General features: G+C 49.9%; 1 protein-coding gene across 1 annotated transcript; it reads left to right on the top strand.

Annotated features, from left to right (window-relative positions):
- Positions 1 to 20773: 20773 nt before the first annotated feature.
- LOC136369339 (heparan sulfate glucosamine 3-O-sulfotransferase 3A1-like) lies at positions 20774 to 53272 on the top strand. Its single transcript, XM_066332123.1, has 2 exons — positions 20774 to 21491; positions 52351 to 53272. The coding sequence occupies exons 1-2, from the start codon at positions 20923 to 20925 to the stop codon at positions 52967 to 52969; spliced, it is 1188 nt and encodes a 395-aa protein (XP_066188220.1). The 5' UTR covers positions 20774 to 20922; the 3' UTR covers positions 52970 to 53272.
- Positions 53273 to 70661: the final 17389 nt, after the last annotated feature.

The following is a 70661-nucleotide window of genomic DNA, read 5'->3' as shown; positions in this document are numbered from 1 at the left end:
AAAACACCTGCAGTGGCACTGCCGGAAAGGCTTTACTCCTTGTTCTTTTTGTCTCTCTATTCCTGACTTTCGGAGTTTTCCTTTTTCACTCCAAGAGCTTGCAGTGGTGGGTGCTCAAAGCACAAAGCCTCCAGAAGCATTGCCAAAAACTTTCCAGGTGAAGCTCCCAAACACAGAGAGGTGGGACCTACACAAGTTTCTGAGCCCCTCAAATTCTAAAGCTCATGAGAAGTTTAGGTTAGACACCAGGCAAAAAATCTTCACTGAAAGAGCAGTTGGGACTGGAACTGTCTTCCCAGGGAGGTGCTGGAGTCACTGTCCCTGGACATGTTAAAAAAAGCCTGGGTGTGGCACCCAGTGCCATGGTTTAGCTGATGAGGAGGTGTTGGGTCATAGGTTGGACTTGATGATCTCAAAGGTCTCTTCCAGCCTGGTTAATTCTGTGATTCTGTGACAGTCCTGGGTAGAAAAAGGAGAGATTCTTCAGGGAGGTTTTTAACCAAGAGATTTTCTGGCTCCAAGAGGAGATTCAGTCCTAGGAACAGCCAGATGGGGACCTCTCCAGAGGTCATTTCACTTGATCCTAGTTCTGCCACTGCCCATTACCTCCTACCCCTGAGATGCAAATGATGGTTGAGATAAACAGAAAGAAGATCCTGGGCTTTATATTGCCAGAGGAGGTTGGCATGGGTGGTCTGTGTGCCCTGGGTGTGCAGGACTGCCCTCACTGAAGGTCTCCAGGGCTGTTCTCAGTCCTGCCTCTGGCACCAACTCACTTGGTGGCCCTTGGCATGTCCCTGCAGTGCCACTGACAGCCCAGCTCCACCTCTCCTTCAGCCACCTCCATTGTGCAGGGACCTGCAGGAGAACATCTCCCCAAGGTGTGGTGGTGACAGGGTTAACTGAGGACAAACCAACACCTCCCTCAGAGCCCCACCATCACACCACCTCTGTCATTAATTCTCCTGCCAACGAGTATTGCTGCTGGCAGCTCCAGCATCACCTCAGGGGAGGTTTGAGGGTGGGCTGGAGGCTCCAGGGGTGTGGATGGGGTGTCAGGAGAAAGTGCTCTGGGGAATGGGCTGCACTCAGACGCATGATATTACAGAAATGTAATGACTCTGCTATTCCTGTGCCAATTCCAGCTTCAGCCCAGCCTCTGTTTCCTCCTCCCAGTGGAAAGGGTGGAATTTGCCAGGCTTTTACCCATCTGTGTGCCCAGCCATCCTCCCTGCTGGGCAGCCCCTTAGCTCTGTGAGCTCTTGGAGCACTGACCCTGCCCCTCCAGCCTCCCCCACCGCCTTCTTTCCCTCCTTGAAACACAGCTGAGGGTCAGGGCAGGTCCACTGCTCTGGCCCAAACTGGGCAGCAGCCACACATCTCCTGCTGGACAGGCCACCAAAGCCTGGGGGAAGCCTCTGAACAGACATCAGGTCTCTAACATCAACAGATTATTTGGTTCCTGTTACAGTTTTGGTTTCTTTTTGTCTGCCGAGGTCAGGATTAAAACATGGGAAATGTAGATGTTCAATTGGAACTTGGATGTTTATTGTATCTTATCTATTTACAGACTCACAGGCTGTGAGCTCGAACTAGAGCTACAGAAATGAGGTAAAATGGAGCACCTCTAACTCTTTCCAAGGTTATTTAAGTGATAATTACCCAATAATGAGGTGCCACCTGTATTATTTATATTTCTGACCCAATAATGACCACCTGCAATGCAGACCTTTTTCACCCAATTACAGAAAACCACCTAAACCTACAAAGAAGAAGGAACAAGAAGGACTCAGACAATGCCCAAAGCTGTCTATCTTGATTGACCCATATTACTATATACTAAACCCCCAAAATCTAAGTTTCCAGAATTCCAACAGGATCCTGCCCGGCAGTGCTGGGGTTTGTGGTAGCCTGGGGAAGCTTTGGGAAGCACATCTCCCCACAGAGGAACAGGCATTTCTAAAATGCACACCCTGTCTGGGGCACACTGTTAGCAGATGGGCAAATTGCAAATTGCTCAGTGCAGGCAGCAGAGGAAGGCCAGGACAGTGAATGTCTATTTAGGGACCTCAGTTAAGTGCTTAAAACAAGGTGAGCTCAATCCTCTCTGAGTGACAGTTCTCAGACCACCATGATGACATTTTTGGGGACAATGGATGATCCCAGGGCATTTTGTGATTTACTGTGGAGGCTTTCACCCCATGGCCAGTACATTGATGTGGCAGAGCTCAGCAGAGGGGTCCTGTCCTCCCCACAGCCCTCTTTGCTCAGCTCTGCTGTTCCAGACCCACCAATGGGTCCAGTTCCTACAGCCCCAGGGTCCCCCCACCCCCTGCCCTTTCCCAGGCCACCATCCATGGCAGCATGGGGCACATATTTGTGTCAGCACCATAACTCTCTCCTGGCACAAAAACCTTTAGTTCTTGGCCATAACATCTCACTGTTTTTCCCAAGCCACAAATAGCTCATCCTCCCAATATTTGCCTCTTGGGTAAGGACCGCCTTGCCCAGCTCTTCTCCTGGGACAGTCTGATGGAGAGAGCCAGTACAAAGCAGGTTTTTGTGAAAAAAATACAGCCTCAGGTTCAGCTGAAACCTTGGCAAACCCAGTGCTGCCTGCTTAGCCTCAGACTCCTCATCCTGGGTGATGCTTCTCACGTGTCTGGACCAGCCCAGGGCCACGCTGCCAGGCAGCAGCTGGGACCTGCTCGAGGATGGAGCAGCTGAGAGCCCTGGTTTGTTTTATTTTCCTGCTGACCCACCCAGTGAGTGCTTCTCTGATGCTGCCACAACCAGCATGTGCTCCCCAGGTCAGCCACTCACCGGGAACATCACCAGCAAAATAGCAAACAGATGTCATCCAAGATCATTCATAAATATTTTATAGCAGCCTGTGAGCCCTTTGGTGAAAGACAGAGACCTCAGCCCTGCTCCAAGCTAATTACTGAATGCCGACAAATGCTTCTAATTGGGTCGGTGGCAGCGACATTGTTATTGACAGCAGCAGAGAGAACAGCCTGCTGGTGTTTATTTGCTTTGCTGTGGATACCCGTGGTAATAAAATGTAAATTGAGGGTGATGCATAAGTGACTTGGTGGAGAGCTTCTGCTCTGTCTTATTGAATTAACACAGGAACCTGAGGGAAGAGGGAAGAGGTGAGGGGATGTGGGGAAGCTGCTGAGAGGACACAGGCAGGAGTCACTTTGCAGTCGGTGTTTTCAGCCAGCTGAACCCAAGCAGGAGCCATGGGGTGAGGAAAGGGATCTTTTCCAGGAATCTGACTCATTTGCTGTCAGACTGAACATCCTGAAACCACCATGCTGCACGTGGATGCTGCAAACAGGGCATTTTCAAAAAAAAAAAAAAAAAAAAAAAAAAAAATCCTGCTGCAATCAGAGCAAAAATCCCCTTTTCTCAACTCTTTCCCAGTGACAGAGATATGGAATGAAGGGGGAGAAGGTGCAGGATTCAAAGAGGCTCCTGTTACTGGGCTGCCATGTATTTGCCACACACCACTCGTTTCTCAGAGGCTGCAGCGCTGTCCCCATGTCACCAGGGATGATGTGACACTTGATTTGTTGCTGTTTCCAGAGCATTTTGAGGCCTTTGTTTGAAAGGAGACTTTATTAAACTTCCTGCGTGCTAAGAACTGCCTGGAACTAATAAACAGGGTTGAAGGAAAGTGATTTGGGGACATGACAGGAGCTTGGTCCTGTGTGCTCTTGGGTGCATAATCGTGTGTGTGTGTGTACAAGTGCCTGCAGCTCACAGATTCTCTTGAGAACCCTCCTCCTTTCGGGAGCAAAAGACTCCCACACGAACATAAGACTTGAAATGGCAATATTTGATATGCAAGCATTAATCCCCTCTTCCAGCAGCCCGTTTATTAAAGCTCGGCAAGTTTCGTTTTTGAAGCCGGTTTCTCAAGATGTCATTATCCTCCTGCTGCAGCAGATTAGCGGATTGCTAGGAGGGTGCAATTTGAGCTCAATTAAATCTGCTTCAAGTCCCAATTCAGTGTTGCTAAATAGCTCTCAAACCCTCTCATCAGGCTCTCCAGCACTCCACTGCCTCAGGAATGCTGCCTTGGGACTGGGTTTCTACCCCGTGCCAGGGCACTGCTCCTGTTTGCACCATCACTCCCTCTTTTCTAGAGGACTTCTGCAGGATTTTTTTGCTTAGTTTCTCAACCTTGCATCCAGGGAGCAAACACTGAGCTGGTCTTGCAAAATACCAGCCTCAGCATTCAGTTTTTCTATTTTTTTTTTCTGTTTAACTTCCCTTAAGTCAGTTTAACTGTTGGCTCAGTCATTTCCATGTCTGCTCGGATACAGCAGTGAGAGGGAATGGAAGAGCTAAGCAGATAAACTATAAAGCAGTGAAATAAAAATAAAACTAGTCACTTCACAAGCAGGGTTTGGTTTGGTTTTCATTCCTTGGGTAAGGCTTTTCTTGACTGACATAAGGAGGATTAAACCACAGCGTTGATTTAACCTGCCATGCCCAGAGCCTGTGAATCCTGTTGGGTTTGTGTGAGGAGAAATTGGGGTAAATCACAGCTCATTCTTCCAGGCAGGAATTGTCATTTCTTCTTTGCAAAACCTGTAAAACTGGGCCTGGGGCCAAGACTACCCAGATCACTATTAATCTTGACCTAATTTACAAACAGGTATCAAGTCCATTTCCTTTGCTCCTGTCCTTCCTCTCTCCTCCTTCCTTGCTCTCCCTCTTGTGCTCACAAATACATACTGCACATCCTCTCTCCTGCTTCCAGCCAGCAGCTCTCACAGTGAGCCCACCTTATTTAATTGTTTAATATGAATTCAGACCTTACCAGGGTATCCAGCAGCCTCCCAGTCTGACCTATCTATTTTCACTGGATACTCAAGAGAGGAGACTTTGGGCACCAGAAGGCCACGTAAAGCATCACCATCAGCATGGATATGGAGTAGGTGACTCTTGTGGCTGCTTTATTTTTGAACAGGGGGGTTCTGAAATGCAGGCCATCCAAAGGGGAAAGAGCTGGGGTGCCCAGGGTGTTCCCAGCAGTTGTACAGAGAGAGGTAAGGACCCTCTTACAGGGGCAGCTGCAGACTCACCACCCTCAGCCTCCTCTCTCCACATGCCCAAAGTGCATCGTGACAAACCCAGAGGGGTAAAACACTGCACTGGTTGCCTGGAGAAGCTGCCCCATTGCTGGAAGTGTCCAAGGCCAGGTTGGGCTTGGAGCAATGTGGTCTAAAGGGAGGTGTCCCTGCCCATGGCAGGGGGTGGCACTGGATGAGCTTTAAAAATTCTCTTTCAACTCAAACTATTCTGTGACTGGATAAACTCTGAATTGTCAGGTGGGACCACACAGCCCAAACAACAAAAGCACTTGCCCTGAGCTCAAAGGCACCGGTTGAAATGCTTGTGTTGCTCTCTTTTTCCTTGCAGTCTTCTGGAGATCTCAGGGCTTTGCTTCTCTGCTGCCACACACCTGCCCATGTCCTGTGGCAACACAAAATCCTGTGGCAGGCACAAAGATGCAGAGGCTGACACTTCCATGCCCTGAGCATGACGCTGTCATTGAGGACTGTGCCCACAAACCTTGGAGCTGATAATGTTTTGCACATGAGCCAAGGATTGTTACTAACAAGATTAGATATCAAAATTTTTCACGCAGAGAGTGGTCAGGCACTGGAACAGGCTCCTCAGGGCAGTAGTCACAACAGCATGCCTGACAGAGTTCAGAAGCATTTGGACAACAATCTCAGGCACATGGTGTTCCCTGCATAGGGCCAGGAGTTGGATTTGATGGTCCCTCCCAACTCAGCATTTTGTGATTCTGTGGCTGTTCAAAGCACTAGTGTTGTACATGAGCCTTTCTCAACACATCTCTCCAGTGAAAGGCAGAAAATGCAGCTCAGTGAGAAAGTCAGCTTCAAAGGGATTCCCTTGGCACATTCCAGACTTTTAGCCCATCAGACAGCAGCCTGAAAAAATACTTGGTCCCTAAAGGTCAGCACATGTCACAGCAGTGGCCCAGCTGGGGAGTGAAGGGCACAGCTGAGGGATGTGGCAGCAGCCACAGGTGCCACAAAGCAGCTGTGTCCCAAAACACCTCTGCTGCCCCAGTGTCCTCTGTTTTCACTCCCCTTTCACAGAATTCACAGAATTCACAGAATCATCAGGTTGGAAGAGACCTCCAAGGTCATCGAGTCCAACCCAGCCCTGACACCTCGATTAAACCATGGCACATCCAGTCTGCTTTAAACACACCCAGGGATGGTGACTCCACCACATCCCTGGGCAGAACATTTTAGCACTTTATTACCCTTTCTGTGAAAAAACTTTTCCCTAATATCCAGCCTGTATTTCCCTTGGTGCAGCTTGAGGCTATGTCCTCTCCTTCTGTCAGTGCTGCCTGGAGAAAGAGCCCAACCCCAGCTGAGCACAGCCACCTTTCAGGGAGTTGTAGAGAGTGACAAGGTCACCCCTGAGGTGTGACCCTGAGGTTGTGCTTGAGCTGGGACAGGAAGCCTTGTCCTTGTCCCTGCTGCACACCCACTCCTGCCAGTGAGACCCAGGCTGTGGAGCAGAGTGGAGGAGTGCTGGTGGCAGTGAGACCCTGATCCCTGTGAGGCACAGGGTGACCCTGGGGGAGATGCCACTGCCTTTGTGGTGGGGTGTGTGGATGCCATGGACCTGCTGTCCTGGGCCTTAGGGACCACAGCCAAGCACTGTCTGCACTCAGTGAGCCCTGGCTGTGACAGGGAGGTGACCCATGTGCTGTCCCCTCTCACTTGCACAGCAGCACATCCTCTCTCCTGGAATTTTCTCGTTCCCTGCACCAAACCTTGTGCACTCAGTGCCAGTTGTCAGGTGCCTGTCCTACATCCTGCAGCTGAGCACACGTGAGGATTGTTGGCTTTCCCCATGCTGTCCTTCAGACATGGGCTGTTAAAGTGTGGGAGAGCTCACAGGGATGTGCTCTCGCTCCCCAGGGATTTGCTCTGACCCACTTTTTTGCACTGTGCCCTATGCAGGTGATATCCAAGCAGGAAATCTGCACCACCCGAGTCCTGCAGCACATCCTTGGTGTGTTCTGTGCTGGGCTGGGCTGGGCAGCTCTGCCTGATGGCAGGAAAGCTGAGCCTGTGCTCCATCTCCTCTGCCCAGCCCCGGCTCTGCTGGTGGAGACTCTTCAGGGGTGCTGAGGGCTCCCCTCTCTGCTGCCAGCAGCCCTGAACTGGCAGGGACTGGGGCTGGCTGTGCTCTGGTCACTGCCTCGCCCCAGGGCATCACCCAGGGCTGCTGGGGCTTGGCTGCAGGCAAGGGCAGAGCTGGGGGAGCAGCACAGGGCCACTCTCCAGCTGCTGTTTGCTCTGTCCCTGGTGTGCAGAGGGGACCAACAAGGCTGAGGTTGGCACAGGGTGGGCTCAGTCAGGCCAGCTGTGCCCAGCCCACCCTGGTGGGGTGAGGTACCACACAGCTCGTGGCACACGGTGTCTCCTGGGGTTTTGCTGCCCCTCTAAAGCAGCTGCAGCCCAACCCAGCCCCTCTCCATGCCACTGATCAGCCCCTCTGCTTGCAAGGCTCTCGCCGTGGCTGGGCTGGTTTGTGGCCATCGACTGAAGGGGCTGGATCAATACACAATCTGTCTCGCTTTTGTGGCTGGGAATCCTTCAAAAAATCAGTTAAATGCTTGGACAGGCCCAAAGGAGGATGTTGCAGCTGGGGTTCATGACCCTGGCAGATGCCTGCTCCTGAGAGCTCCTGCCTTTCCCAAACAACCCCACGGGGTGATTCCCAGCTCATGGGAAGGATTGAAGGGCACAGGAGGGGCTAGGATGCCAGCACAGGGATATCAGCTTTCCATCCTGAGGCAAGAGAGCCCTGTGTACAGAGCCAGCAGCTACCACCTGGAATAACCTTCATTCTGCAGTGTAATCCCAACCTCAGGCCTTGCAGATGCACCCAGGAGAGATGAAAGAACCAAGGCATCCAACATCCTCCATGCCAGGGCTGCTTGGAGGTCAGAACCAGAGCCTCTAATCCAAGAATCTCTGTGCTCCATGATGCTTTTAAAATATTTCTTTACAGGGTAATTTTCCTAGGAGAAACCCTGTGGTCTGGAAAGTTCATAAGAGCATCCACTAAATGGCACAGATGGGTGTCAGTGCTTCCTGCTGGAATTTCCAAGGCGTTTTGGTCAGCTCATGTTGACAGCTTAAGTCTTTCAGCCATTCCTGTGTCAGTCAACCTGCAGCTCATAATGCCCAGTGGAAAGAGAAGAAGAAACTTCCAAAAATTGCAGCTCTGAGTCTTGCTGCCAGCTCAAGGCAAGGGCAGGAGCTGAAGAGACTCAAGAGAAAGGGCAGGGTGTAGGATACAGAGGAAGAGCAGGTGGGGTGGAAGATGCTTTTGGCAAGGGGCGAAAGAGCAGAATAATGGAATTTTTTCTGTAGTTATTTGGGTTTGGTTTTTTGGTTGGTTGTTTTTGGTTTTGTTTTTGTTTTTTCAAATGGAAACTCCCTGTGAAACCTGGACATACTCCTCAAGGATCTTTGCCAGTGGTGCCAATATCACCATTGAAATGGCCCATTATTGATCTGCTAAACAAGGCACAGCTTTGTCCCAAGCCTGGCTGGTACACCAACCTCCCCTTCATGATGCTGATGCTGGAAAAGCAGAACACCACCAAACCCCTCACATGCGAGACTCCAAAGGCTTGACCCCAGAGTGAGGATCAGCTGCACAACACCATCCAGAAAGAAAAATTACCTCTAGAGTGATTAGATCCCAAAAAGAAGGTGATTTCCTGATGCTGTGGGCCTGTCTGTTCTGTGCAGAGCTCAGACATCTGGCAGAAGGCTGAGGGGCCAGTGGTGGCCAGCTCTGTCCCCATTGCTGGCCAGCGAGCTGTGCTCATTGAAACACTGGCCATGATTCTCATGCAAATGGCTGGGCTGGGAGAACAGATGTGAAACGTTTGCTTCTGTTCTTGCTGGCTTGTAAAGAAATAATGCAACTGGAATGGGGTTAAAAGGGGGGCCAAGCAGGGTGTGGGGGAGAAAGTTTATAACAATGGCTCTCCCTTGGTGGCCCAAAGTGATGGAGTTTATGTCAGGCTGTGCCAAATTCTGATCTCAAAGTGAATTGGACCAGCCCAGTGAGGCTTTGAGGTAGGGGCAATACACAAATATTATAAATATAGGGAAGTGTAGAAGCTGTGTCATGTCCAGTGTGGAGGCATCAATCACCCCCTTCCCGTCCTCAGTTTATAAAGTGGTTTCTGATGGTGCTCAGGCAGTTTACGCCGGCTGTGTGACGGGCTGGAAAAGCTGACTGCATGCTCCAGCTATGTCGTGTCTGCTCTTGGGGAGCAGCAGGGACGAGGTGCCCTGGCAGGTTTTGTTGATCTTAGCAGTCAGAAAGAAGTAAAACCCATTGGAGCAAAGGGAACTGGAAAGCACAGCTGACCTGGTGGCACGGGGTGCCCATCACCTCCCTCTCCACTGCATCCTTCAGTGGAAACCAAGCTGGCAGGAGGAAAAATCCCCGAGTGACACAGTGTGGGATGATGCTTCATCTTCTCTGAGACATTCTTCATCATGGCTCTGGGGTTGTAGTCGCTGGGATGCCCATTCAGATAGAGATGAGTTTGAAATGAGTGTGAGGCCCTTTTTCTGGGAACATCCATGCAGAGAAACCCTTGAAGAAACAGAGCCCTGAGCGAGAACACGCCTGATGTGCAGCTGCCCAGAGCTCACACAGTGCAGCCATGTGGGTGTCCCCCACAGCAAAACACACCCCCACACCTCTGCCTGTGCTCCTGAGTGCTTTGGAACACCAATATTCACAGGCAGACAGGAGCAGCACACACACACACACGGGATCCTGAGCTTCACTTTTCCCTTCTGGGTCTGTGAGGGTTGCTCTGAGCTGGGACACAAGCTCAGACAGTGAAGGAGAACCTCAAAGCTGAGGTTTTCCCACCCTCAGTAGTGCCTGAGCTCTCCCACCATATTTCTGCATGTCTCTGACAGCTCCTGAGAGGGAGAGGAGGGCTCCTGGATAAATGTGGAGGCCAGGAAGCGGACAGAGAGAGTGGGCAGGGGAAGCCTGAGGACTGGGGCTGGGGCAAAGAGGGCACATCTAATTTGTGCATGGCAGATGCCAAGCCCCTGAATCACAGAATTGACAGAATGAACTAGGTTGGAACAGATCTTTGAGATCATCAAGTCCAAGCTATGACCTAACCTAACACTTCCTCATCAGCTAAACCACAGCCCTCAGTGCCACACCCAGGCTTTTTATAAACACGTCCAGGGATGGTGTCTCCAGCATCTCCCTGGGCAGCCCATTCCAGTGCCCAATGACTCTTTCAGTGAAGAATTTATTTCTGACAGCTAACCTAAACTTCCCCTGGCACAGCTTATGACTGTTTCCTTTGGAGAGACACCTCTGGATAGCAGCAGGTCTGAACTAACCTGTGTTCAGTCTCACAGACCGTGATCTCTAGCGAATAAAGTAAAAAATGGCCTCTATCTCTTCCTTTAGGAGGCCTTTTAATAACAAACTGTCCAATTAAGAAACGACACCTAAATTATTGTTACTTTTAACCCAATAACCAGCCACCCGTGGCCCACAATGCAGATTTTTCTACCCAATTACAAAACACCACCAGACCCATGGAGAAAAAGGTGAAAAAGCAGGCCTCTGCCCTAAACCCTCCATCTTGCTTTATATCTATATTACTGTATTCTAAACCCTTAAACTCTAAATTTTGCACCCTGTGATATGACACACTTCTATTCAAACCCCACACCCACAATCCCAGTGCTGTCACTCCATTTTGGAAGCCTTGTCCACAGCCTCAGGTCACTGCAGTGTTTGCTGGGGGTCAGTGCCTGTGAGCACAGAAAGGCTGAAATTCTCAGTGCCCAGGCTTCCAGCACTCTGAGCCCTTTCCCCTCCATGGAGGAGGTGACCACATCTCCTTAGGTATGTTGGGAGGACCTGTGCAACCTGCCTGCAGCCCCACTGCTTCCCTGAGCCTCGAGGAGAAACGTCTGCTGGCGCCTCGAGCAGCAGCAGAGAGGATGTTTGGGAGCAGCCGAGCTGAGTGCTGCTGGAGCAGCTCAGTAATTACACACTGGGCCGCCGTGCTGAACATGCAAATCAGCCTGAATTACCAGAGCTGGGATGCTGTGTCCCCAAGCTGACAAATGCTCGGTGCTGGGATTTCCCCCGGCACCTGGGACACGCTGGAATTGGCTCTCAGGGTCACGAGCTGCACCTTGCTCTGTGTGGTTTAGTTTAAGTATAGGTTAAGCGTCGCATCATTTTAAAAGATGTTATTTTAAGTTGTGTTAAGTTTGGGCCCCTGTTAAGTTTAGGTGACTTTTAAGTTTTGATAAGTTTAAGGTTTATAAAGTTTATATGATCTTAAGTCGGTATCCTATAATTTAAGGTTTTATTACACTTAAATTTTATTAAGTTCATATAATGTAAAAGTTCTTTCGTGTAACTTAAAATTCTTTCTGCCAAAATTTATTCATACTGAGTTTAGGTATTGTTTGATTTTAAAATTACCCTAAGTTTTGTTAAAATATGCTTATCTAACTTGCGAAGCTTGGTTATTTTTTCCTTAGAAATAAGATTTCTAAGAAAAAAATAACTAAATAACACAAAAATTAATCTTAATATTGACAGAATACTAAAATATAACTTAACTCAGATGTAAATATAGTAAATGACTCGTTGTATGCAGACCCACCCTAGTGGGGCTCAGACAGAGGTTGGTGTGCAGGAGTGAATCCAGATGGATGAGGACACACTGCCAAGCACACAGCAGGGCAGTTTTCTCCTCCCTGGGGGTTTTTTAGGATTTTTGCCACTGTTGAGCCGTGCTCAGCCTCAGTGAGTTCTCCAGGTGCGACTTCCCCCTCTGCTGAAGCCCATCCAGGGCTGGCAGTGGATTTTGGCATTGCCCCACAGGGCTGTCTGAGGGTGGGGTGCACACAGCATCCAGCCCAAACCCTCAGGGTGATGCAAGAAGGCCAAATTTCCCATACAAGGCAGGGACATGCATCTCTTCTTCCCCCCTTCCCGCAGGAACTGTGCTGCTGCTGCTTTGCTTCCTTTTAAAGTGCTCTCTTCAGCCCTGAGCAGAGCTGCCACCAGCTCAGCCGGGTGGGACAGGGGGACAGCAGTGCTGCAAAGAGGGGGCACCCAGGGGTTTGGCAGCTCTGCATCACTCTCTCTGTGCTCACACCACGGGGCTTGGTGTTTTCTGGCTGTTTCTGGGGCTCTGGGCTCAGGTCCTGTCGGCTGGGCCAGTTGTTTCCAGCTGTGCTTTCATCCTTCCTGAGGGCAGTGGGCTGCCCCAAAGGTGTTCCATGAAAAGAGCAAGGCACGAGTGCCTCCACATTCAACCTCCACATTTGCCATCGCTGTACAGAGGGAAAATTATCCCTAAAACCTGCTGTGAAGGGTTTTACACCCAGGCCCTCATCAGTGCACCTCTGGCTGGTTTTTTCCAGCCTTTTGGGAGACTGACTCAGCCCTCAGGGCTCTCCAAGCATTGCCTGATACCAGTTAGTCCACTAAAAGCCTGCCCATAACTCCAGAGCTGCTTGATTGAGCCTTCACAGAGAGACAAGGCATTTTATGGAGGAACAGGGTGAAGCTGGGAGTGAGCAGCTCTCACCCCCATGTAGGGCACACCTTTTTCCCAGTCCAGTTGTTTGGGGTCATTTTTTCCAGCTGGAATGTCCATCCTGGACTGAGGAAATCTTACCAAGCATATATAATCTTCATCAAAGCCAGCCCTAGTCCACAAAACACACCACTTGCTCCACAAGCACATTTTTTAACACAACCAAAACATTTTATCCACAGTTAGTAGCCAGCCTTCCCCGTGTGTTTAATGTAGAACCATAAATGCAGATTTAGGGTTTAATTTTCATTTTCCCTGTATTGTTTCCATTGCCTGACTTGGCTTTTTTTTTTCTTTTTTTTTTTTTTTTTTTTTTTTTTTTTTTTTTTTTTTTTTTAATGGAGAATAATATTAAAAAGCACAAAAGGCCTGGAAGGTATTTATTGTTGTTCCAACCCATAGCCACTCTGAGCTGCATCAAACCCAGCACAAGGAAGCACGCAGCGCACAAATAAAACCAGACACAAACAAAGGTAATAAAAGAGACAAGTATCTGTTTCAAAAGCACTGGAAGAGCAGCAGGAGTGTAACTACTTCATGTTCCAGATAATATAGCTGTCTGGAGTGATCCTCAGGATGCTATACCAGGGAGCAGTTTATAGGTTCCCCTTGGAGAGCTCTTGTAAATATTTGCCTGCAGCGGCTGAGGGCTGTTGGGCACATCCCAGGCTGCCAGCCCCACAACAGCCCCACAGCCTGGGGTGTCCAGAGAGCACCCCCAGCACCCTGTAGGCATGGATGGGGCACCACAGGCCACCTCAGGATGTGCTAGGTTATTCCAGGATGTTGGAACCCTGGAGGCTGAAAATTTCAGGCTTTCCATGTTAAAAGGTGCTGACCCTCAGGAAAACACCATGTTTGACTTGAGGCCGTGGAACAGGCTCCCAAAATTGAGTGATGGCACTGGGGGTGTGAGTGTGGAGTTTGAATTGTGTGATCTCACGGGGGGAGAACTTAGAATTAAGATTTTAGTGTGTAGTAATACGTGTGAGTTAAGATGGAGGATTTTGGGTGTTATCTAAGTCCTTCTTCACCTTCTTCTTCCTTCTTCTACATGGGTTTGGGTGGTTTTCTGTAACTGGGTGGAAAAGGTCTGCATTGGGCCTTGGGTGCTGATTATTGGGTCAGAAATATAAATAATACAGGTGTCACCTCGTTATTGGGTAATTATCTCTTAAATAACCTTGGAAAGAGTTAGAAGTTCTCTATTTTACCTCATTTCTCCAACTTGCTAGTTAGAGCTCACGACTTGTCTGGAAATAGATAAGAAACAACAAACATCCGAATCTAAACTCGAAACCTACATTTCCTATGTATTGGCAGAGAAAAAGAAGCCAGGAGCGGGGTTTCCACAGATGAGAGCTGCTGATGCATGAGCACTGAGGTGTAACAGGGTGTTTCAGATGTGAGGCTCCCCTTCATGTGCTCAGCACGGAGTGTCCCCATCCCTGCTGCCTGTCCTGGCTCTCAGCTGGCCATCCATTGTGTCCCACAGCCCAGGGAAGGGTGGATGACATTCCAGCCAACACAGGGTGACACGATGCCTTTTCCCATCCCATTCCCAAAACAGGAAATGGAGGTGTTTCCATCAGGGGCCAGCAGAGCCTCCTTAGGCACAGCACGTGCTCAGGGTGCTCAGGGCAGCAGCAGAGCCTTGAGGGCTCTGGGAATAGGAGCTGCATCCCCATGGAGCATCGAGAGTCCAAGCAGATGAGACAGGTGATGGAGAGGTGTTGGAGACCTGATCATCAGCCCCAGTCCCTGTAGTTTTGTTGAAAATATAAAAGGCAAGATGAATCACTGAATTTCTAGGTTGGAAGAGACCTTCAAGATCATCGAGTCCAACCCAGCCCTGGCACCTCAACTAAACCACGGCACCCAGTGCCACATCCAGTCTGCTTTAAACACACCCAGGGATGGTGACTCCATCACCTCCCTGGGCAGCACATTCCTGTGCTTTATCACTGTTTCCATGATTTTTTTTTCTAATATCCCACCTATACTTCCCTTGGCACAGCTTGAGGCCGTATCCTCTTGTTCTGTCAGTGCTGCCTGGAGAAAGAGACCAATCCCCAGGTGTCTACAACTACCCTTCAGAAAGGAGAGAGCTGGGCTCAGCACAGTGTGGCTCCTTGACCTCTCAGGTTTGTGGTTCTCAGCACACAGACCCCCTCAATGGATCACCCAGCTCCCATTCCCAGCAGCTCCAGACCTTCCCATGCAGCTGCTCTTCAGGCTCCCAGCCCTTTGCAGCCAAGCAACTCCCGGCACTGCCCATGGAACCAGCCTGCCTGCAGGAAAGGAGTCCTTCACCTACTCCTGGGGTGTCCAGGGGGACATCCATGGTGCAGAAAGCCTCCCTTATGTGGCCAGGATGGGTGTTGTTTGTTTGTGGGATATGTGGAGCCAATTCCCTTGTGCTTCAGCTGAGCTGGGGGATCTCACAGACATGGTGCCAGTTCTCTGAGATCACTGCCTGCAGTGAGTGCCACTGCCTGAGGTCCATGGGCTGCTCCTCCTCTGGCCCTGACTCTGGCTGGGCACCAGTCATGGGCTGGCTGCCTGGTGAGGCCCCTGGTCACTCAGGGGCTGCAGAAGGCCCCTGGTCACTCAGGGGCTTCAGAAGGTTCCTGGTCACTCAGGGGCTGCAGAAGGCCCCTGGTCACTCAGGGGCTGCAGAAGGTTCCTGGTCACTCAGGGGCTGCAGAAGGCCCCTGGTCACTCAGGGGCTTCAGAAGGTTCCTGGTCACTCAGGGGCTGCAGAAGGTCCCTGGTCACTCAGGGGCTGCAGAAGGAGCTGGGCTGAGCAAGCACCAGCTGAGTATCACAGCCAAGTACCAAGGCTGCTCTGCCTGGCTCTGCCACCTGCCAGCCTGTCCTACCATCACAGCAGCCTGAAGCAGTGAAGGGCCACCAAAACACAGCTGAGAGCTGTGGCTTCAGTCAAGAGGGAAGAAGCAGGATCCTGCTGGCCCCAGGGATCCACAGCCCACTCCAGCCTTTGGGAAACACTGCTGGCATGGCAGGCTGAGCCATCAGTGAGCTGACACCAGGCTCTGCCCTCCTGCATGGCAGAGACATCCCCCTGAGTGGGAATCCTCCACCTTGGGAAGGGCAGGTCCAGGGGTCAGGACCCCATTACAGCACCGTGGCTGGCAGCATGGAGCTCCTGTCATGGCTCTGAGTCCAATTCAGTCTCCTCCTCTTTCTGGTTCTTATTAATTCATGCTCCTGATCTGAGGCCTCCCAGATGTCTTCATGTCTTGTGCCAGCTCTCTCTAATCAAGTTGGCCCAATCCCAGCGGGGCAGGAGGTATCAGAAACAAGGTGCATTCACTCCATGCCATGGGCAGGCATCAGGTACAGAGATCTGTGGCCTCCAGCCCCAGCCCAAGCAGGACTCAGATTTCACCAGCTTTCTGCTCACAGCTCCGCTTGCTTTTGGGCACAGACATTGGAAATTATACAAGAGTCCAAGTAATTTTGTCAGGTTAAGAGAGTGCAGAGTGGAAATAGTCTCTCAAAACTTCTCTTTATTTCTTTTTTTCCTGGTCTACATGGTATTTCCTGTGGACACTTTGTCCTTCCTAAAGAAAAAAAAAATAAAAACCAAAGCAAAATTCCCATCCTTACATTTTTAGTGTTTCTGGCTCAATATATTTCAAGATACATTTTCAACAAAACTACCAGGACTGGGGTTGATGATCAGGTCTCCAACACCTCTCCATCACCTGTCTCATCTGCTTGGACTCTCGGTGATCCGTGGGGATGCAGCTCCTATTCCCAGAGTCCTCAATGCTCTGCTGCTGCCCTGAGCACCCTGAGCACGTGCTGTGCCTAAGGAGGCCCTGCTGGCCCCCTAATAAAAGATCACAATTTCCTTTTATTTTTTTTCAGTAATTTGACAGCATTTGACTCTGCTCTGGGCATCCACACATACTCTGCCCCAAAACTCTCAGTGGATTTGGAAGCCCCTTGGGAGGCAGTGAGTGCTGGGATGAGGGCAGCAGCCCCTGTGCTCCTGCCAGCCCAGGGTGGGGACATGGCAGAGCACAGCAGCAGCTCGTCCTTGGCCTCTCAGCCTGCTCCAGGGCACTTCCCATCAGCCTGCCCCTGCTCAGCGCACCTCAGTGGCTCTTGAGAACAATGAGTGTTCCTACAATCCAAAGGCAAAAAGTCCTTGAACTTTCTGTCTGATTTCAAGGGGGGGGGAAAGCCCAGGAGATTATTGAGATCAATAGAGGATTTGGGTGGAACAGGAGCTCTCATTGCCTCCTCCCTCTCCCCTGACTCTCAGATCCTTGGCCACTGCTGGCCTGTCCCCATTAGCCATTGTTCCTATTCATTTTACATGAAGGGGCTTTTGTTGTAGGAGCCGATGTGGGGTCACATCACCCCTTGGTTATCAATCTGTTTCACTCTGCTCCGTCCCATACTCCATCTCCCCAGTACAATGGGATGTTTTCTTCGGCAGCAGCTTCCTGACAGGCAGGGGTTCCCTTTCCCTTCAGACCTTATAATCACTTGTTAAGTTGTGCTAGCCTCGGGCTCCCGGTCCCTTTTCCACCATACTCCCAGTTTAACCCCTGATCCCATCTGTGCCACGGGTCACTGGGAAAGGGGAAAAAATACAACCGTGCCAGTGGGGCCAGCACGGGCTGTGCACTCACAGAGCAGCCGAGGTGAAGCCTTCCCCTCTCCCAGCCGTGTGGAAGCACCTGGAAATAGCAGACGGTGGAAGCGAAGCCTTCAGCTCTGAGTTGGCCAAAGGGGACAGAAGATTTCGGGCGCTCAGTGTGAGCCTCTTCAGACTCACACTTGCCAAAGGTCCCTCCACATAAGCAGGTCTGTTTTTTCAGTGCCCCCATCAGGGGCATCCCAAATCAGCCCATGAGGGGCATCCCAAATCAGCCCATGAGGGGCATCCCAAATCAGCCCATGAGGAGCATCCCAAATCAGCCCATGAGGGGCATCCCAAATCAGCCCAAATCAGCCCATTTGGAGCAGGAAACCTTGCTGCTGTTGCTGCTGCTGCTGGAAGGAGGATTTTGGAGCCGTGCCAGGAGAGGAGCCCCACTCACCCCGAACAGGAGCACCTGAAATGACTGGAGCAGGGCAGCATTCCTGGGGGCAGGCAGTGAGCAATAAAACTGTAAATAGATTAAAAGGAGAAAGGAAGGGAACAAAGTAAGGAGCAAGTGCAAACAGGAGCACAGAGGAGAGCCTGCCAGCAGCATCCCGGGGCTGAGCCCACGCCAGCAGCAGGATTGGTGCCAGGAAACTGAGTCACAGCCGTGGTGCACAGCCCTGGGGGTGACCACGCTCCCCTCCACCCTGCCAGCACAAGGGGACAGTGCCCATGGGCCCAGCGCAGTGTGCAGAGCTGCCCTGGGCCCCCAGGGATCCAAACAGCCCTGCCAGGCTTCGGGAGAGCCACGCTGGGTCTGTGATGGCTGTGATGAAAGGCTCGGAGATGGGCAGACAGAAATTTTAAGGGGGAAAGAAAGAAGCTGCACTGAAAAAGTTAAGTCAGTTGTGCAAGAGACTGAGTAAAATGAAAAGTAACTTTTGCTCCAAGCTCTAAGTCGTTAAAAAACCCTTAAGCTATCCCTGAGAAGGGTTATTTTTGCAGCAGGGCTAAAATAGATAAGACGAGTTAAGTTCTCAGCACTTGATGTCATGATGTCAGCCACAAAATTTTTCTGGGTTTATAACGCAGCCTTCATCAAATGGTCTCTGTAGCAAGAAAAACTCATCCAAAAATAAGGTCCAGGCCAGTCTGCTGCTAATAAAGAATCTCAGATTTGCAGCTGTACTAACAGAGTCCACAGCAATACGGGTGAAACGATTTCCCTGTATTGCCCTTTCTAAAGCTTTAAGACACCTTCCTTCTTGGAGAGCTGCAGAATTACTGGTGCCTTCAGCCCCAGGAGGCAGAAACCATGAGTCAGGGTCTGTAAAAATATCACAAGTTTGCCTTAAATATCGTAGAGCTCTTTTAAATATAGATATATTTAGCTTATTGCTTTCTAGACACCGAAAGTTTTTATACAGGCTCTGGTCATATTTTCCCTAGTCAGCTAGTGACTCTTTAAAGGGAAGGTGAGATTCATACAAATATTTCCAGGAAAAATGCTGCAAACATAAGTCTTGCAATGCAATCCCAGCAGATAGGCTCTCTAGACTCTTTCACACTGATTTCACTTCTCTTTTCTGTTTTTCTCCATTTGAAATGACTTTTTTTTTTTTTTTTTTTTTTTTTTTTTTTTTTTTTTTTTTTTTTTTTTCCAAACAGAAAGTGTAGCACTGTTCTAAGAGCTCAGGAAAAAAGTATCATAACGAGAATAATAAGAAGTCAAACCACTATTGCCCTTCTGCAGGGCCCAGTCCAAAGCCCATTGATGTCAGCAAAGTCTTTTCATTGACTTCAATGAGCTGGATCAGAGCACAGATTTATAAAGGCATTTCGGTTCCTAATGATGTAAGTCGTTGCCTAGAGGTGTTGGGGGCCTAACCTGCTTACAGCATTTTGTAAATCTACTTATATGTTGGAGCATTGAAATATCTGAAACGCTACAGTATCTTGAAGTCACCAAACACACCCAGATCTAGTAGAGTAATTCACTGCAAATAGCATTTGTTATTAATTTTGGTCTGTTTACTATTTGGAAACACATTTTTATTAGCCAGCCAGCTCTGCAGATGGCTGATTATAATTCAATGCAATTTTTCTCCCCTCTTTTCATTGCATAACTTGTGGATACACCAGCTTTATTTCCAAGTAGTTGAAGTTTAAGTCCTCAGCTAGGTCCACACCAAACAGAAGGGGAAAAAAAAATAGATCTAAGTCAAGTGTTTCATGTGCAAGTTTGTTTGAAAATTCTGTAATCTATGACAAACATTTCAAATTAAGAGGGCATTCCCACAGGCAATGAAATAACGAAGCCCTTAGAATCAGGCAGCCGAGCCACAAAGCTGAGAGCTATTTCCACATTTTATGTGCTCTCAAAGGAGAAGAGCAAATTCCAAGAGCAATACCGTGTTGTGTTTGTAGATATTTCATTTACCAACCGTGGGCCAGATCCTGCAGCCAGCCTAAGGGCAGCCTGTGCAAGTTAGAGGGGAAAAATTCTGATTTCGGGTGTTTCTGTGCTGTGTTCAGCACAGAGTGCAGTGGAACTGCTGCCCGTGATACTCTATGTTTTACACGCCTGTAAAACCCGCTGAGCTTGAGGGGAGCTGTTCTTCCATGCAAACGTATTCGTGTCTGGATTATTTGGCATATCAGGAATTTGATCTCAGATCCGCAGGGATGAGTTAAAAAAAACCCTGAGCGGACGGGCAGAGCGGTCATTCAGACACCAGGGTCTCATCGCACCCGACGTGTCGGACAGAAAAGTCCTGCGGAGTTCGGCTGCCCGAGGGCAGCAGGATGTCCCACTGGGGCCGGAGAGCAGTCAGCACCCAGAGAAAAGCCAGAAAAGTGTTCCCAGATCTCCTCCCTGCCCCACGGGATAGACTCAGGGCATCCCTGCACCCTCCGCGACAGCTTCGGGGGCACCCCCGGCACAGCCTCCGGGGCATTCCTGCATCCGTCTACCTCCGGGACAACCTCCCGGCCACCCATGCATCCCCCGGCACAACCTCCAGGGGCTTCCCCCATCCCCCCGAGCATCCTCAGGGGGGTTCCCGCATCCCTCCGACCATCCCCGGTGGGTTCCCGCATCCCCCCGAGCATCCCCGGTGGGTTCCCGCATCCCCCCGACCATCCCCGCTCTCCCCGGCACATCCCGATGCGCATCCCCGCATCCTCCGGCACAGCTTCCCGGACAGCCCGGCTCCCCCCGAGAGGGCTCCTAGCGGCTTCCCAGCGGGGTCCGCCCGCTCCGGGGGCGGCTTTGCCCCCCGCCCCCGCCGCGCCATTGGCCCCGCCGCCGGCAGCGCTCCGCCCCGCGCCCGGTGATGCCTCGGCCGAAGTTTTCCGCGGCGGGCTCCGCACGTGGGAGCCCCGCGTCGAGCCCCGGCGCCTCGTCCCCCGGCGATCCCGGGGCGGCTCGGCGCTGCCCTAAAGCCAGCCCCGCAGTCCCCCGGCGGGGATGCCCCGCTGATGCGGCAGCGCGCAGCCCCCCGGCCCCGCGGAGCGCAGCGCGGAGGGGCCGCGCCGGGGGGCGGCCGCGGAGCATGGCCAGGGCGCCCGGCCGCCCTCTCGGGGTAGCATGGCCGTGAGCGCGGCGGCCGCCCCCGCCGCCGAGCCGCTGCCCCGCAGCATCTTCAAGAAGTTCCTGGTGATGCTTTGCTCCCTCCTCATGTCCCTCTACGTCTTCTACTGCCTGGCCGATCGCTGCCAGACCTTGCCCGGACCCATCATCGCCGCCGGCTCAGCATCCGAGGAGGACGAGGGCGGCGGCGGGGAGTTCCTGGGCGGCTCAGCCGAGCTGCCCCCCTGGCAGGCGGCGGCGGCGCGGCGCAAGCGGCTCCTGCAGCGGCTCAAGCAGCGGCGGCGGCGGCAGGAGGCGGCGCCGGGCGCGGAGGTGCCGGCCGGGGGCGGCGGGAGCCGGGCAGGAGGCTCGGGCGGCGGGGGCGGCTCGGCGGGCACGGCCGGCACCTTGGCTCTGCTGCTGGGCGAGGGCAGCAAGAGGCTGCCGCAGGCCATCATCATCGGCGTGAAGAAAGGGGGGACGCGGGCGCTGCTGGAGTTCCTGCGGGTGCACCCCGACGTGCGCGCCGTCGGCGCCGAGCCCCACTTCTTCGACCGCAACTACGAGCGGGGACTCGCCTGGTACAGGTACGGGACGGGCGGCGGGACGGGGACGGGGACAGGGACAGGGACGGAGCGGTGGCCGAGCCGCCAGTGCCCCCCGCTGGCCGCCGCTCCCGGCAGCGCGGTCCGCGCTCCCCAAACCACCCGGGCATCTTTCCTCACCCGCCCCGCCAGCCCCTGTCTTCGTTCATCCTGCGCTCTTCCTTCTCCGCAGCCCCTCGCTCCACCCGTTCTTCCCTCCGTGCTCGCAGAGCCTCCAGCCCTCCTCTCCCCAGAGCTGAGCCCCCGGACCCCGCTGTCCCCGGCGCTCCCGGGTGCCCCCGCTGCAGCCCGGCTGCTGTACACACAAAGGGAGAAGCGGTGGGTTCCCCGCTGGCGCGAGGACTGCGCGGAGGTGCTGAGGCACAGCTAAACCCTGCCATCAGAAGCACTGACCCCCAGTATCTTCAGACTCCCCCAGCTCTTTGTAAAACCTGTGGCTGGCCGCTGACTCTGAGCCCCGGCTGCCTCCCCACCGCATCATCGCCTTCCTCAGCCTCCAGCCCAGCGCTGCACATTTTCCTGTAGTCGGCGTGCACAAAAACTCCCTATTTCCCACGTAAATATTTCAGCATCCCGGTAACGACTGACCGAAAATGTCACTTGCGGGAGCATCCCCCGCGTGCTCACCTTGCCCATGGAATACTAGCAAAAGGTGGATCGGGTGTTTCTTTCAATGAATTAGTGTTTTGTTAAGCCAGTGAATGTTAAAGCCAAGAGAGCTCTTACTGAAGTTGTTCAGGTCTTTTTTTGTTGTGTGTTTTGAAGTTAGTAGAGGAACGTTTTTCCAGCAGATTCCTATGGGAGAGCTTGGGGAGGGTGAGAGTGAAACTGCTGTCTCGTGTTCGGGGCTTTCTTGAATGAACAAGCAAACAGGAGAGGGTTTGGGGTACCCCTGGAGCTTGTTTTACTTTCGCCTAAAGCCGGGCTATCAGCAGAGAGAAGAGGATTTTGGCTCAGCTTGTGGTGACAGTATTGAAATGTGGAGTAGGGTAGTGCTGACGGTCCGAGTGTTTATGCAAAAGTCTTAACACGTGGAAGGGATGAGCTTCCCTGTGTATCCACCAGTGTCAGAACCACGCTGGGTTTCTGCAGGCTGCGAAGTGTGGGCTCTCTTGAGAAGGAAGATTTCCTTTTGTGTGGGCTGAAGCTGTCTACAAAACTATATTTTTAGTCTGCGCTTATCCGATTTCCACATGCTGACCCTATAGCAGAAAGGAAACGTTAAAAAATGAATCTGAAAAACCTCAAGAACTCTAATCAAGTCTTGACTTTGAAAAATAAACACATGGCTGTGGGGTGGCATCTACTGAAATTTATGGTGGATATGCAGAAAAGCTCATTTATCAAAGATGCTCTTGGAGCTTTGAGGAGCAGATGGCAGTGGGATAGACCCGCTTCTGGAAGCAGTCCCCGAGCGAGGAGTGCAGACCTAGACAGAGGAGGAGCCACAGGCATTTAGGGCATAGTGCAGTCCTCGGTGTCGGGGATATAATTTTCCAGAGGTTTGGTCTTGATCTTGCAGCTCTCATTCATTGGACGTGCTGCCCCGTGCGCTGTTTGTGTAATCATTCTGTTTTAGCAGTTGGCACATGAGCTCTCCTATTAATTGCTGCAGTTTGTTTATTCTGGTATTTGATGTACTGAGTCGAGTTTCATCTTTTTTTTTTTTTTTTTCTTTTTATTTCCTTTTTTTTTTTTTTTTTATTAGCCCTGTGGAGGCTGAGGTACAGTGAATTCTTTGTACGGGATTATTCCTTTGAGACCTAATCTTGCTGGCTTTGCTTGTGTGAGTAATCTTTGCTAACACACAGAGTCCCGGCGTGATGGCAGAGCTGCGGAGCCGGCGTGCTGCTCACCAGCTACCAGCCTGCTACAAATACTCATTAAAAAAAAAAAAAAAAAAAACAACCTACCTGTCTCTCTGCAGGCTTTGTTGTAGTCTTTGATGAAGGTTCAGTGCTGGGGAAACGGCCAGATGTTTGCCAGAGGTCCCAATTCCTTATCTTTGGCATCAGAGGCTTGGGTTTCATGCGCGCTGCTGTTTCCCAGCAGTCAGACTAAACAGCGTCATTACAAGGTATAAACACTTGGGTTTGTTTTCAGCAGGAAGCCGGCACAAGCAGCCGGTGCCCTGGCCCAGGGAACAAAAAAGCTGGTGGCTGTTGCAGAAATAGAAGAGCCAAGCCAGCCTTTGTAGGTGATGCTGCCGTCACTGGAGCACGGAGGTGGGCTGGCACGGGCACAGGGTGGCTGTGGGGTTTGGGGCATGAGGAGAACCCTGGTTCCCCCTGGAAACAAAAGAGCAGCTCCCCCAGCAGATGCTGTGAGCGTGGGGGAACCAGCTGAGCTGTGGCTGCAGCAGTGGGGTGATGCTCCTGGAGCAGCCACTCGGGTGTACCAGTGAGGCACGGCCTTGGGGACATGCATGTCACCTGCTGGGTGGCACACAGCGCGTGGAAACGTCATCCAGGAAATCAAATGGAGTCAGGGTGTAGCTCTTGCAGGCCCTGGATAAAGGACAGCTTGTCCCCCCGAGGAGCTGACTTTGTAAAACCCGCCGGTGGGATTGAATTTGGTGAGTGTGACACCTCCGTGTGTGGGTTGAATATCAAGGGGAGATGTGTGCCCAAAGGAGCTTTTTCTGTTTGGGGTTTGAGTCCCCTCATCCAGCAGGGACAAAAGGAGGGAGGGGGCAGCCCACAATGCTCGCATTGACTTCAGTGCTGAGACTGCTGCTCCTGCCCTGAACAAGGCTATTGAGCTAACAGAGTTCAATAGCAGGTGAGCATGGGCTTTAATAGAGTTCAACTGCCAACCCCCACCCCAAAACGGCTGTACAGCCTGGGGAAAACTCCCAAGAACAGGGGCTGAGGCAGTCATGTAAAAAAAAAAGCCTGGATTAAAAGCAAATATCTGTTTGCGGGTGATACAGCGAATCTGGCTCTTTCCCTCTGATCTTTTGTTAGTCTTGCACTGATTGAGCTGCCTGTTGGAATGCCATTATACTGTCAGTCACCCCAGGAACATTTATTTCATATGTTTTAATCTCCCTGTCTCTGTAGCACCGATGCCACTTTCACTAGAGTGAAGCCAAGTTAATGTCATTGGATTACATCTGATCCAGGGGGAGATGAAAGATAATTCAAAGTTACTCCGTCAGGTTGGAAGTTTAGATATTGCTCCTCCTCCATGCTTCCAGAGCTGGGGAGTTCTGACTCCTAATTAATTTCCTCTTGGGAATTTTTTTCCAAGGTGTTTCTTTTTTTTTTTTTTTCCTCTTTTTCTTTTTTTTTTGTGTTTTTTGTTGGTGGTGGGTTTTGGGGTGGATTTTTTTGCTTCTTTGTAATCTAGGCAACCACTGATATTTCTGAGTCAAAGGGAACAGAGAGCATCTCAGGTTCTGAGGAGGTCTGGGATGGAGGAAAAGGAGGATTGTTGGGAGGGGACGTGTTCCCAGCAGCTGTGAGCAGCTGCATCCCACCTCGAGCTGTGCCCCATCCTCTGTGCCTCCAAGCAGGGTGAAATCAGAGCCCTGGGGATGGAGGGCTCAGGCTGCTCCTGTGGCAGGGGGTTGGAGGGCTTTGTCATCCAGCAGAGCATTCTGTGAGTGAATAAACGTGGCAGTGTTGGTGTGGGGGGCAGGAGTGTGTGGATGATGTCGGGGGGACATCAGGGCAGTGAATACAATTTATGGAAGCTGCAGCAGGACCCGGTGGCCTTCAGGAGGAAAGACTTTGTTGCAAAGTCCTCCCCTGTGTGAGGGAGATGCTGTAGCAGTAGTTGCCTTGAGATGATCATCTCCCCACCTTTCTTCAGCCATCCTTGCTGCTTCTGCAAGAAACACCAGCTCTTTGACCGTGTTCAGGGTGTGCCCAGCACAGAACATGGCTTGTGTTATTGGACGTTGAGTTTACACCAGTTTGGGTTTTTTCCACTCCTTGCTGCATTTAGAAAGGTCTGGTTTAGCAGTACCTTCTCCTTGTCCTGGGAACACCTCGTCTCCCAAACACATTTGAATCACTAATAGTATCCAGCACAGCCTGCAGCAGTTCCTCTGGAAATTGCAGCCTTGGACAGCCACATGCTGAAGAGGATCAAGGTCCTTGTTTATTTATTAGCTGTGTAATCAAACACCTCCTGTACTGAGCTCGAAGGGCCGGGTACTGCATCAAAAGGGAACAAAAGGTGGTCTTGGCCCCAAAGTGCAGCTAATTCCCTGTAAACAAGAGGTGGAGATGGGCTGAGCCTGGCACAGACAGTGAAGAGTGCCTGTGTTGGGCAAGGAGTCCTTGCAGATGGAGGATGATTTGGGTCTGGGGGGGCTGAAGGCATCTTTCTTTGCTGGGGAAAAACAAGGAGGGGGGAAAGGAGCTGGAAATGCTGGGGAAATCAGGGCTGGAGTCATTGAGTCTGTATGAGACAGTAACTGGTTCTGGTGCTCATGTGTTTTGCCACTGCCTGCACTTGGATACTCCAAGGAGTTTCAGGAGAGATGTTAAAAAATTTTGGAAGTTGGCACCCAAAGGCTGGAGAGGGGTCATGGTGTGCCTCAGTTTGCCCACCTGTAAAGGGGGAGTCACTGCCTGTTGCAGGCAGGTAAAAAAATGTTAAAAAAGAAAGGTGTTCTGAAATATGAAATTAGGCCTTGCTCTGCTAAATTAATAGCCAGGCTGTCATTTCTTCTAAGTGAAGCTAAGTAGTTTGCAGGTTCCCATGTAAAAATAATCTTGGGTATGCGGAGTTTGTTAGCACAACAACCTATTCTTGGGGGGAGAAACAAGTGCACCTGCATAAATATTAGATTAGATTAGTTCCATGAGAACCCACAAAGAAAAAAATGTAAACAACCTGAATTTAGCACGTACACACACGTCACCTTCTGACCAATAAATGAAGTAGTAAGAAAACCACCAGCCAATAGGTATTGAACATGAGGTCTGTGAAAACTGTATAAAATAAGTGATGCGAATAAAGAATTGGCTTTTCCTGCATGAAGAAAATGGAATCTTGGCTGATTTATTACAAGTGTCCTGTGCTACAGGGATGTAACCAGCAGGGCTGTGGTGTGACACCTCTCTCCAGCACAGACACAAGGAGTTATGTGGAGTCTGATGGGTTAAATACCACCCAAAGCAGGTGAGCCCCACCAGAGCTGCTGGCAGAGCAGCTGTAGCCTTGGCACAGCTTTGACTGGCTGCCCTCCTGCACCTGGAGGGACTGTCCAGGGCTGGCACTGTACTCCTGATGAGATTTCCCTGCAGAGAACTGGGCCTGGGCTCTTTCCCCCTCTTACTTCTTAAATAGACCCTAAAGGGTTATTAATTTTTTAGTGATTTTTTTTTTCAAGCATTTTGTATCTCTGCATATCTCTTCTGTTTTCTGTTAATGGAGAACTTCATGCCCAGGGTTTGTGTCTGTTCCTGATGATGGAGGGAGCTCCTGAGTTGGGTCATTAGGAGAAGTCAACCACATTCCTATCAGAAAGCAATAAAATAAATACTGAAGATTTTACTGGATTCTTCTTTCCAGATGCTGTGGTGTGCACAGGGGTACCTGGGGAGGGTTTACCTGAGGGGTAAACTGGGGAGGTTCAGAAATCTATAGATCCCATCCTCTTCAATACTGCTTCACACCCCAATCCTGGAGAGAACAGCACCTTTCTCACCCACCTTGTGGCTCTTGATTGGAAAAATCAAGACTTGGAAGAATCTTGACTCAAGATGCATGGAAATAGAGCTCCCCTGGCCCTGTCTGCTGGTGCTGAGCAATTGTGAAAATATGGCCTTGGCTGTCCAAGACGTTGTCAGTAAAATTCTCAGAGCCAGCTCTCGTGGAGAGCAGCACAAAGCTGCAGCTGGCTGGGCTGAGAGCTCATTTATGGCAAAAATTGGGATAAACTTGAGAGAAGCAGCAGATCCACCTGCTGCTTTAACCACTCTGGTTGGATTTGGTGAGTCTCCATCCATGTAGGGAGCCTGTCCTGCTGCCTTGGCTGTGCTGCCTTCAGGGGGGCTCCTGGGGGGCATCCCATTGAGTCTGGGGTCCAGACCATCACCAGCAGGATGCCTTTACCCCAGCCCAGCTTGGATTTCACCCTGACCTTTTGAAGTTTATAATAGGAGCAGTGAGGTCTGGGGAGGGGGAAGGGAGCTGCCGCATTTCCAAAGAGTTCAGAGCAAACAACCAGCCATCAGAAAACCTGGGAATAACCCCCCATGAGCCCCCTGTGTGATTCAGGCATTGAAACTCCTGAGCTGCTAATTACGCTTTTTTTTTCCCCCCTGGAGAATTCTGAGGTAACCCAAACTGCTTTCACAGGGAAACAGCAGATGCTGGCGAGGGGCAGCAGGGGCGGGTGTTGTGGCCATAAATCTTTGCAAATTCTCATTACGTGCAGGTATTGTGGGAGGGAAGTGAGTTAGGCTGCAGTTAAATTTGTGGTTTTGGGTTGGATACCGGGGTCTTACCCAGTTACAAAGCCCCAAGTGGGGCAGTGAGGGTGTCCATGGGGTCATCCCAGGGGTTGTGGCAGTGGCTGGTGTTTCTGCCTTTCTCCTGCATAACCTCTCCTCCCAGGAAATTCACTTTTTCCTGCTTTGGGGTGAGGCACGTTCAGCTCCAAACCTGAGCCCTGTGCCAGGAGCTGCATGAGCAGGATGGTGCCCGCAGTGAGAGTATAAATAGAGTTGCTCGAGGAAGTGAATTATTCCTGGCATTTCTTCCATTGAATAATGTGATTCTGCAGGAGGAAATCTTTCAGCAGCAGAAATCGCCGGCTCCCTTCGTGCGTGGCAGGACCATCCTTCTTGCTTCCTGGAAGTGAGGAGACTCGTTACGTGCTCTTTCTCTTGCAGCACCATCTGTTGCAGGATATGAAGATCCCTGCTCAAACTCCCCCAGGCTGCTGGGTACATCTCTGGTGGGAGATAGAGGAGAAACTTCTCATTGCTGCCCCAGGGGAGCTCTGGGAGCCTCCTGTGGTTGTTTTCCCCATGGCCGAGCAGCTGTGCCCGAGTGTCATGTAAGAAAATCCCACTGGGGCAATTCCAGGCATCTGGGGATCTTTCTTCCACCAAACTCCTGCAGCTTTGGGATCCTCCTGCCTGGCTCCCAACTCTACCCCTGGACTCCAGTTCCTGGGCGCAGCTGGTGGCTGCAAGCTGGGATATTAACAGTTGGATCATTTCTTTCCACAACCACCCTTCCCACATCATCCCCTGGGGAGAGATGTTCAGGTTCAAGTGCAACATCACGATGGGAAGCTGGCTATTTATTGATTTAATAATTAATTTCTCTCTCCAGGGGGGTATTTTTTTGTTTAAAATTGCAAAAAAGCCAGGCTGATTTGTTGTGCCGTTGCCCGTTGGAAGAGGGCTCCCTCCCATAAACCAAACTGTCTGGGGAATTTTCCTTTTATGGAAAACCACCAGATCAATAGTTTTGCCTTCTGTGTTTTTCCATGTGTGGCTCTGCGTGTTCGTATCTGCAGCTTTCAGCTCTCAGGGTTGCATTTTGTCATTGCCATTTCACTTCTGCCTTCATGGTCTTGTGTTGTAACTTAGAGCATCTTTTGACGTTATTGGAACACCTTTGCAGTCTGAACTGGACTGTTTGGGAAGCCAAATTAATTACAGGGGGAAATCCCCAGCTTTGGCTCAGTAGAACAAGTGAGGAAACATCTGGATTTCCCACCTGGGTGATGCTCTGTGTCCTGACTCCTGCAGCACGGAGTGAGTGAGTGAAAAGCTGGAGATGGGATGCCAGGAGAGATGTTGGGCCTGGCTCAGCTGAGACACCCAAAACACGCTGCAGGTCAGTGACCCCACAGTGCTGATGTGCTCCAAGCCCCTGTAGCCAGCAGGACACGTTGCTTTTCCCATTTTGCAGCTGCACTTTGGCTCCAGAGTTGTTACCTCAGTTGGAAACTTGCTCCTTAAATCCCTTTGGTTCCCAGCATTGCTGGACTCCAGGTTGTACCCTGCCAAGTTTTGGTTTGGGCCTCAGTAAGAAGCTATTGGGAGGTCCCTGGGTCTCCAGGTGCAAGGCACAGTTTTCCCCTGCCCCCTTGAATGGGGCAGGCAATTAGTGGGTGCAATTAGTGTTGTGCCATTAACATGCTGTGGTTTGCACAGGTAAAGCTGGTGGTGGCAGGAGGAGCCTGGGTGATGGGCCAGAGCCGCAGGTGGGGGAGATCTCCCTTCTGTGGGACACAGACACTGGGTCAGTGGCCTCACCTGGGGTGTTTCTCACTTCCCCAAACCTTGCTGGTAGAAAATGTTTGGCAAAGCCACAGCACAGCTCATCCCATCCCCTGTGTTTGGTGCCATGCCATGGCCATCAGCAGCACTGCTGGAAGGGAGGATGCTCCACTCTGCCAATGGGGAAAGAGGCAGAAAAGCACCCAGAGTCCCTGGCAGGGTAAGACTGAGATGTGGGACCTCTTGGCACACGTTCAGCCAGGGCTGATCTCCCCTGACTGAGGTGAGAGGGGGGGTTGGCTGGTACAAGCATCAGCCGTGGGTGTTCAGTGTGTGCTGAGCTTCCCTTGGCACCAGCCACGTCCTCCAGGCTGCTCTTCGACAAGCTGCTTGTGCTGGAGGTCAGGAAAAGTTCCCCTGATGCCTCTCACAAGGATTGAGGGCACTAATCCCCATGTCTGGGCTAACTTCCTTCTCAGGCAATTCTGATCTCTGCCCCTAAAAATGAACTCTGCCATTTCATTTGGCTTCAGTTGCCTTTGTTCCCTGTCCTTGGAGCTGCTGGCAGAGCCCCACCACAGGGCTTGGGGTGCTCTGCTTTTGATTGCTGTGAGCTGGTTGTTCTGAAAGACAGTTTGGGTTTTTCTGCACGCAAACGCTGCGTGTCACAGCAAGGCATAAAGTGAATATTGTGCAATAATCCCATCCTGCACTGCTGAACTCTGCTGTGGGACTTTTGAATATTTGTAAATGTTTGCCTGGTATTCAGCGTTCTTGTACGTGTGTGGCAAAGGTTGTTGTAGCCTTCATCACCTCTGAAGGGGGATAAAAACACAAAAGGGAAATCTCATTGCCTGCAGCAGGCAGAGCACAGGCAGTGACACGCAGAGCTGGGCCAGAGGAGCGTGGTTTGGGGTTGACAGCTGGCACAGCCACCTCCTGTGCAGGGCCTGGGGAGCCCTGGCTTGAGCATCTTCATTCCACAGCTCCAGGAGCCTCTGGGAGGAGATTTCCTGGGTTGGGTACTGAGGCAGTGGCTGTCCCTCCTCCCCTCTCATGTCTCCATCTGTACCGTCAGCAACAGGTTGGAAAGAAGCAGAATTAGAGACTTTTCTCAAACAGTGTGAGATTAAGCTGTGAAATTGGCTGCCACGGGTGGTTTTTTAGCTAAAAGAGTCTAAAAAGCGCCCTGGAAGTGGCTTGGCAAAGAACAATGCATCAGGAGCTGCTAAACACGATGGACCAGAAATGAAATGCAGCTGAGGGAGTTGCTGTGGGCCTGATATTTCTGGGTCTGAGAGATTTCAGCCTGCTAGCAGCTGCTAACTTTTTCCCAAGGAAAAATTTCTCAAGAAAGCTTCTTCTCAAAACAGTATTTCTCCAAATAGCATTTTGCTGTTTCTCTAGTTTAACCAATAAGATTAGAGAGGTGTCATTCACCAGTCATGTTGAGTCTGTATCTGAACACCTTATAAAAGGTAATGAGAATTAGACAATAAAGCCTTTTTTCTATGCTCTTTGCCTTCTGAAATATTTAGTCTCTCATCTTTCTTTCGTGTCCTACAACGACAAGTTACCAACTCTCATATGGGAGGGACACAGGGGTCTTGTCCTGCTGCTGGCTCAGGAATTATCTTGTGGACCACGGAGTGACCCAGGGAAGCCCATAACTCTTACTGGAGGAGAATTTTGGTTGGTGGTGTTTGGTTAAAAGTCCAGCTGGTGTGCAAGGAGGAATTTTCTAGTTTGGCATCACGTGGTTGGTAGCAAAAAAGGGAGAATTTCCACTTTGCACCATGGTCTGGGTAATTTGGATAGGAATGACCATCAAATCCCTGCTCCCTCTTGTGCTGCCTGGAGGTCATTAGCCCAACTCCTCTGCCCTCTGCAAACCTGCCTGGGTTTGAGGGCTGCCAGAGGCTTCTGAGCAAGCACAAAAACCCCCAAAACAGTCCATGGGTGGGTGTGAATGGCTGAGAATCAATTTGTGTCCCACAGAACACCAAATGTTGTCCAGCTGCTCAGTTGGACCCTCCTTAGGACCAGGGATGGGATTTTGTTGGTCACCTGCAGAGGGGGACATCCAGGGGCCAGCACAGACATTGGTGTTCTGTGTTCTGTGCCATGTCCAGAGCACCTGAGGAGGTCTGGGACACATTCAGCTGGCTGGTTGTGAGCAAGGGCCTGATGAACTCACCAAAACACTGAGCTCATTGCTAAAGGTGCAGCTGGGAGGGCTGGGAGTGGGTTTGCTGCAGCCAGTGAACACCACCATCTGTCCCTGCAGCTCTGCCCTCCCCGGGCTGTTTGCTCTGACCACAGGCAGGCACAGAAGGTGCCCAGAGGCTCGAATACAGGAGTCACATTGAGCTGAAATCTTGTTTTTACATGCCCAGGGTGTGATCCCTGATGAGCCCAGCACAGGCACCCGGAGCTGCCTTTGCCACAAGTCACTTTGTCCCCAGTGGCGCTGCCCTGCCTGCTCCTGGCCCCGCCACCCTTCCTCCCGGCACCTCTGGAACAGAAGGAGAAATCAGTAGGATGTGGCAGCAGTCAGAGAGGCCGGGACAGGGGAAGGAGTCCCCAGCCTGACCCAGATGCAGCACAGAGCAGTTAATTGAGTTTGACCATCAGCAGTGCCCCGGGTCGGGGTCAGCCCTGGGTGGCACCGCCTGCCCCAGCGCCGGGGCTGCTTTCTTTGGTGTTGGACAGGTTGAGCTCTGCCCTGCCTGTGCAGGGGGTGCTGGCCCCCTGTCACATCCTGGGCACCTCCATCCCCACGGTGTGACGTGACAGGGTCAGTGAGCTGTGCCTTTGGAGGGGCTGCACCGTGGAGTTTATTACAGCTCCATCTGCTCCAGGCACTGGAGTTGTTAGACAGCAAACCACTGGGTGACAGCTGATGTCTGGGTGTGTCCCCGTTCTTGGTGCTCCCATCCCTGCAGTCAGGTTGTGGGGGATGCATTTAGGAGTTGTTTGACCCCCTCAGCTTCCAAAAGATGTATCAGCCAAGGTGTCCAGAGGAAGCTCTGTCCTGGCTGACCTCCCGAGTCAGGCATTAAGCACATGGCACACACTGGGAAGGAAAGTGCACTGTGCACTGAGAGCCGTCCCATCCCCGTGCTGTCCTCACCTCCAGATGCAGGAGTGGACCCTGAGATGATCTCACTCCTGCCCTGACCAACCTTTTCCAGCCCACTCCCAGCGCAGAGCTGTGGAATGGATTCCAGCAGGATCCTGGAGATGAGGAGCAGGGAGAGACCCTGGCACTGCCCTGCTCTCCTCCCCTCGCAGCTCCAGTGGTGGGCAGTGCCAGGGGCTCCAGGCACATCCCAGGCTGGGAGCCACAAGCCATGGTACTCTGGGGGAAAGGAGTCAGGAGGGAGTTTTGGGAGTGATTACCAGCCTCAGCTGAGGCAGGGCCATAGGTCAGAGAGGCCCAGTTATTTCCTGGTGATATTCCTGCTGGAGGGGATGATAAACCAACATGGCAGATTCACAGAATTCACAGAATCACCAGGTTGGAAGAGACCTCCAAGGTCATTGAGTCCAACCCAGCCCCAACACTTCAACTAATCCATGGCACCCATGGATATTAGTGCCACATCCAGTCTGCTTTAAACACACCCAGGGATGGTGACTCCACCACATCCCTGGGCAGAACATTCCAGTACTTTATCACCTTTTCTGTGAAAAAACTTTTCCCTAATATCCAGCCTGTATTTCCCTTGGTGCAGCCTGAGGCTGTGTCCTCTCCTTCTGTCAGCGCTGCCTGGAGAAAGAGCCCAACCCCAGCTGAGCACAGCCACCTTTCAGGGAGTTGTAGAGAGTGATAAAGTCACCCCTGAGTCTCCTTTTCTCCCGGATAAACACCCCCAGCTCCTTTAGCCGTTCCAGACCTACCTTTGAGCTTTGGAGCAAAGTAAGGGCTGGGACAGTGGGGACATCCCCTGAGCCCTGCTCTGCAGAAGGACTTTGAGGCACAAGCCCATGGATCACCCTGACATTGCTGGCTCAGCCACGGGCCCTTCCCTCAGCGGAGATTTCCAGGAATGCCAGCTCCCACTAGGCAAATCATAGCCAGCATATGGATAGGGAGAAATTGGATTTACCCTGTAATCTAATCAATGTTAAATAACAGTAATTCTAACTCCAAGCTCCGTGTTTAAAGTGCTGTTGGTCTCTGGGGTTCATTGGAGTTATTTAATCTAATGAAATCCCATTATTGTCTCTTGAGGGTGCACCACAGGGATGTCTTTCCTAGGAAGAAAAGCAATGGTTGAAGAATTGGCAGCCAGGGACAAACATCCAGTAGGGGAAAGGAGCTGAGGGCAAGCAAGTTGAGGGTTTCACCTGGCAGGAACTCAGAACACTTTGGCTGCATCATTCCAGTGCTGTCACTGCTCAGGACAGAGTGGTGGAGAGCTTATGCCCACATTCCTCCTGTCTGTCACCTCCCTGGGCAGACTGTCCCACGTGGTGCCACCTTCTCCCTTTTCCTGGCCCAAATAGGAGTTATATTTATTAACCCATCTCAATACCCAGCATCACACTTGCCTCTCAGCTGGTCCTGGCTGTGTTGGCTGCTGGACTTTCACAGAATCAGAGAATCACCAGTGGTTTGGCTTGGTGATTACAGACCAGCTCATTCCAAGCCCCCTGCTGTAGGTAGGGACACCTTCCTCTAGCCCAGGTTCCTCCAAGCCTCATCCAACCTGACCTTGAACATTTCCAGGGATTTAAGATGGTTCCCCCCAAACCTGCTGTAGTTTTTCCATTTGCATGAAAGCAGTTTTTCCTCACCTGCTTTGCAGAGGGAGACAGAACCTCTTCCAGGTCCCATTTCCCACGCTGGCTTTTTGACAGTTTCTGAGCCTTCAATCAACTACATCACAACAGAGTCAAGCCGAGCCTATTGCACCAGTTGCTCTCCTGCATGCCGAGCTTATTGTATTCAAATGTCTTGGAATTCTGTCAGCAGAAGGCAGGGACTCTGCTGCTGTCAAATACCAGCAGGGCAGCATCCTGTGTGCTGGGGGAGTGTTCCTTCCGCTGTAGTGTGTGCTCCAGTTCCCATTATTGCTTCTTTAATAAGGCTGATACTTATTCTGCACCGCTCATTTGCTGCTAAAATTGGAACCATTCGAGCAGTAAGTGACAATTACCTTTTGAGCAGTGTGGGGTAGGAGCCCAGTGTGGTGCTGCCCCAAAGGAGAGGGATCAAATTTGCCTTTCAGGTGTAAATTCCTGTCTCACACTGGACCAGCTTTGTAGAGATGACTGTCAGGGGTGCCCAGCATGCTCCAGAGGAAGGATTGCACCCATAGGTGCTGGGAGAGGACACATCCACAATGTCTGTGGGTGTCATGGGAATGAGGGGGTTTGGCTCTGTGCTGCTGAGTTATCTTGGGACATCCTCTGAGCTGCCCACCCCTAAGGAGCAGCTTCTGTCCTCAAAAACCATCTCCGTGCTGAAAAAAAAAACCAAACTAAAAAAAAAAACACCAAAAAAAAAAAAAAAGAAATTAAAAAGGAGCATGTCTGGTAATTTAATCACGTTAAGTGCTCCTAAAATCACGTCTGCGCCGCACAGCAGCGTGCCAGAGCTCTCTGGAGGAGCAGATGTGGCAGGGGTAGGTGCAGTGAGATGGGGTAAGGCAGGGATTTCTGGAGGAGGGAGGACAAAACCTCCCCTGTGCTTCATGAGCACAGCCCGGTGAGCAGTGCAGGACCAGCCCTCGTCCCCTGAGGGTGGCACCGTGTCCTGAGCAGCACGGGGATGCTGGCAGGGTCCCCTGGGTGCCGTGGGAGCTGGCAGTGCTAACGAGGAGCCGCCGTCCCCGGGGCAGCGCCGTGTCTGTGCTCATTATGCACGTCCCTTTCACACCGCCTTCATTATTCCCCTGCTATCTAGTGTCATTAAGATATCAAGTTCATTTAGGTACATCCACATTGGCAGTTTAATTATGTCTGGGTACTACTCTGTATTTTATTCATGGACTATCTGGGGGCGGTTGTCAAACACAAGGCCGGGAGATAAAGGTTGGGTGGCTGCAGAATGCTAATGTCCTGCTGGTCCCCTTTTGACAAATACACATGCCAGTTATTACCCAACTGATGATTTCATTCATTAACACCACATACATCAGCTCCCTTCGCCCGGTATTATTGTACACATTCATCTTTTCATAAACAATTACCTGACCAAGTTGAGAAAGGCAAGTGTTGGGGGATTAATGCTCTGCTGGGAAGTTCCTGGTGTGGGTTGGGAGCAAGGTGCTGGGGGAGTGCAGAACGCTCCATTGGCGTGATGGCTTCATTAATCAAATTAGGGACAATAGCGTGTCACATGCGTGCCACGGCTCCCAACAACCCGTCCGTGTCAGGGTGGGGCTCCCTGACCACTTTGTGGTGATGAGGTGGGTGAAATGAGAAATCCTGTGGGAAAGCTTGGAAAGCAGCCAGACCATGATCTGCACTTTTCATTATTATTATTTTTAGTAGTATTATTGTCATTATTACGGTGAGGAATATTTGCCTGAAAACAAGCTCTTTGTTGTTTCTGTCTTTTTTTTCCAGCTGCTTTTCCCAGGTTGGAGCCCTGGGCAGTAGGATTAGCAGTGGTGGTAGGAATGATTAGGACATCATGAGTATAACCAGCTGGGGAACAAAGCCCCCACTGTGTCTTCTCTCTACAGTTTTTGACTGTAAAAGCTGGTGATGGAGAATAAAAAATAGCAGGGACATGGTGAAGAGTACCCAAAGTCATGAAATAAGTGATTCCTGCAGCTTTCCCAGAGATGGTGCTGAGACCCACCAGGAAGGGCTGGGGGTGCTGCTTGCCCAGATGGAGATCATTCTCCAGCTCCTCATGTCCAGCACAAACCCCGTGTAAGGGAATGATGCCTTAAGTTTTATCTTTGATGTATTTCAGGTTCTGTGGTGCCCAGGGGTGCAGCTCTGAGCTCACAGTCAGTGTCACTCAGCTCTGCACACAGCAGGAACACAAAACAAATCCTTTTCCTCCCGCATACCAAGGACAACTTTCAGACCAAAAGCACAAACAAAGGTGGGCTGGAGGGAGGAACAAGAAGGATGGGACTTCATAACCTGGAGCTGGAATTGGACAATTAACCCCAATATGCAAAATGACCAAAACTTATCAAAGTGTGAGACCTCGTGACCATTTGTCCATTTTGTGCCCATTTTGGGTCCACCTTGGGTGTAGCCCTGGCCAGGCTCTTGTCCTGCCCAAGGAGTGTCCTGGAGACCTTTTAATAAATATCTGCTTTATTCTCCATCTCTGTCCAGCCTCTGTTCAGCCTTCCCAAGGCATCAGGATCAGACCTGGAGCTGCTCCCCTTGAACACACAGCCCACGTGGTTTCAGTGTGGTGTCCTGTTTTATTTCTTCAGGTACTTTGTACCCTCAACTGCTTCCCCAGCAGACTGGCTCCCTGGGATGGTGAGGAGCAGCTGCAGGAGGCCACCAATACAGCCAGAATCAATTCAGCTTTTCACTCAAGCAGACAGGCTGGAAAAGTAATGCTTCAGGGGTCACTCTGCTGCACTGCTGCAGCGCTGGATTTGCAAACTAAATAAAGGATCTGAGTGAGTTTTAAGTGCCTAACTCCCTTAGGCCCCTTTGAAAAAAAAGCCCCACTGGAATAACTGAGAAGCTTTCACTGTGTATTTGCAGAAACATTAATCCTCCTTGCTGTGTCAAGTCTCTTTGATCACACTTCAAAATCTCCATCTCCAGGGGTCCTGTCTGGGCTTTCCAAAGTGGCTTAAGAGCAGAGGACCTGGGCTCCCAAGACTCAGAACCCTTTTCCAAACCCCTCCGTGGCTCTCCGTGTTGGAATGGAGAGATCACACCCTGCCAGGGGTGCCCGTGGTCCCTGCAAGGTGGGACCCCACCCTGGGGTGATGGGTGACTGTTGTGGTGGGCTGTGGGATTTAAAATCCCTGCTGCTCTCAAGAGTGTCAGCCTGGGCTTGGTCAGTTCTCCCTGTGATGCCTTTTGTGTTCCCAGGGAAGTGTGGTGAGAGAGGAAGCACACTCAGGGTGGGTTTTCTCTTCGGGCGTGCTGAGAAATGGATGGTGAAGGAGAGTTGGCCTTGAAAAGTGGGGCAGCCCTGCAAAAGGAGAGGCTGGGAGTCATTGTCAGGAGCTGACCTGAAGCCTCCAGCCCAGTCTAGTTCAGTGCTGAGTGAGGAAGAGCAGAGTTTATTGGCCTGGACCCAAATGACTCAAGTTGACTTATGAACCGGAGGTCACTAACTGGGTTTTTTTCCATCCATCCACATTCTGGAGAACACTTCATCTTTCTTTCTTTTTTTCTTTTCTTTTTTTCTTTTCTTTTCACATTATTGAGCTGTGCTCACTCTGAACAACCTCAGTGTCACACGAATGCCCAAACCTCAGCCTCCACCTCCCTGCCCTGTGACATGAAGGTGAGCATGGTACAAACCTACCCAGAGCTGAGCTGGCTGCTGTGTCATTCACCCATGAAATTTAGATCTGCTGCAAACTAAAACCTCCTGAAATATGTCAGATGACTCTGATACTGGATTAGACAGTGACACATTCCCTGGGAGAAGCTGGAATTGCTGGGCACAGGGAAGAGCTCTTGCTGCATGATCTTGTGAGTAGGGGCTCAACTCCCTGCCCTGACTGTGGGGCTGGAAAGACGAGCATCCATCTCTGTGCAGCTTCCCCAGCATGGCCCTTGCCTTGCCCAGAACTTCCAAATTAGGCCAGGAAGAATCTTCTTCAACTTTCTGCTTTCTGGAGACTTTTTCACTTGACTGCTTTGCTCTGGGAATGAAAGTACAGAGCTCTTTCTCAGCCATTAAAGTTTCATTTAGCAAAAAGACAAAGAATTGGCACAGGAAGGATGAAGAACCACTGCAAGAGTAAACTTGTGTGACTCTATGTATTTTAGATCATAGCCTGAGGTCAGGCTCCCTTTTTTTGTAATACAGATAGAAGGGTTTTTGGCCATGCAGCAGGAGGAGATGTGTAGTGGTACATTAAAAAAGTCACTTCTCAGCATAATTTAAGGAACAACCTCTATTCTCAACAGTGGGGTCTTTTGAGGTGTCTGGGTCTTTGACAAAACTCTGTGCACACACAGAGATGTACACACACCATCTCCAGCAGTACAGGGCATGCCACAGGAATTGCCAAAACTTTGTAATAATCTCTGTTGAACTGTTCAGGACTCCACACCAATATTTTGGCAGACAGATCCTTTTTCCTCTGCACATAGGGGAGAAAATCCATCCCCTTGCTCCCAAAACCCCAGCAGCCTGTTCATAATCTCCAGAGAAGCAAGGTGTCCAGAACTCCTCAGGTGTGGCTCTATATCCCAGTGGGTCCCAGCCTGCTGCATCACCTGCCCATTTCCAGTATTATTTCCCTACCTCCAGCTTCAGCTGCCTTAATTTAGCTGGTTTAGTCCCTGCACTCACTAGGTCCTGATTTTCAGTCTCTGAGATTTGGTGGCATTTCTTCAGAGGGAAGGAGAATGGAGAAACACGGGTTTTTTGTTGTTTTGTTGGTTTTTTTGGTGGTAGTTTTTTTTTGGTTTTTTTGTTGTTTTTTTTTTTTTTTTTTTTTTTTGGTTTGGGTTTTTTTTGGTTTTTTGTTGTTTTTTTCACAAATCACTTCCATTTAGTGTTTTTTTGCGTGTCCTTCCAATTTTCAGACAACATTTTATTCCCCTTTATGTTGTGTGCAGCTTCTCAACCACCACCCCTGTCTCCAGCTCCAGTTCCCATCCTAACTCCTCTCCCATCCTTCTCTGCTTCCCCAGGAGGAGCACAGGCACTGCAGTGTGTGCATGGCCTGCACTTGCACCAAGGAAAAAGGAGGCAGACAAGGAAAGGAGCGAATTTCATTATGTACTGCAGGCAATAATGCAGCTCCCAGGGGACAGAGATAGTGTCGTGAGAGACAAAGGAACAATAGTTTGTGCTGGCCTGAGCACTCACCTGATTGTGGATTCCTTTCTGGAATTATTCCTGACTTCCTCTGCGTGATTGTGTCACTCTTTTGACTTTTCACTTTTGTCTGGTTTCTCCTGAACTGAGCCCCAGGGCTGATAAGTGATCAGGAGGTGGGCAGAGGCATCCCCCAGCACCAGGGATGGGGATTATTTTCAAGCTGGCTGTGATTTTGGGGGGTTGTCTTTCTGGGGCACTTTTCCTGAAGAACTGATGGTTTGGGTTCTCATTTTCTGGTGAAGGCAGATGTGCCACTGGCAGTGGGAGGGAAGCAGTGGAGATTCCCCGAGTTTCCCTGGGTGCAGAAAGAGGCATCAGGATGAAACCTCTGGCATCAGGCACACAGTGTGTATGTGTCCCCAGGCCACATTTGGGTTTCTTGGAGGACACAAAGGAGCTAGTGATCCATGGGTTTGCAGGACACTGAACTGTCCCTGTGATGGGCATGGATTTCCTCAGCAGCCAAGGAGATGAGAAGCTGTTCAAATCAAAGCTCCACCAGCTTTGGGGAAAATCTCATCTGGGATGTTTGTCTGGGAGCTCCCCAAGGTCACTCTACAGAGACAGCCAAAGCTCTAAGATGTGCTTTGGACTCTTCTCTTCTCTTCTCTTCTCTTCTCTTCTCTTCTCTTCTCTTCTCTTCTCTTCTCTTCTCTTCTCTTCTCTCTTCTCTTCTCTTCTCTTCTCTTCTCTTCTCTTCTCTTCTCTTCTCTTCTCTTCTCTTCTCTTCTCTTCTCTTCTCTTCTCTTCTCTTCTCTTCTCTTCTCTCTCTCCTCTCCCTCTCCTCTCCTCTCCTCTCCTCTCCTCTCCTCTCCTCTCCTCTCCTCTCCTCTCCTCTCCTCTCCTCTCCTCTCCTCTCCTCTCCTCTCCTCTCCTCTCCTCTCCTCTCCTCTCCTCTCCTCTCCTCTCCTCTCCTCTCCTCTTTTTCTTTCCCTCTGTCTCATCTTTCTTTCTCTCTTCTGCTTTTTCTCTCTGTCTTCTCTTTCCACCTTTCTGAGACGTAAGCAAATTCCAGGAAGGCATCAGTTGTCTTTAACACCCAAAGGAAAAATCGAAGGGAAGGGTTCAATTACTGGCATGAAAAATGAGTCTCCTAACGTAGGTCTATCCATTTGCTAGTTGTGCTTGTTTTAAAACTGAATTATAGAGACTGCACATTTTTTCCAGAGACGAATGCATTAATTTTTCTCCAAACAGACAAGAGAGAAGCAGAGGGAAAATAAGATAATAAGAGTTTCCACAGTGATTTATATGCCTTTGTGAGAAATAATGGGGGCAGACAGCAGTGTGCTCCAGCAGCTGGGAGGAAGGGCCAGGGGGGTGGCAGGGACGACTGCAAGGAAAACTGCCAGAAGTCCAAGTCTGATTGTTGGTTTTAGATGATATAAGATCACTTTATGTCTCTGACTGGCTTGAAAAATCTCTCTTTCTCTCTCTCTCTATATATATACACATATAAAATATAGACCATATGATGCACTTAAAACCAGCACAGACTGTGGTGTTTATACAGGAAAGGATTGTGTTTCTGGCCGACCTCTCCCCAGCCCTCCTTCTTCTGACGAAGGATAAACTGGGACCTTTAGAAAACAAAGTGGTGGCTGCAATTTTTAACAGATTTGCTCTTGTATATATTTATACAGGGCAGGAGAGCCCTTCCCCAGGGCTGTCTGCTTGTGCCTGTGGGCAGAAACCAGGGGGGTTGAGTTTATTTTTTTTTTTCATCTGTTCACTTTGGTTTGATTTATATGGTAAAAGAGATATTTTTATTATAGTGCCTAGTAAATTGGGTTTCTTTATTGCTCATGAGAGCTGTTTCCCAAAATTGGACTATTTATATAGTACCCTGATTGCAATGTATTTCTGATCTTAGATGTCTAACTGTAGGGAATAAAAAAAAAATTACAGAAAATTAGATGTTTTTTAAGAAAACCTGCAACTTCTCTTGGAATAAGATGAAATAGGTAACTTTTTCTTGATGTGGCACTCAGCAGCTCCCAGGAAATCATCTTGGTTTGGTGACTAAAGACTTTTGGTGGGAACTGGAGGCTCTGGGAGGTTTTGAAGCAGTTTTGTGGTTTGTCCATTGGTGTAATCCACAGGAAACACATCCGTGAGGCCAAAGGCCACCAGGGCTGTGGTACCTACACTGATGTTTCTCTCCAATTAGAGGAATGATTCAATGAATTCATTCCCAACTGGTTTCCCAGCAGAAAATCCCGCAGCTTTCAGATGGATGTGAGAGTGGAGGGAGGCTGCAAGAGATGCTTCAAAGCAAAACTTAAATCTGTTCCAGGGCAGATGGTTAATTGTGCAGTTCAATTTATTTGCCTAATGCAAATCATGTCCCGTTTGCCCGTGGCACCAGGAGAACCAGATTCCTGTTTGTTTTGCTAAAAGCTGATGTTTCAGGGAATATTCTGCAGCTCTCCCATGAAACCTCCTGTTTGTGGTCCCAGAGGAGGATGACTTGCACACAGGACAAACAGCAGTTCCCATGGAAAGCTGCTGGGATGGGGACAAGCTGCCAGCGCCGTGTTGGTTTGCAAGATTCAGCCTCTAATGCTCATGGTCCCAGAGCTGAGGAGGTGCTTTAGCATCCTCTTTTTCCCATTCCCAACCCAGGCACCAGGAAGTGTCTGTGGGGCTGGATTCCTGCCTTGGGCCAGGAGGGTGTTTCTCAGGGAAACTTCCCGACTTCCCAAAAGAGCCCAATTGAAGCCTGGAGAGATTTTTTTCAGAGATTCATGGCTTTTCAAAGGAGAAATTTGCATATTAATAAGAAGCTGTTCAGACTGATTGGCTTAATGTGTTTGGGGTAAGTATAATTAAATGTCAAGGGAAATATATCATGAAGTAATGAAGCTGGAGTTAATTTGTCAAAAAACAAAACCTGAAGAGGGAGACAATTCCAATAACAAACAGTTCTTTAACCTTCCTCCTTAAGATGATTTGCTTAGTCAGGGCTGAAATGTGTGGTCCTGAAGATCCTTGAGTGACAGAGACATGAGGTGGTTGTTGCCTTGGGGATGGAGGTTTTTCCATATTCTCCCTATTATAGAGCCTTCAGTCCTGGGTTATTTTAGAGCTTTCAGTCCTGGCTGAGCCCATCAAGAAGGTTCCCCCAGGGCCAGGTGGGGGAAGGTGCAGCCCTGGTCCCTCCAAGAACTCCTGGGAGGATGTCTGGGAGGATGTACCCATGTAAGACTTCAGAGGTGCCCTTAGGGAGGAACAATGAGATTGAGATTTATTTATATCAGGTGCTGGGCCTTTTGGACCCTTTTTTTTTTCTTTTCTCATCTCTCAGTCTTTACTCTTTGAACTTTTCAGAACATGTGCCATCTCCTGCACTTTTCACATCCCAGCTGGGCATAAACCCCAGCCCACAGAGGCACGTCTTTAAAACGAACAAAAATTGCAATGCAGGTGCCGAGACTGGATGGTTTAAGGTCGTAATTGAGGAAGGTGAGGTCCAGGCTGAAGGCTGTGCTGATCCCTGTCAAGGCTGTGGCTCCTGGCATCCTTCTGTGTGCTGATGGAAAGAGGTTGGGAGCTCCCTCTCCAAGGTGCAGACATGCAGTGGACAAACAGGCAAAGACCTCCCAGCAAAACTCTGCTTTAGGTGAGTGCTGGGTTCATGGGATTCGTGTCCAGCCATGTCGCCTGCTGTCCTCTTCCAGCACTGACTGACCCTCGTGTGTGGTGGGATGGCAAAAGGGAGCTCTTGATTTGCACAGGGAGAAGGGCAGGGTGTGCAAGGATGTAAAAGGATCATGTCCATTGCCTCAGCTGGAAAATCCTCCTTTGGCCTAACATGACACAGAAGGGAGTCAGCAGGTCCTAATAATCACTTTTTATTTGGGAGTTACATTGGATATCTCATGAAACCACTGTGAGCCTGACTTTCTCCCTTGTAGGAGTCAGCTGGTGCTGCAAGAATTTGGCAAACAGCTCGTGGCTTGTGTGTGGAGCTCTGCCCACTGCTGGGGTTAAGCTGCCACTGGGAGAGGGGCATAGTGCTGGAGAGACCAGAGGTGATGAGTGTTGGGTCCAGGTCTGATGGGGACAGGAGGAGTTTGTCCTTCCCACTCCCTGGAGCTTCTGGGAGTGCTGGAGAGGGGCTCCAGGGCTGCGTTAAAGAGCTCGTGGCCAGCCCAAGGGGGAGGCACTGCTGATGAACCCAGCCCCAACCCTGGCACAGAAAAGACCCTTTAGAAGATGCCTGGTGGTTTCTCCATTCCCATACAAAGGATGGACACATGTTGAAGCCCTGGGGCTCTTCATCTGCTCCTGGTGGGCAGAGGGCTGGGATTTACCAGCAATTAGCCATTGGAAAGAAAACCACTCTGAAACACCCCTTTCCCAAACCCCAGCTGGACAGCCCGGAGGAGGTGGTAGTGCCACCTGTGATTGCCTCAGCTCCGATGAGTTTCTTGTTCCAGCAGAGAAAATCAATGGCTTGCAGGGCTAATGACATCAGGGAGTTTCTGCTTGTCAATAGCACTTAGGCACTGGTGGTCTCCAGATGTGCTTTTCCAGCACAGTGGATTTTTTGGAATCTCTTTGCACAGCCTGCTCTCGCAGGCTGGTCACGGGATGCTGGGACATTGGGGTCACTTCTGAGCACACAGAGCCCCTGAGCACTGTGCTCCCCACTGCCTGCCTCCCTCAAAGCAGCAGCTCAGCCCGTCAATAATTAATCAGAGCAATTAGACAGAGGGTTTGCGTGCTGTAATTAGCTCTGATCCACACAACCTTCCTCCCCGGGGGAGCAGTGGGGCAGGAGCTGAGCACGGGGCTGGTGAGCAGAGCCCCGTCTTTGCGTGCAGATGCTGCCCCTGAGTCCACAGCCCCGTGGCTCTGCAGCCAGGGAACTGGCATGATTGGGGCTGTGCTGCTCTGACAGGGTCTCCTGGGCTTGTGTGTGACCCCCTTATCTCAGGGACACTGCTGCTTCCTGCCCTTGGCTCAGCTCCGTGTGCCTTGGCTGCCCTGCCCTCTGCCCAGGATTGTTGCTGCTCCTCCTGAGCAAGGTCACAGCCTGAGGTCCAGGGAGGGTCTTCACCCCTGGAGTTATCAGCAAACAAGCTGCATTCTCCACAGCATTCCTCAGATGGATTTCCCAGCTCCTCAGGAAGGGACGAGGCTTCCTGGCTGTGACCTCAGGACAGGGTGATACCAGCTCTTATCTCCTTCAGTGCTGCACGGGGAGCTCAGCCCACTTTGGAGGCAGTGAGATCCCTGGAGTGTTGCAGCAGCCCTCTTGTTAGAGGGTAGAAATGAGTTAAGACACAGACTTTTTGTTTATTACAGCATGAAAAGGGTCTTAGTTTATTTTTCTTTACAGTTTAGTTATCTTGACTAACTATTCACTGACTCTGGCTGCACCAAGCTCTTGCTACAGATTTCCCTTGCAGCTTCTGACTGTTGGTTATTTCCTGCTAAACTCTGACTACAGGTAATAGTTTTTGGACTCTGAATGCAGGCTTTTACCCAGCTAGACTGTGGCTGCAGGTTCTAACACCAGGCTCTAACTGCAGACCCAGACTGACCTCAGAGCAGTGATTTTTTTTCTCTTCAGAATCTTTCCTCTTCATTATCTCATCATTCTCTCTTCCTCAAGGTTCTTCTTCTTTTATGATCCTCTTCTCACCAGCTAACCCACTCTTTTTTATCCCACTTATCTTTATTGGCTATATTTGTGACTCATCAGGGGCAAGGCTGAATTGGGTAATTAGCACATCTATTACTTATTAGGGACAAGGACACCTGTATGCCCTTCTCCTACAGTGGTGTGGTATTTTTTAACTGCTGAGGTGGTTAAACCCAATAGGTGAAGGGAGTGGAGAGGTGTCTGTGGCACTTGGGGTGCAGCTGGAAGGACACAGCCCTTGGGTGGACATTTGGACACCTCAGCTGGGATGTGATGATGGGCATGTCCCAGTGCCACCCCTGCCCTGTCCCAGTGCCACCCCTGCCCTGTCCCAGTGCCACCCCTGCCCTGCTGCACAGCCTGGGTTTGGGGCTGGCACCTCTGGCTGTGGATGGACCAGAGAAGGCACCTCATGGGGGCTGCATTTTAGGTGAAGGTTTGCACCCGTGTCAGTCAGACTTCAACTTCCCAGGGAGCTTAACTGCAAGGAGAGGAGGGAGGGGCAGGGAGGCAGCTCTGCTGAGATGCTGCCTGACAGGCACAGTGTGCAAACAGCTGCTGCTGGCTGCAGATGTAATGAGACACATAAATACTGAGACTTGCTCACATGAACGCTGGCATGCGCCGTGAGGACGAGCCTGGAGCTCCCAGGGCTGCTTGCTGTGTGCCAGCAGCAGCCACAGAGAGCAGATTTGGGGGCTGGGAGCAGGAGAGGCTGTGCCTCGTGGAGAGAGCTGTGTGTTTGGGAAGGTGGCATATAAATGGTGTGCTGTGTTTGTCCCCAGCAGCAGTGGCTGTGACCAGGGCAGTCACCCAGCAGTGACTGTCCCTGCAGCCTGGGCTCTGGCACGGGTGTAGGTGGCTGCCTGACATCAGCTCTGGGTTTGGGGTACTGTGGTGAGTTCCTGAAAGTGCCAACATGACCCAAGTGCTCTGAGAACTGTTCCTTTGATCCCAGCACAGCTCAGTGCACCGTATTCCCAGAATCCCAGAGTAGTTTGGGATGGAAGGGGCACTAAACCCATCTCATTCCAAGCCCCCTTGGCATGGGCAGGGACACCTTTCACTAGCCCAGGCTGCTCCAAGCCCTGTCCAGCCTGGCTTTTAACCCTTCCCTGGGCAACCCATGACAGGATCTCAGTAAAGAATTTCTGCTTTCTTCATACTTCAACTCCTCTGGAGTACTGGAGATGGTAAAAACCTGTGTGCTGGGAGGGCCTGTCAGATTATACCCTCTTGTGACCCAGAGATGGGGCAACTGAGAGGTGTTTTAGAGACTTTTATTCCATTTTCAGTCTCATGAGGAGGGTGAGATGGGGCAGATGTTACAACTCACACCATCACAATCAGAAGCCAAACTATTTCCTAATTACAATCCATTATAAGTGTTTTTTGGCCTATCAGCTTTTGCCACACAATGCTGTTAATGCCTTAAAGCCAATCATCTAAAATCACCCCTCGTGGGTCCTACTATAATGCATTCTTCATAGTTCTGTTTGTCCAAAGTATCTGGTCTCTCTGCAAGGCCATCTTTGAAACTTGCTTCCAGTCCCATTTCTCTCTCTACAATGTCTGTCCCATCCCATGGCCTTTCTAAGTCAGCATATTTTGTTTCAGAGTTTGCACACAGATCCATACTGTGTGAGCCTTCTGTCAGGCTTTGAGAATTCTCAATAAATCCATTTATCACAAGGGACCTCACTGCTCTGGGCACAGGGACCCTGCCATGGTGGCAGGACAGCCACCTCAGCACATCCTGTGGAAGCAAAGACCCCAGAGATCGTTTCCTGCTGGTGGGAATGGAGCAGTCCTGCAGGACACCTTTCTGACCACAGCCAAGGAAGAGAACCACGAGTATTTCAGCAGTATTTCACTCATCCTGCATGGTTTGCAATGCTCCCTTGGGGATGGAAGAGCAGCAACAAAGGAAATTCCAAAACCCCTGACTTGTTTTGTGAGGGTGCAGCGTCCTCTGGGAGATGACAGTTGTATCACAGATCCTTCCTCTAACACCAAAATTTCCCTGAGCGTTATCTTCATGCAGAGGGAATGCAGGATGGGTAAGGAGAGGAGAGACCCAGGGCTCCTTGTCCTCTCCTGGGAGTATTCCTGCCTCTTATTTTGCTCCAAGCTCAGCTTAATCCATCCTCATTAAAATCAGTGGCAAGGGTGTCCTTTTGCTATTAATGCCAGTTGGATTTGATTTTACATCCAACAACATGACTGATTTTCTTTTTTCCTTGCAGACTTCTCTGATCTTTTGCCCCTCTCCCTTCAAATTCCTCAGTCTCACAGCTTTTCTTGAAGGTTGTTCCTTTTTAAAAAAAAAAATTTCTCAGTTTCCTGAATTGCATCTTTCCATGTATCGATTTCAGCTGAGATCTAAAGGCAGGCAGAGCAGGAGGCTCAGCTGACTCCCGTGTACACTCACAGCTCATCAAAGCAAATACAGAGCCGTGTGAGAGCTGCTGGGGCAGCACAGCCCCTGGGCTTAGCAGCTGGCCTCATGGGAGGGAGGAATTAATCTCTTTAGGCAGCATTTTTGAATTTATATCTCTATGCACGCTCCTGGTTACATCAAGTTATCACTCTTGCTGGAGCATCTTTCTTTTCAATCATCCCTGAACATGCTGTAATGGTTCTTCTGGGAGTGTGGGCTGGAGCTGGGGGAAGGGGAGCGCTTGTCAGAGCGAGTTTGGGGTTTTTTATAAACTCTTGTTGCAGAGTCACGGCTCAGAATGATTTGGGAGAAAAGGAGAGATGGTGGGGGAAGAAGAAGACAAGCTGCTGGTGGCAGCAGGGGAGCAGCACACACCCCTCTGAGGGTGTGAGGCTGCACCAAGGCACGATGCTGGCTGTGCCTCAGTTTCCCTGTGCTCCTTGTGTGACTGCTCCGTGCTGGAGAAGGCTCTGTGTTCCCCCAGGGCTGGCAGCTCTGTCACATGCCTGTCACCAAAGTGTCTGGCTCCTGCCTGGAGACAGAAATTCTGGCTGTTTCTGTGGGGAAGTCAGAGATGAAATGAGCCCCCTCAGACACTTCATTTGCCCTCTCTGCCCTGCCACTCCACCCTGTCAGAGGGTCCCATCCATCCTGTGACTGTGTTGCATTTCTGGGAGCAGATCTGGCCCTTCCTCACCCTTTTCTGTGGTCCCACAGCTGACTGCAGAGCCGTGGGGCTTGCAGAAAGAGCAGCATTTCTTTGATAACATTTTCCCTGCAATGACCCCTTCAGTGGCACTTCCTTAAAATCAGCACTTTGCCACCACAACAGATTTCCTTTCCCACCACTGCCCCAGGCTGGGGTGCTCCAAATCCCAGCCAGAGCCTGGACATGTCTGGGGAGGAAAATCAAGCTGCTGAGCAGGGAAAAGCTAACAGAGGGCAGATTTCCCCTTTGCAGTTTGCTTTAAGGTGTTTGTTGTCCATGCCATGACAGGTCCTTGGATGCTCTGACACCTACCAAGGGTTTTTCTGTGGAACTTCTTTATCCCAAAGGTGTAAAGACCTGGACATCCTTTTGGGGCTGCAGCCAAAGATAAGGGTGAACATCCAGGGCTCTCCAGAACACAACCAGAAGCCTGTGCCATTCTCCTGCCCCTCTCCTGGTTGTTCAGTGTCTCCTGCTCTCACTCAACATCAGCTCTGAGCTGTGGAAGGTTGGGACAGGGACAGAGTGGGGATGTGATGCTTTGGGAAGGCTGAGCTGGAGCAGAGACTAGACAGAGCTGGAGAATAAAGTAGATATTTATTAAAAGGCCTTTAAGGACACACCTTGGGCAGGACAAGAGCCTGGCCAGGGCTACACCCAAGGTGGACCCAAAATGGGCACAAAATGGACAAATGGTCAGCAGGTCTCACACTTTGATAAGTTTTGGTCCATTTGCATATTGGGGTTTAATTGTCCAATTTCAGCTCCAGGTTGTGAAGTCCCATCCTTCTTGTTCTTCCCTTCAGCCCACCCTTGTTTGTGCTTTTGGGGCTGAAAACGTGTCCCAGTTGTCCTTGGTGTGCAGCAGGAAAAGGATTTGTTTTGTGTCCCTGCTGTGTGCAGAGCTGAGTGACACTGACTGTGAGCTCAGAGCTGCACCCCTGGGCAGCACAGAACCTGGAATACATGAAAAGATAAAACTTAAGGCATGAGATGGAACTGGCAAGCAATGGGGAAGGGGCACCACTTGATTTCTTCACCTTTCCAAGGGCTCAGGTGCTCCCAGACGACTCAGTAGTTGCAGGACAACATCACCACATGTGAGAAATGAGGGCTTAGTTCACATGGGGGAAAAGGGCAATTCATAAAATCACCATTGACTGGTTTGGGTTAGAAGGGTCCTTAAAGATCATCCCATTCCAATCCCCTGCCACGGGCAGGGACACCTTCCACTGTCCCAGGCTGTTCCAAATCCCAATGTCCAGCCTGGCCTTGGACACTGCCAGAGATCCAGGGGCAGCCACAGCTGCTCTGGGCACCCTTTGCCAGAGCCTCACCTCCCTCACAGGGAAGAATTTCTTCCTAATATCCAAGATAAATCTTGCCCTTTTTCAGCTTAAAGCCATCACCCCTTGTCCTATCTGCCACTCTGTGCCATTGTCAAAAGTGAGACTGCCCTGAGCAGAACCCCACAGAACCAGCTGCACTGGTCCAGAGCAAAGACAGGTCCAGCCTAGTACCTCCTTCCAGTGGTACCAGGCATCCACAGACAAATGTGTAAAAGCTGGGGATTGTAGATCTCCTCCTGTTATGTCCCACAAGCTGAGGGCAGTCAGGTTTGGGGGCTTTCCACAGCTGAAGGGGCACTGGGACTCTGGTACTTCATTGCCACCAATTTATTTCAGCCACCACGAATTTGACCAGTTTGTTTCTAAACCATTTATGCTTTCATCTTTTGCAGCATCAGGCAAATTGGCAAAAAATCATGGCCAATTCCTCTGCAGAATTATGTGCCTGCTCAGCAAATGCCACACTTATGGTCAGCAGCGATTCCCTTCATCCTCACATCCTTCAGGATGCATGAGAGTTCTTTGATACTCCTCAGCTTCTGAGGAGTATTCATTCTCCAGCCTGAATGTCCCAAATCTTTGGAGTTTCCCCCAGACAGAAACCCTCAGCAAAGGTTTGACTTCTCTGGGGCCATGTCTTTGCTCAGGCTCTGTGTGACGTGGTTGCAAAGGGAATTGCTTTAGGAAGGGCCATTCCTTGCCCTCTCATTTGTAACATAACAGCCTGGGGTTTGGTTATTATTGCTGGTTTGAGCTGCTGTTGGCTTTCCATTGTTGCTTTTTTGATAGATGAGTTCAATTTTTGCTGGCATATTGCACAGGTTTGCAAACCAGATGTTGTTGCTGCTGCTGTGGGATGGTGACAGGGAGGTGAGCAGGGAGGTCCATCTCACCCTCGGGGTCACAGCCAAGGGCTCGGGGTGTGAGGGGCTGCAGCTGCCACCAGAACTGCTGGGGGCATGGTGGTGAACCTCGCCAGGGTTCACTGCAGCCACCCCTCATCTGTGATGGTTTTTGGCTGCTTTTTTTCCTCTGCTAAGGTTGGGATTGGTACACGGGAAATGTAGGTTCATGTTCAGACTTGGATGTTTAATTAATTCTTATTGAAAGTACAGTTTCAGGGGTTGTGAGTTTTAGCTAACAAGGTGGGAAGTGGCAATGAAATGGCTATTTCTAATTCTTTCTAAGGTTATTTTAGTGATAGTTACCCAATAACGAGGTGACACCTGTATTATTTATATTTCTGACCCAATAATGACCACCCAAGGCCCAATGCAGACCTTTTTCACCCAATTGCAGAAAACCACCCAAACCCATGAGGAAGAAGGAAGAAGAAGAAGAAGGACCCAGACAACATCCAGAATCCTTCATTTTAACTCACATGTATTACTACACACTAAAACCCCAAAATCCAAGTTTCCAGAATTCCAGCACCATCCATCTCCCATTCCCCCTGGGAAGGACAGGACCGTGGGAAGATCAGCAGTGGGGAGGGAAACTGCTGAGGGCCTGGGAGGCAGGATGGATTTGTGTGTGAGCAGATGATGGGGGTGGGAATCTGGCATTTTGTAGGTGCTCCTCCTGTCTGGGTCTGGTGTCGGGGTGATCTGTATGAGAGGGTGGAATGTGGTGTGGCATGCCAGTGGGATGAGGAGGAGAGGGAGAGGAGCTGGGAGTCACCTGCTCCCATGGCTCCTACACCTTTCTGGCTTGCCTTGCTTAACATGAAGGAGCTTGGGGTATCCAGCCACCAAATCCTGGGGCTCTTTAACACATCACACCCAATCCTGGCCCAGGAGGGCTCTGAACTCTCAAGGGGACCATGGAACAGGATGGACCCTGGCCCGAGCCCCAGGCCCCTTCCCATTTCAGTCTAGGAGAGCTTCCCAAAGCAGCTGGTGTGTGGGATGTTTTTGGGTGAAAGAAGGAAATTGCTGAGGTCAGGGGGCTGATGTTGCACATTTTTAAGTGGCATCAACTTGCCGCCTCCTTGGAAATGCCAAAAAATAAACTCTTGCATCCCAGCCCTTGAAAATTCCTCTGTCCTGCAGGAAGGGAGTGTTGTTACTCCGAGAATTCACTGTTATTCCAGGGAATTCAAGCCTCTGTGCAGGAAACCCCAGTGTGGGCAGGGAGGAATTTAAAGGGCTAGGGCATTAGGATGGTTGAGATGTGCTGTGTTCCTACCATTGCAAGAAGAGAGGTGGGATCCAGAGGGCAGGGCTTGGACACTGACACAAATGAATTCAGGTCTAATTCCAGGTAAATGGGCAGCGAAAGGCAGTGGGAAATCAAGGGCTTTCAGTGGGAAATCAAGGACGAGTTCAGGTGTTTGCACAAGAAATGCAAGGAGGGAAGGGCTGGGCCAGAGGCTCAGGACCATCCTGCCCTTGATCCCCAGGACATCTCCAGGGGCTGATCCACATCCAGACCCTGCCCAGGGGATTTTGGCATTAACGTGTCCCTCATTCCCCCTCTGGCAGGGACCTGATGCCCAGGACACTGGAGGGGCAGATCACCATGGAGAAGACCCCCAGCTACTTTGTCACCAAGGAGGCCCCAGCCCGCATCTCCTCCATGTCCAAGGGCACCAAGCTGATCGTGGTGGTGCGGGACCCTGTGACCAGAGCCATCTCGGACTACACCCAGACGCTCTCCAAGAAGCCTGACATCCCCACCTTTGAGAGCCTGACCTTCAAAAACAGGACTACGGGCCTGATCGACACCTCGTGGAGCGCCATCCAGATTGGCATCTACGCCAAGCACCTGGAGAACTGGCTCCTCTACTTCCCCATCGGGCAGATCCTCTTTGTCAGCGGGGAGAGGATGATCAGTGATCCCGCGGGGGAGCTGGGCAGGGTCCAGGACTTTCTGGGCCTCAAGAGGATCATCACTGACAAACATTTCTACTTCAACAAAACCAAGGGCTTCCCGTGCCTGAAGAAGGCGGAGGGCAGCAGCAAACCCCACTGCCTGGGGAAGACAAAAGGCAGGACCCACCCTGACATCGACCAGGAGGTGGTGCAGAGGCTGCGGGACTTCTACCGCCCCTTCAACATGAAGTTCTACCAGATGACAGGGCAGGACTTCGGCTGGGACTGAGGCTGAGAGAAATAATTTAAGAAAAGGAAAATATAATATAATATATATATTTTTTTTACGTATCGGTAGAGATGGGGGGAAATACGGGGGGAAAAAAAATAATAGCTGTGCTGAAAAATGGTTTGCTCTGATTTGTTTTGTTTTGTTTTGGTTTTTTTCCTTCTTTGTTTTCACACTGCTTTGTTTCCTTCCTTCTCTCGGAGAAGAGGTGCTGTGGACATCCAGGAAAGGAGGCTGTGAACAGCAGTCTGATCCTATTGATATGAGCAGCTTTCCTCAGTGGGCCCAAGGTTTAGCACTGTAAAAAAATACAGGTGCAAAGTTTTCAGAAGTGACGGGGTGCTTGGGGTAGCTCAGAGTCTTCCTGAAAGTTCAGCCAGGTTTTGGCTTGCAAGTGCCATTTTGGCCAGACCTCACCACTTTTGACAATAAAACAAAGGTGGCTTAATACCTAATTTGGCTTTCCAAACGTTACCTTAGGGGATTTTTTATTGCATGAAACATTTGGTAAATTTTGCTTCCACTTATCCAGTTTTTTGTTTTACTTTTACCCCCCTTAAATCAAGCTCTTTTCATCAGCCAAAATTATTTTTCCTCTTAAGGGAGCCAAAACCAATAATCCTTTGTTTTGTTTTGAGACAAAATAATTTTGGTAGCCAAAAGCAAAAGAACACAAATGATTCTTTTGACTTTCTTCTTTTAGAATTAAAATTACCAGGTAGTCAAAAGGCCTCATTCACGGGAGCTGGCTCTAAACCAGTGTTCCCTATTGCATCCCTTTTGCTACTCTGACAGCAAAATGGTTTTCTAAGGTTGTTTTTTTTTTCCTAAGGGAGGCCCATCTGAAAGGATTTTGCGGGTGGGATGGAAGGTCCACACTGAGATGATGCTCAAGGCACACCCTGAAGGTGTTGGGGGGACCCACCAGGCACATGCAGGAGACTTCTCAGTGTCCAGTGGACATGATTTGAGCCATAATGATGGATGCTTTAAGTTGGGCCAGTCTTAAATAGACTGGAGGAAGGGTTGGTTGGGAAAAAGTGAACAACAATCAAGTCCAGAAAGAGGAATGAGAAAACAACAGTTCTTTCCTAAAGGAGAACTGAGAGGGAAGCTGAAAGGTTTTAAGGGCTTTAAAAACGGTCAGGCAAAATGAATCTCCTTTACCACGTTATTTTAGCTGGTGGCAATGTTTCAGTGACAGAAATCTGTTAGTGAAGCAGTCTTTTATTACCACGGGCTCATTTATCTGCTGGCTCTTGATCTTCAGCATTTCTGAGCTCTGGGAGCACACACTTATACCTTGGTGCTGCACAAACAACATGGTAGTGCTCCCTCTCCTGAGCCCGACTTGGAAAAGTACCTGAGGGGGTAAAACAAACCAAGTGGGGATCCCCCAGGAATGTGGTTAGGAAGGAACCTGGGGATGAGGTTCACCGGCTGCCTTCATACCAGCCAAGATCTTAATAAAATCCCAACAGAGCAGAGATTTCAAAGAGTCCAAAGGGAATTATGTGAGAGGTTACAATTTCACCTGAGAGAGAGGCATTTCCACCTGGGCAAGTGAGGAGAAGAGTTTGGTGACCCACTCAGCCCCATGGCACTGAGCTCCTCTGCACGTGTTGAGCCACATCTTGTCCTGGCTGCCCTAAACCACCTTTCTACTCATCCCTGCACACCTCCTTCTGTTCCCACAGAATCTGGGTCCTGGAACCTTCCTATCCCCTGAAGACACAGACCTACAGGGTTTTGCATGCCAGGCCCATTTCCCAATGGAATGAAAATAGCTTCATTCAGCTCGTGAGGCCCCTGGAGCTTCTCCCACAGCTGTCACTGCAAAGCCCTACCTGAGCCCAGGGTTCCATGCCCCAGCTGGCAGAGAAGTGGTGATGGCTTGGTGACACCAAAGCCAGGCTGTGCTCATCACTCTGTCCTGCTGTGGCACAGCTCAGTGCCACCCTCACTGCCTCCTCTGATGCTTCCCCCATTTGTGTCCCATTTTAAGGCCTTTATTGTCAATGTCCCACGCCACATCTGTGTAAACACTTTGCCTTAGAGCAGAAAGGAGGGTGAGGCACCACACAAACCCCCAACAGTCCTTTCTCTTCCCTGCCTCCCTTCAGTCCCCCAGTATTCACACAAACGTGACATGAGAAGGTCAGAGGTGGCCACTGAGCTTTGGCTCCATGAGACCATGGGCCCTGCCAGCATCTGCAGTTCAAATCAGAAGCTGGGAGAATGTTGGGCTCTTGGTGATGGTCTCTGCTGTGTGTCACAGGAGGTGAGGGGAGCAACGTGCCTGTGCTGGTCAGAATGGGCATAAGATGTAGCCAAAAGGATAGTTGGTAATTATTGGGAAAAATATTCTAAGAGGAAAGCTTTTTGGGGCAGGAACGGGGGTGGACACCCTCCCATGGTGGGATCTTTCATCCAAGTGAAAGAACTAAGGTGGTAGTGAGGATGAGGCATCAGTCACTCACAGCCAAAGAGTGCCAGCACCAGCAAGGCACAAAATGTGAGGTGTTCCCAGCTGAAAAGGAGATTTAAGTGTGCCATTTCTTTGGTATTTCAAGGAGAATTAAGGTTGGGATAATATGGACATGCCTTTGACAAATCGTGGTTTAAGCCCAGCTGGGATCTCAGCCCCCCTCACTCACTCTGCAGGTGGGATGGGGGAGAGAATTGGAAGAGTAAATCTAAGGGGACCTGTGGGTTGAGATGAAGACAGTTTAATAGGTAAAGCAAAAGCTGCACACACAAGCAAAGCAAACCAAGAAATGAATTCCAGACTTCCCATGGGTGCTCAGATGCTCATCCCCAGGACAGCAGGGCTCCCTCACATTTGGAATGGTGACTTGAGAAGACAAACACCATCATTCCAAAAATTTCCTGCTTTCTTCTTTCCCCAGTTTTGTAGGCTGAGCATGATTCCACGTGGTCTGGAATATCCCTTGCATCAGCTGGGGTCAGCTGTCCTGGCTGTGTCCCCTCCCAGCTCCTTGAGCATCCCTTGTGCAGCCTCCTCACTGGAGGAGCAGGAAAAGCCTCGGTGCTGTGTAAGAACTGCTCTGCCACAATGAAAACATCCCTGGGTTATCAATATTTGTGCATTCCCAGCACAAATCCAGACCACAGTCCTGTGAACACAATGAACTCTACTCCAGCCAAAACCAGCAGACAAATATAAACATCGCTTACGAGTACAATGTTGTAAAAAAAATCAATATAGTTATATTGCTATTTTCTCCCACACAGTGGCATTTGCACTACTATAAAACAGCTTTATAGGGCCACAGACTGGTCTCCCCATATTGGACAAGCTGCAGCAATACCAAGCATTTCTTACAGCTGAGTATCTGCACCTGCCACCAAATCCCTGTCATTAAATGAGGGTACACAAGCCCATCAAATGTGCCTTTTAAAACTCTTACCAGCACATCAAGCTAAACCACTTAGGAATACTTCCCCCTAAATACTTCAGTGTTTTACTCCCCCTCCTTTCCAAGGGTTTGAATACCTTGTTGCACACCTTGTAAAGCTATTTAGGGATCTGAGACTGTGATTGATTGGTTTTGATCTGGGCCATAAGTAGTTTTGAAAATCCCTCCGCATATGAACAATGGCTTTTAAAAAGAGGTCATGCAACCAAATTGCTTTGAACTCTAATAGCATTTAAGCCTCTAAACTCTTCAGGCTTATTTGAAAATCCAGCCATGAAGTTTAGATTATTTTAACCTAAGAAGAATTAGAGGTAAACTATTGAAAACCGCATCCCTCCTGCAGTTCTGAGCACGTGTATTGGAGGGGAAATCAAAAGTAGCTATAAATAAGTGACCTGTATAGTGTCTTTTCTTTAAAAAAATAAGCAGAAAAATCAAAATATTAACTATGAAAAAAAATTAGGTTATTAAAATGCTTCTGGTCTCAATAATCAAAACTGCCATTAGGGACTGATGAAGCCTAGGCTTATATGCAATGCAAAATTCGGATTTTTGAACAAGTCCAAATTTGGATTTTTAAGGAAAAACCAAACCAAACCAAAACACACCAACATTTACAAGGCATCCTATCAGCATCAAGTGCTCAGCTGATGGTAAGGAAGTTTTATACAGTGAGGGTGGTGAGGCCTGGGTTGCCCAGAGTGACGGTGGATTCCCCATCCCTGGAAGTGTCCAAGGCCAGATTGGACTTGCAGTAACTTGGGATGGTGGAAGGTGTCCCTGCTCAGGTCAGGGAATGGAATGAGCTTTAGGGTCCCTTCCAATCCAAACCATTCCATGATTCCATGATCTTTGAGGAGACAGGCACAGCCACAAATGGCACCACACACCCGGAGTGTGGATTCAGGTGTACTGAGCATGAGGATTGCCCCAAAGTCTTCAAAAATCTTTTTTTGTTCCCCACTGCTGTTTGGGAAAATGCTTTGGCACAGGCTCGTAGAGCCCATTTCAGAAAGGTCACTGAGGGTGAGGCCTCCCTTTAACCCACTGCAGCAACAGCCAAGCCTGGAGTGGGGGGAAGCTCTTTGCTCTCTGTTTCAATAGAAAACATCAAAGAAATGGGGTTTTCTTTACCAGTGCAGTTTGGCAAGGCAATACCAGGTCTGTCTGCTGCTGTGAAATCCATCACTGCCCCTCCTGGAAGGGCAAGGATGGGGCTGCTATGCCTGTGGTGCTGATTTTGTGCCACAGGGAATTTTATCAGCTCCTGTGGGAATGCTGCCACTCAATGATCCACTCAGTTAAAAGGAGTTTATAAACCAAGGAGCCATGGAGATCTGTGTGAGACTCCTCTGCCTGATGTCAGGGTGGCCTTTGGGTGCAGCACTAAGTTCAATTTCCAGCAATAATCTGGCCTTTCCTACCCCTGCAGAGAGTGATTTTGACTTGCACTGGTTCTCAGTTCTCCCACATACACACTTCACACACAGCATCAGGTCTCCAGATGAAGGGAAACAATTTGCCCATTTTCCTAGCCATTAAAAAATTCCTTGATTGTGTACAACAGTTTCTGGGTTTTCTCACATCCCTCCCCTTTACTTGGTGATACTGTCATCCTTCTCCCTTTGGTGCTATTTCAGTATGAAAAAGACCCTGATTTTAATTTAATTTAAGAATGCAAAAGCACACATGTAATAAAGTTTACGGGTATTGAGAGGCTGTGCTCTCTTTTTGCTGGTGGCAGCAAGCTGGAAAAAGGGAGCAGGTTTATGAAAAAGGGAAAACCACAAAATCACCACATTTGTGTCTGATTTTAGTCTCCTAAACCTCACTCACTTCATGACTCTGCCTTCTGTGAACTCCCTCCCCAGTGGCATCACTGGCATTGTTCCCATGACCTCTTGTCTTCCACCACATCAAGGTCAATGCCATACTCCTTTCTGTAAATTGCAAAAATCTTCAGTCAAGCCTCCCTGTCTTCCCCAACACTCACCCCTTTGCTGTCCCTGGCCCTGCCACCTCCACAGCATTTCTCCCCCGAGATGGATGAATTCCTGCTTCCCCTGACCTGGGTAGTTCAGGAATGGTCCCAGTTCACAGAGTGAAACCCGAGGGGAAAGGAATTCCTCAAGAAATATATACAGTGGAGAAGCCCCCCTGTATCAGGTTTGCTGTGTGGTCAAGTAAAGTGATATTCTATTTACTTTTTTAGATGTATAAACAGATTAAGTCCCAGGGAAAATATGCTCCCAAACTTCATAATATTTTATTAAACCACTGGAGTTTAATACAATCTTTTGGCTTCCACAGAAAAATTTTCCATTTCTTTTCTGAGCACCTTTGATTTTATTTTCTTTTAATTACCGTCATCCGGAGTTAACGATCTAGGGTTTGCACTCCACCCAGAAAAGACTATCCAGATTAGAAGAGGGGAATTTTGCTAAAATACACAAATACGGACGTGGTGGTAAAAAGTCAACCACACCTGGGCAGAAAACTCTGGAGAAGCCAATGTGCAGGATTAATTTTGGTCAGCCAGGCAGTAACAAGGCTGCTTTCCTCAGTTCACCGCAGATGTTAGCCAGCCATGGTTTTTGTAGAGTTATACTTCCTTCACCTTCTGCCTGTCCACGCAGTGGCTCTGAGGGTGTCTTGGTTTGGGAGGACAGGTGTCTGCCAGGGAAAGCCAGAGCCTCCCTTGGAATGGAGGATGTAAACTCCCTCCCACCAAATTATTATAATTTTGAAATTAAGGGGCTTTCAGGCAAAGATACCGGGAATAGGAATAACAGTTCTGTACTAGAAACGTTAAAAATAAAAATGGAGTAGTACAAAAAAGCAAACTAACAAAAAAAGAAAAAAAAAACCCACTGACAGAGTCAGAACATGACCAAACACCCTGTTGGTCAGGGTGTTGGTGTCAGCCCAGTCAAGTCCTCCTGCAGTGACAGATGTGGTTCTGTTGGAGCAATGATCCTGTAGAAGGGTGGAGTTTCCCCTCTGAATGTCCAGTGGTGCTGAGATGGGTCTGGTCTCCCTCTGGGAATCCAGTGCAGGCAGACTGTGCTGGAGTTCTGAATCTCAGGTTTGATCCAGGTGGGAATGCTGGGCTTCTCCTCCTGAGTGGAGCCTCTCCCAATGGGATGATGTAATTGTCTCAGCCCTGCAGTGAGCCTGGATGGCCCATGAACAGCAGATACCCCTGGAGGGAGGATGGGTCCTGGAAGGGATAAAGAACACTGCCCCAGCTGGTTTAACAGCTGGTGATAGAATCCATACAGCTGGTTACGTCCTGCATTGCAGCCCAGGACAGTGGGGAAAGCTCTCCTTGGCCCAGGTCCAGCACTGCCCTTGGACTCAGCACTGCTTCATGGACACGGCTCTGGATCACCATCCATCAAGATGTGATCTGCAGGAGAAGGCCAACACCTCACTGAGCCTCAAGCACATGGCTTGGCCCCTGCCCTTCCAGTCCTGCTGGCTGAGGAGTGCCCTACAGGCAGTCTGGCTCGTGAGAAAAGCTGCTGGGAGCCAAGCAAATACCCTCAGGAAAGACCCAGCCCCTACATTCCAGCATTGTTAATTAGGAATAATAATGTCCATCATGGTGTCATGGCTCTTAAGGCAGCTGTGTGACTTCTGGAGGCCAAACTGGCTGGTGTGAGTGTTACCCCAGGTCCTCAGGAGAGGAAGCAGGAGAACTTCAAATGTTGCTTATTATTGCTACCTGCAACTCAGATCAGTCCTGGAAGTGAAAGGTCCTTCTTCACAGACACTCCAGCCTCTCTGAGCTTCTCCATTCATGCCCAGGCAATGGTGAGGTTATGTAGGTTAGGCTTGCTTGGCCAGAGTTTCTCCAGCTCATTTCTTTTGTTCTTCCATCAGCCACTGTGATTTAGGGCATGTGAGCAACAATCTAAAGGAAATGACAGAGGTATTGGCTGGGGAGCACTTATCTTCCCTTGTACAGGGCTTGTGGTAGAGAATAATCAATAGATTTTCTATCCAGCTCGCTGCTGGGGACCCCCATGGCTGGGCACAGAGGAGATGGCAACAGAGTGAAAACATTTCCTGGAGAAGGACAGGTTTAGGAGCACAGAGGCCAAAAGCATCCTATTGACAGGGGAAACACAGTCACCAATCTAATTACTCACCTTTCTGCACACTGACAGCTCTCCAGGGCTCTGCCAATGCAAAATGACCACCAGTGCTTTCCTGGGATCCATGGCCCTGGGATGTGCAGTGCTCTCTGTGCCCTGACCACAGCCCCCCTGCAATTTGGGCAGGCTCCAGAGAGGAGCAGGGCTGCTGGAGGCAGAGGGAGCATCCCACCAGGGCCCCCAGCATGTCACCAGCCCAGCAGCACCACCAGATCTGATGGAATGCCAGGAGCCACTTCTCTGCTGGGTTTTAATCAGCTCTGTTAAGTTCAGACAGGATCTGCTGGCCAAAGTGAAGCTGCAGGCCAAGGACTGCAATTTAGGGGCACATCCTATCCCACAGGAACATCTCTACCCACCTGCCATGGGAATTGTAAAGACAAAAGCAATGGCAATGAGACACCACGACTTAAAAACTCCCCCACTGTTACTCTTTCCTTTGACTCAAACCCAGTGTTGTCCTGAGACCAAACTCCTCCACAGTGGGAAGATTCAAGGTTAAATGAAGAAATTATTTGTGTGACTTCTCCTGGGAGCGGCTGGGGCTCAGGGCACGGCCAGCTCTGCCTGTATAAATTGGATATTAACCCTGTACATCTGAGTGAGCAAGATGTGAGCTCTCCATGACCTGCAGTGACCCTGGTGTCTGGAAGATGCTGCTGATGTAGTAAAGGACTGCACATACACATCTGGGATCATATCTGGGCTTAGAAAACTTGTAAATGGCAGAATTGACCTTTTTCCAGCAGAACCTGGTCCTGGGTGCGGCATTCCACACCAGATCCCAGAATGGTTTGGGTTGGAAGGGACCTTAAAGCTCATCTCATTCCACCCCCTGCCATGGGCAGGGACACCTTCCACTACCCCAGGTTGCTGGAAGTCCTGTCCAACCTGGCCTTGGACACTTCCAGGGATGGGGCAGCCACAGCTTCTCTGGGATCCCAGGGAATGGGCACTCAAAGTCAGAGTTTTATGTTTGAACCACCTAAATCCCTCTCAGACACGATGTGCCCTGGCTGGGGAGGGCATGGGGACAGGGAGGGGAGCTTGTGGTGCACCTTGGACCCTGGGCATTGTCACTCCAGAGGGCAATGCCACCGAGGAGCCTGCACTGCCTGGACAGCCAAACTATCCCACTAGCCTGGGAAACTCATCCTGCCTTGACACCCCATATTTTACCAGCTTTACTGAAGAGAAAAATTGTCATATGCTTCCACTTTTCGAGGAGCTGAGCTGTCCTTTTGATAGCAGCTGCCAGCATAAATATACATGAGAAACAGGTTTTCAGTTCCTGAAAAATGTCTAAAAATTGTAAACAATCCTCAAGTCATATGGGGATAAACAGTCAGAATTTCAATATTGTTTATAGTTTAAAAAAGCAACAGTTGTCTGAGTCGAGTCAAGCCAAGTCCTTTTGAATAGATAATTTTCAAACATTTGGTTTCAATTCTCCCAAACCTTCAGTAGAGAAGTCCCATTCATGGAATATTTAGCTTACAATTCAAAATGAAAACTATTACGGAGTAGAAAACTGGATCTTTCTATTTCCAAAAAAAAAAAAAAAAAAAAAAAAAAAAGCGCCCTCAGATACTGAACCATCTTGAAAACCCTTTTTAGAAAAAAAAAAAAAAAAGGAGAAATAAAACCACTTAGCCAAGAAGTTTATCCAGGCTGTTCTTCTCCAGCAAAACTCCAGTTTTGCTGAGTTAGTTGTTTGTTTCACTTAACAAAGAGGAATATTCCATCAAAAATACAGTCCTGCTTGTCAGGCTGAGAGCAGACATGTCCCTCCCTGCCCACCCCCTCCAGCCCCTCAGCCTCCCCCCTACTCCAGCACAGAGGTTCTGCAACTGGGGACAGCAAAAAAGAGAGTTCTTTAATTTCCTCTTTGCATTAGAGTTCATTAGGAAAAATCCAGAGGCCCCTCATTGTGCCTGCATTTGCATGTCTTCTGTGAATGTTTATATTATATTTTCCTGTGGTTTGGGATTTTTTTTTCCTTTTTTATGTGTCTTTCCTGTATCACTGTCATTGGATTGCTGCCCTGCTCACAATTAATTCCTGAAATAATTTATTTCACTTCTGTCACAGTTGTTCAGCTGGATGGCTCACAACAAACAGAATTTGCTGGTTTCGGTGGTAGGAAATTATTTATTTAAACTATTTGTTGGTATTAGGGAATAATCAGTCAAGTTACATGGCAGGACTCCTTTTCCCAGGCTGGATCAGACATCTCTCAGGAAAAAAGGAAAAGTCACTGAAAAGCTTTACTGGATGCATTTTGGATGCTTCACTTCCCCTCCTAAAATCATAGAATAATGAATTTTGGAAAAGCCCTCTAAGATCATCAAATCCAACCATTAACCCAGAACTTTCAAGCCCACCACTAAACCATGTCCCCAAGGGCCACACTTGCACATTTTTTTAACACTTCCAGAGATGACAATTCCACTTTTTCCCTGGGCAAAAATGCACCAGATCTGATGGGTTTTTGAACCAGAATTTAGTTCTTTACTCTGAGGGTGGGAAGGCCCTGGCACAGGACGCACAGAGAAGCTGTGGCTGCCCCTGGATCCCTGGGAGTGTCCAAGGCCAGGCTGGATGGGTCTTGGAGCAACCTGGGGTAGTGGAAAATCTCCCTGCACATGGCAGGGATTGGAAGTGGATGGGCTTTAAGGTCCCTTTCAACAAAAGCCATTCTGTGATTCTAATAAATCTGCTGACATTTTGGTTTGGATTGTTGTTGCTGTCCTCTGATCCAGATTTCCTAGAGGGACACGGAGTGAGTTCATGCACACAAAGGGGTGTTGGTGTGGGAGCCTGGAGTGTTTGGAGCTCTGGCAAATCCTCTGTGCAGAGCATCAGAGAATTCCTGACCTGGAACACAGTGGAAGCAGCAGGGAAAAAAATTATAAGAAAGGGCTCACAGATGTTTCACTTGACTTTCTATCAGGCTCTTTGCTACCTGTGTGGCCCTGGCAGAGCACTGGGGTTTCTTGGATGTGAGCTCCCGTGCTCCTGTTGGATCCATCCCAAGGTAGGGAGCTGGCTGGTGCTCAAAGAGGAGAAGCCAAGCTGCAGCTATTTCCTCCTTCCTCTCCCAACCCGTAGGCTGTGCTCCAGTATCTCTGCTGAGAGAAGAAGGTTGGTTTTTTTTTAATTCATCAAATGATAAAGATTGGAGGGATGAAGGGGAAGGTTGGAGGGAGCTGCAGGTGGGGAGAGCCCACGTGACTGGAGTGCAGCAGCTGTCTCTGTAGGGCTCAGTCTTGCAGAAGTGTCATTTGTGCTTCAATCCCCCCCTTTATTCCATCTCCAGCTTGGTTTTGGAGCAATGAGGCTTTTCCACCTCTTCCTTGCCCCCAGCCCTTCTCCCCCTCACACACACAGACACTCACTGTGGTTTTGGGCACTGGGTAGCAGCAGCCACCATGCCGGGCACACTGCTCACCCAGAGCTGCCCACACACTGCTTGGAGAAAACAGTGACTAATCCTGTCAGATACAGGGCTTGGGGATTTCCATGCCTAGCTCTTGGCCCTCATCCTTCCATGTGCCAAATACCTGAACCCAGAATGAAGCAGATGAATGAGCTCCAGGGCGTAAAAATTACTCTCTGCCTTAGTAATCTCAGTTCCAATTTATTGGCATATAAACTACCAGTTTCCTTTGGTTACTCCCTGTTGGAAACTCCTTTTCCAAGCCCTCCTTCCTTTCCAGCACCACCACACCCATGTCCAACCAGACATGACACCAAGAACTCTCCATACACACAGGGTGTAGCTCCATCCTCAGGCTTAGATTCAGGCACTTTGCCCCATGGTCAATTGGAAGCAGAGACATTCAATCATCCTGCTGTTGTTTTTATACAACGTCCTGCAAGCTCTGAAATTCAGCCAGGCTTGGGAGGTATTGGTATATGGGTGGACAGCTGATCTCTGCAAAGTGATCTGTGAGCCAGCTCAGGAGGATTTTGTATTCCAAGACAACTGGAGAAAAATTCTGCTCTTACATCAAATTCCTGACTACCTTTTGGCAGGAGACTCCCACGCATAAGGAGCCTGTGCATAAAGTCTTGTTTGAAGATTCCTGCACTCAGGTTAGGTACTGCAGAACTCCTTGTACCATCCTGTCTTGGTTTGGGAAGACAGGTGTCTGCCAGGGAAAGCCAAAGCTTCCCTTGGTATGGAGAATGTAAACTCCCTCCCTCTGAATTACTATAGTTTTGTAATTAAGGGGCTTTCAGGCAAAAGATATGGGAATAGGGATAACAGTTCTGTACTGGGAATATTAAAAATAAAAATGGAGTAGTACAAAAAAGCAAACAAACAAAAAAAGAAAACATTGACAGAGTCAGAACATGACCAGACACCCTGTTGGTCAGGTTGTTGGGAGTGGCCCAGTCAAGTCCTCCTGCAGTGACAGATGTGGTTCTGTTGGAGCAGAGATGATCCTGTAGAAGGGTCCAGTGGTGGTGAGATGGGTCTGGTCTCCCTCTGGGAATCCAGTGCACACAGGCTGTGCTGCTGTTCTGAATCCCAGGTTTTATCCAATAGGAATGCTGGGCTCCTCCCCCTGGGTGAAGCCTCTCCCAATGGGCTGATGTAACTGTCTCAGCCCTGCAGTGAGCCTGGATGGCCCATGAACAGCAGATACCCCTGGAGGAGGATGGGTCCTGGAAGGGATAAAGAACCCTGCCCCAGCTGTTTAACAGCTGGTGATAGAATCCATACAGCTGGTTACGTCCTGCATTGCAGCCCAGGACACATCCACATCAACTCACATCCAGCCCAGCCAGGTCCTGGTCCTTCTGACTCCCTCTCCATGCTGCCAATCAAGAGTTGAGCTGCTGTCCTGCAGCTGGTGGGCCCAGCAGTCACTGCAGCCAGTTCATGCTGCAAGGTTCAAGTCTCCAAAGAGCCAGAGGAGGCTGTGGATGGAGCTGGCTGGGACTTGGAGGCAGGGAACTTCTCCTGCCAGGGCCCTGAGCTGTGTTTCCATAACAAGTCAGCTCTAATGGGAAATGACAGCTCATGAAAGCTGCTATTCATGGCCCTCTAAAGAGCTCATTAGCCCCCTGCTCCTCCCAGCCCCTCTGTGAGATTCACTCTGGCTTGACTCCAAGCCCAGAGACAGAAGTGTCTGGAGAATCCGTGGCAGCCCCAGGAGCTGCTGCTGCACCAGGGTTTTCCATCAGTGCATCCCAGCTGCCCATGGAGCACAGCCACAAGCTGGGTCCTGCCCCACTGCAGAGCCCAGGCCCATCCCAGCTCCCCTGTCCAGCTCATGGTGTGTTTTTGATGAGACTCTGATGGTCACCAAGGCCTGTCTGTACAGGTTTCTTCAGTATTTGAGAACCTCCACAAATCACTCCAGATGTGTTCGTGTCTTGGGACACACACAAAGCAGGCACAACATCCATGATTCTGCTGCTTATCTGTGTCTGGCCACTTTTGTCCCTCCAAACCCTAAATGCCTTCTCCAAGCCCAGGAGCTCCTAGACATCCCTATTTTATCAACTTTGTCAGCTCCAAAAAAACCTTTTACTTAAAAACCTGTTCATTTAAAAGAATGTCAGTTTTCACCATTCACCCCTGGGGTGGCTGCCTGCACAAGGGATCTGGAATTTAGGTAGGATCCTGTCTGTAAGTTTGTGGGCAGCTGCACACCTTGAGATGCAGCCTGAGAAGCTGGAGAAGGATTCAGAGAAGACTCATGAGAATGGGTGAAGCTCTGGAAAACCCTGGAAATCCTGCCCTGATTGAAAGAGCCAAGTAAAATCTCTCTTGCTTAACAGTAACCTTTTCTCAGTCTGTAAGAGAAGAGATCCAACACCTACAACAACCTGAGCTTGGACCGGGAACTTTGGCCACTCATTGTGGTGCTAAGTTGGATCATCTAGGTCTGGATTTAATTGTCCTCTGTTGCAGGTAGCCAGCTGGCCTACGGAGTGGGAATTAGTTCTCCTATTTAGACCTCACAGTTCTGAGACTTAATGGACGTAAATTACTTTACTCTACAGAAACACACCATGTAACTACCAGGAAAATAATTCCTACCCACAGGCCCTAGGACTGGGTGACAGTCAGGCAAATGAAAGGGTAAATAGAGCTTTTTGAAAAGAAATTTCCAAGAAATCAACTCTTACCCCCAAAACCCTGACTGGGGCATTATTTTACAAGGAAGGGGCTCCTGAATGGGATACTGAAAGAGAGACATTTCAGCAAGGATGACTGGACTCCTCAGAGTCCTGTGATAGTGCCACAGCTGTGACCAGCAGGAAAGGACAGGATTCCTCCATCACAATCCACCATTTCTGAGCCCATCCATCTCCTGGGACAAGCTCTTCCCTCCCCAGCTTTGGAGTCCCTGGAAATGCTGCCCAAAGGGAATTCACTAGAGCCCTGGAGCTGATCCATGCCAGGCTGCTGTCTGCAGGAATGCTCGTGCTCCATCAGCTCTCCAAGCCAAGGGGGTGACCTGAGACGGACCAAATGAGTGTCATCAGCTTCCTCAAGCCAGGCTCCAAAGCTGAACCAGCCACCAACCTGAGAAGAAGCAGGAATATTTAAAGGTGCCTCGGGATAACATTCAGGAGACAGCATCAATTCCACCCCTGACATCCTGGAACCCAACAAAGCTGCTTTTTGTGTCTGGCTGTCGAGGAAAACCAATCCAGCACTTCTGGCACACGGTAACACTCTGTCTTCCATAGTTAGGGGTGATGAAGGGGTTCCAAAGAGCCATCACTAATATATTTAGCCAAATACTACCTCATGGTTTTTGTGCCTGCCCAGGTCCATCACCTACTCACCTTCTCTTTAGCTTTTTGTTAAGGACCTACAGCAAGTAGCTTTTAGTCATCCCTCTTTGGTGCTGTTGATGCCTTAAGCTTTAGCTTTCATTTTTCAGGTTCTGTGCTGCCCAGGGGTGCAGCTCTGAGCTCACAGTCAGTGTCACTCAGCTCTGCACACAGCAGGGACACAAAACAAATCCTTTTCCTGATGAAGACCAAGGACAACTTCCAGCCCAACAGCACAAACAAGGGTGGGCTGGAGGGAGGAACAAGAAGGATGGGACCTCACAACCTGCAGCTGTAACTGGACAATTAAACCCCAATATACAAATGGACCAAAACTTATAAAAAAACATAAGATCTCGTGATGGTTTGTCCATTTTGTGACCATTTTGGGTCCATCTTGGGTGTAGCCCAGGCCAGGCTCTTGTCCTGCCCAAGTTGTGTCCTGGAGGCCTTTCGATAAATATCTACTTTATTCTCCAGCTCTGTCCAGTCTCTGTTCCAGCTCAGCCTTCCCAAGGCATCACTGTCACAGTGGAGACCTTCAGGTCCAGAGGAGTTCAGTGTTCAGCTTTTCCATGAGAGTGGGACACTGTGGCTGGGGTTTTGAGGGGGGCTGGAGGGACCTCAAGCTGCTGCTACTGACTCTGAAGAGGAAGGACCAAGGGATCTGTGTCTCCCTGGAAGGATTTCCATTTCCACACCAGACTTTCAACAGCATTAACAGCCAAAGCTTAAGAAGCAAAATGTCTGTTTGTGGGTAATAAAGGCAGACAGATGCCCCCTGCATGCAAACTGCCAGTGCCTCTGAGACAAGAGGCTCTAAATAAATAATACCAAATCCTAGAGCTGAACACACAGTTGCTATTTGCATCATAAATAAATGAGGAGGCTTTTATTTACTCGTTCTGGGGGTAGAGCAGAGAAAATCCTGAGAGCTCCCACACCAGAGACTGTCATTAGCTCAGCACCACTGCTCAGTCCCCTCCAGCTGTTTGTCCCAGGAGATGCTCCTCAGGGAGAGGGAGAACCCACACAAGGTCTCCATCAGGATGGAAAGCTCAGCTCCCTGCTGGAAAGGAGGGCTGTGGAAAGTGACCTGGCTGTCCTGGTCAGGGGCAAGTTGGACATGAGCCAGCAGTGCCCTGGCAGCCAGGAGGGCCAACCTTGTCCTGGGGACATCAGGCCCAGGATTGCTGCCCAGGCAAGGGAGGGATTGTCCCACCCTGCTCTGCTCTGGAGCAGCCTCACCTCCAGTCCTGTGGGCAGTTTAGGGCACCACAATAAAACAAAGACATTAAACTATTAGAAAGTATCCAAAAGAGGCCATGAAGATGCTGAAGGGCCTCAAGGAGAAGCTGTGTGAGGAGCAGCTGAGGGCATTTGGTGTTTTTAGCTGGAGGAGACTGAGGGGAAACCTGCAGCTTCCTGGAGAACATCTGCCATGAGGATGGGTGACAGCTCAGCCATAGCAATCTGGTTTGGTTTTCCAGTCAAACATTCCTTTTTTAGCTCAAAAAAAGGTCGGTGTAGGGCACATTAGTGTATGGCCTCCTGCTGTAGAAGGAGGGTAGGTTTCCTATGGGCCCTGGTGGGTCATTTATTCATAGGATTGCAGAATGATTTGGTTTGGAAGGGACCCCAAAGAAGAATTCCACTCTCTGCCATGGGCAGAGACATCTTCCACTGTCCCAGGTTGCTCCAAGCTGTCCAGCCTGGCCTTGGGCACTGCCAGGGATGGAGCAGCCACAGCTGCTCTGGGCAGCCTGTGCCAGGACCTCACCTGCCTCAGAGTCAGGAATTTCTTCATAAAATTCTAATTCTGTCCTCCTTCTGCATAAATTCAGTTCCTCTTTTTCCCATCACTGCATGCCATTGACCAAAGTCCCTCTCCAGCTCTCCTGGAGCCTCTTTAGGCACTGGAAGGGGCTCTAAGGTCTCCCTGGAACCTTCTCTTCCCCAGGCTGGCACAAGGGTTGCTCAGGCAGGAGAAATTTAATTTCTCCAGGACACGAGACTTTGTAGCTTTATCCTTTGCTATTTTTAAACAGCTGGGGTTTGGACAGTTTTCTAGGTCATAAAAAAATTAAGAAAAACAAAATTTCTCCTGTTGGCACTGCCTGTGTCATGGACAGTACATGGGTGATGCATTTCAACTGAAAAGATTAAAGTTTTGCTGTCCTATAAACAACTGCAAAGAAGCTCTGATAATAGGAAATGTCAGAATTCTTACTGAGAGCAGAATTAGTGCCTGCCTGTAGCGCATCGTGCTGCCTTCAGCCAGCTTTTTATATGTCATGTCAGCAGCTACAGACAAGCTGCAAATAGTTTCCTATCTCCTCCAGCCTCCAGGAACTTGCCTGACTTCCCTAGAACTGTTTTGGATTTACACAGGCTGTTGCTGCAAGCAGGACAGAGCAGCCAGGGTAGACTGAGGCAGGGCACTTCTGTGGCTCCAAAACCTGAGGAGTCAGGTTGTTTACACAACAGAAGGATGGAGGAAATGCACTGTGGTAGTCTCCCTTCCCTTGGCAGAAATCTGCATCCCTCTCCCAGCTGGAGATTTTGGGCAGTGCAGCATCGAGTCCTCTGCCCATGGTGGATGGAGGTGGAGATGGTGAGAGCAGAGCCCTGTCCTGGTCCTGCCCTCAGCAAAAATTCACTGCCCAGTTCTAGAAAGCAGCAGGCAGGTGTCTTGGGTTGCAGGGCAGGGTGTAACCAGATGTATTCTATTACCATTTGTTGAAACAGGCATGGAGGGGCTGAGACCATCCCCAGCAGGATATCCCTCCCTTCCTTCCCCACCCTCAGCTTTTGCATGGCAAAGCAGGGAAATGCTGTGAGTGCAAAGGCAATCTCCACCAACTGCTCCTCCCGGTGCCCAGCTACCCCCTGAGCCCAGGTGTGAGCCCAGGTGTGAGCCCAGCAGGCAGTGGGGCAGGCTGGTGCACATCCATCCCCAATGCCCATGTCTGACCCCTGGGGACGATGGCAGCCAGGAGACCCTCCATACAAACACCCCTCTGGCAGCCTGGGCTGTGTTATGTGAGTGTCAGGATTTTCAGCTTCAAAGGAAGAAAGCCAACACTGTGTGGAGAGTGGGAGAGCTCTCGGAGAAATCCCTTCAGCCTGGAGTTTCTTTTACTCTGCCAGGCACCGAAACAGCCCTGGGATTTTCCTTGTGAGCGTTGATTTTGGAGGTTTCCCTCAGCTGAATCATTACTTGTTATGGCACTGAATGACTGTTCTGCCTGGCTCTGTGCCACCACCATGGCAGTGGCCACGTTCTGTAAT

This window comes from Sylvia atricapilla, chromosome 18 (genome assembly GCF_009819655.1).
Source record: "Sylvia atricapilla isolate bSylAtr1 chromosome 18, bSylAtr1.pri, whole genome shotgun sequence".
Lineage (NCBI taxonomy): Eukaryota > Metazoa > Chordata > Aves > Passeriformes > Sylviidae > Sylvia > Sylvia atricapilla.
This window is presented reverse-complemented; position numbering and strand designations above follow the sequence as displayed.

Coding starts and splice junctions, on each gene's coding strand:
- LOC136369339 (XM_066332123.1), top strand. CDS start 20,923: ATGGCCGTGAGCGCGGCGGCCGCCCCCGCCGCCGAGCCGCTGCCCCGC. Junction 21,492..52,350: donor CGGGGACTCGCCTGGTACAG/GTACGGGACGGG, acceptor CCCCTCTGGCAG/GGACCTGATGCCCAGGACAC.